Source organism: Panthera uncia (genome assembly GCF_023721935.1).
Source record: "Panthera uncia isolate 11264 chromosome A1 unlocalized genomic scaffold, Puncia_PCG_1.0 HiC_scaffold_17, whole genome shotgun sequence".
Taxonomy (NCBI): Eukaryota; Metazoa; Chordata; class Mammalia; order Carnivora; family Felidae; genus Panthera; species Panthera uncia.
This window is the reverse complement of record NW_026057577.1, coordinates 45,396,292-45,468,380: the sequence shown is the minus strand read 5'-3', so window position 1 is coordinate 45,468,380 and position 72,089 is coordinate 45,396,292. Positions and strand designations below refer to the sequence as shown.

The window sequence follows — 72,089 nt, the reverse complement described above, 5'->3', positions numbered from 1 at the left end:
CATTGGGATTCCACCTTCTCTGACAGCAACCGCTATTCTCAGAACATCATCTTTCCTATTCTGGAAGAAACTAATCAGGTAAATCTGAGAAACTGAGTCATGGTAAAAGTACTTATCACTTAAGATGTATTTGGCTGCAAGTCACAGAACTCCTCAACACAGTGGCTTAAATGTTAGGAATGTACATTATCTCATTTAACAGGAAGTTCAAAGGTAGGTAAGTCCAGGGATTTTTTCATATTTCATTTTTTTCATATTTCAATTTCTTAAAAACAAAATTGATTCCTTAAACAAAAATAATAACCATGTATTGTACACCCTGTAACATCCATACAAGTTAAATATATAACAACAACAGTACAACAGCCTGGAGAGGTAAAATGTAAGCATTACTGGTGAAAGACTTTTAAATTATGCTTATAAAAATACTCTGCATGGAGTGGTATAGTGTGACTTGAAGGTAGACTGATAGGTGTATGAGAGGTACTTTAAGTTCCTCATACCATGCTGTGAGGAGACCGGTCACTTGGCCACAGTTGATTACATTAGACCTTCTCCACCCTAGAAGGGGCAACTATTTATCTTGATTGACACCAGCACATGTTTTGAATATGGTTTTGCCTTCTAAAGTGTTTGACTCACTAACAAAAGATTGCACATAACATCACATTAGACCATGGGGCCCAAATTCCCACAAAGGAGATGCAGCATGCACATGACCATAGCATTCACTAGTTTTATCATATTCCTCACCTTCCAGAAGCTTCTGGGCTTCTAGAACGACCTTTTGACAGGGCAGATGAGGTGCCATCTTAAAGATGCCCTAACAGAATGGGATGGCATCCGCCAGGTTGCAATATATACCCTAAGTCAATCACGTGATATATTCCCCTGGAAAATGTCCAAGAACCTAGAGGGAAAGGTAGCATCAATGGCAGTGACCTGGGGAATTTCTAGTTTCTGTTCCTGACTAGGATATGTAGGTCTAAAGTGATAGTTCTGAAAGGAGTGATTGTTTCTCCCAGAGGACACAGTGAGAAGCCAATTAAACTGGAAGCTACCATTGCTGCCCAGTCACTTTGGGCTCCTGTGCCAATCTAGGTCTTGCAGAGGTTATACAAGCAAGGCAGGAAATTCTTCAGTAAATCAGTGATCCGCTAGACCATCTCTTGGTATTCCTTTGACCCACCTTCACAACACATGGACTCAAGGAGCAGCCGTGACCTGAGATGGTGACAGTGACCAGTGTCTCAGAACATTCAGGGATTAGGAGTGTATGGCCCCACCAGCTTAGCCACCAAGACCTTCAGAGATACAACTGAGTGGGAGGAATCTAGAATGGGTAGCAAAGGAAGGAGAGGAAAAGTATCAGTAATGGCTTTGAGACCAGCTGCAGAGGTGGGGGGTATAGTTCATTCCACTGTCTTAATATTGTTAAGTTTTCTTGTGAAGAGAACCAACCAAAATCCTGAGAGGCTGTTTCCAGATGGGCTAAACTCCATTTGGAGGAAGACTCGGTATAATGGAGAACTATAGTGATATGCCTCTGAGATCCTCTTGCAGGACTTTTATAACTGCTTGGAGTGTTGGTTAGTGACAACTCATACCCAAATCCCTCCCCAGGAATTTCCCTCTGCTAACGGGACCTGCCTTACCCAAGCTGACAACAGTGTGTGGTCTATTCTCAATAACTGGTCATGGGGTGGGGCCCCATTCTCTTTCCTCAACTTGTACAAATATAAAGGACTATCTCAACTCCAGAATTACCTATAGATTATCTGAGATCCCTGTTGCAACTTCATGACAGCTCACCTTGTCCCTATGTTGAATCCTTCTTCTTTTATTGGAATTGGTGTCAATTCCAAGAGCGTTCCCCTGTAAACCTCCTGCATGAAAATCTGACTCACAGTCTCTCCTCTAGAGAATCCAATATATGACATCCACCATGCTCACCATGTCACATACAGAGCACAAGAGGCAGAGGCTGGCAAGTGGTATGCTTAACACACAAAAAGAACTGCTAATACAGACTATAAGGTACTAAACCACCCTCGAGTGAAGAGAACTTGAAAAGTCTTTGAGGCTACCACCTCCACAGACTTGGAAGGCTAGCCTTGGTCTCAACAGAAATGTACAAGTGGGTATCATATTTTGAAAATGGGTGGGAAAGTTCTTAGAATTCGCTATATTGGCATAATCTCAGAGCAAAATGTCGTTAGCAGATGAGAACCCAAATCTCTTTCATGACAAAGCCTCAAGATGTTGAAGGCAGATAAAATGGCAATATAAGATGGCAGGTTTATATCTTTATAAAATATAAAGTGGCAGATGAAAGGACAACTTCATTAATTCACTGAAAAAATTCATCTGGATTGGTCTTCTAAAACAGTACCCAAAAGCCAGTTATAAACTCAACTCCTCAGCACAATGATGAACATATCTCCCCAACACCAAACCTTTGGGCAGAATCTCTGAAGGACTCTTCCAGTCCCCTGAAGACCACTGTTCCTCCTTGCTTGCCTTTACTGTGACAAAATGTCCAAAATCCAGATGACCTAAGATGATCTGAACAACTGTCTGGAGTAGTAAAACCTTTGTGAAATGCCAGTTCTTATATCCAACTTTCCATTATTTCCTGCTTATTTATTCTACATGTGTATTGTCCAGTTCTCTTTGTACTCTGGCTTCCTGGTCATTAAATTTTTTTTTTCAACTTTTAATTTAGATTTACAGAAAAGTGGCAAAGATAGAACAAAGCGTTCCTGTCTCCTCTTCACCTGGCTTTCCCTAATGTTAACATCTTACATAACCACTGTACATTGTTAAAACAAAGAAATTAACATTGGTATGATACTATAAAATAAACTACAGACTTTATTTGGGTTTCACCAGTTTTTCCACTAATCTCCTCTTTCTGTTCCAGGATCCAATCCAAGATACCACATCACATTTGGTTGTCGTGTTTTCTTAGTTTCCTCCAATCTGGAGCACTTTCTTATTCTTTTCTAGTTTTTCATGACCTTACAATTTTAAACTCGTATTCAATCGTTCTGTAGAATGTCCTTCAATGTCTCTTTATTGATGTGTTTTCCTGATTAGACTAGTTCTGGGTTTTGGGGAAGTATACCACACAGGTAATGTGTCCCCATCACATCTCAGCCGGCACATGCTGCCAACAGAGTTTATCGCTGCTGATGTTAACTGAATTCCCTACTCCCCTTTTTTCCTTCAATACTTTATTTTTTGAAAGCAAGTCACTAAGTCTAGCCCACATTCATGAGGAAAAGGAGCTAAGCTCCACCTCCTGGAGAGAAATACCTGTATGTATTACATGGAGTTCTTCTGTAAGATTTATTTCTTCTCCCCATTTATTTATTCAATTATTTATTTACATCCATATGGACTTATGAATATTTATTTTATTATGTTATAATCCTTAACCTTTTAATTTTTTTTTAGTTTTATTTTAGAGAGAATGAATGTGAGCAGAGGAGAGAGGCAGGGTAAAAGATAATCTTGGGCCGGCTCCACATGCACCCTGAGATCACGACCTGAGCTGAGATCAAGAGTCAGACAATTAACTGACTGAGCCACCCAGGCGCCCCTGCTGTAATCCCTTAGAGGAACTATTTTGTTGCTCCAATTTTCCCACCTTTGGACACCGGAAACGTCTATGTCTTTTTGACATGCAGGTATTATTTTTTTGTTTGTTTGTTAGCACTTCCTTACTTTCTTAATTTCTGGCATTATAAGATGCTCCAGGTTCATCTGGTGTTTTCCTTTTCCCAGCCCCAAATTAACCACTTTCCCATGGACCCTTAGTTCCTTTTTTTTGGAGAATGGTTGTTAAAAACCAAGACCTGGGTGCTGCATGTGTTTGTTGCTACTGGGTTGAAACTATCCAGATTCTCTCAGTGGTCAGACCTATGTGTGTATACGAACCCATATGTACACATATGACTCTACTTCTGTATATATCTATGTGCATCCATATTGAAACAAACATGAGTCCATATGATATCTCTGACTCTAGTCCTTTACCCCAGGGTCATTTCTAGCTAATCTTCCTTGTTTATCTGTAATGTTTTTTTCTGAACCATGAGAATCTGACTCCCATTATCTATAATTTATTTATTTATTTATTTGTTCAATCCCCATGTACATGTAGTTTCAGAATTGCTAACTTACATTCCCTCAAGAAACAAATTTACCAGGTATCGTGTGTGGTTCTTTTTATTTTTGGCTTTGCAGTAATCCCTAAAAATACCATTTTCCAAAGTTAGTTAGGTCAGCTCCTTTTCCCCCACTCCCTTCAGGAAGGTTATGTTGGACATTTACAGTGCACCTAGATTCATTTGTCACAGTCTTTATTCCATCTTGAGATTCTCTGACATTCTGGTTGGTTTTTAAATAATCTGAATAAAGTTCATTCTTTGTGGCATACAAACATATGGGATTTAGCAAATGCATAGTCATGTAGCCATCATCCCAGTATTACACAGAGCAGTTCTATTACCTACAAAGTTTCCATGTGTAACATCCCTGCAGTCAACTGCTCCCTATATCCTCAACCTCTGGCAACCAGTGGTCCGTTTTACCCACGTATAGTTAGCCCTTTCCTGAATATCACATAAACGGAATTTTACAATATATAACCTCTAGGTCTAGCATTTTTCCCTTAGTGAAATGTGTTTAAGATCTATCCAGGGTGGGGGCACCTGGGTGGCTCAGTCAGTTGGACATCCGCCTCTTGATTTCAGCTCTGTTCACGATCCCAGGGTCATGAGATTGAGCCCTAGCCTAGGGGCCATGCTGAGCATGGTGCCCGCTTGAGATGCTCTACCTCCCTCTACCTCTCTCCCCAATTCACACACTCCCTCTCTCTCTCTAAAATAACAACAACAACATTAATAACAATAACAAATATATCCAGGGTGTTGCATAAATCAATACCTCATTCATTTTCATTGCTGACCAGTAGTCCATCCTATGATTATAGCACAGTTTATTCATTCATCTATTGAAAGACATCTTGATTGTTTCCAGATTTTTGTCAATTATGAATAAACTTATATAAACATGATGTATAGGTTTTTGTGGTATAAACTTAAGTTTTCAATTCACTTGGGTAAATACTTAGCAGTGGAGTTACTGGGTTGCATAAATGTGTGTTTATAACAAACTGCCAAACTGTTTTCCAAAGTAGCTATAGAATTTTGCATTCTTACCAACAGTGGATGAACTTTCATTTGCTCTGCAATCTCAACAGCACTTGGTTTTATCAGTTTTTAAAAACAATTTTAATAGATGTGCAGCGATACCTCACAGTGGTTTTCATTTGCATTTCCCTAGTGACTTAGTAATTTTTAACATTGCTCTTTGCTTGGTTTTTAAAACTTCATTGACATCAGCCTTGGGAAATAGATGGAAAGAAAGGATATAGAAAGTATGAGATTGTAGGACAGGGAACAAAGGAGGGGAAGTGATGCAAAGTAGAAAGGAGGTTTACGTGTAATTGGAAGACCAAGATCTAAATTGTGGACCCACCACTGGTGGTCTTGCAAAAGTCACTGAACTTCAGGACCTCAGTCTTCTCATAAATAAATTGGAGGTAAGTTGTGGAAATTGTGTATGTCTGTAAACACAATCTGCAAGTTGTACAGTGTAAGGAGACAGGATTTGCATTCTAGTCTCTCTCCTTCCTTAGCCAGTTAACCTTCAGAAGTACATCCTGTATGTCTCTACCTTCACTTTTATCCAGCACCTTCAGGCTTTCCCTGGTCACCATCCCACACACAATGCCTCATCACCTTCCATTTTCCTAATCTTTACCTCATTTGTCATAATTTACCTTTTCTTTGGGAAGATGGGAGTTGTAAGAAGGAAGGGCCATGACTAGTAAAGGCAAATGCAGACCTGCACCATGAAAAGAACATGATAACTAAACTCCTAAGAGCTCTAACTCTGCTACTAAATGCCTCCAAGTCATTTAATCTTTCCAATTCTTCGTTTTTTCACCTAGAAAATGGAAACACTCAAGAGCCGTGATGAGGTGCAAATGAATAAATGAATGTCAATGTTCACAGACCTGTTTGCACTTTTGCGTGACCCATAAGTTCTACTTATAAGCATGGGCTTCAATGTCCACTCCCTTCAGGGTGTTTCTAGAGATTCCTGGAGTCCTTGAAGTACTGCACATTTGCTCAAGGCCCGTCCCTTCTTGTCTTCCCTTCACAAGCCCTACTGACATCTGCTGTGTCTATGAGGATGCTGCTTTCTGACTAGGCTAGGGGTTGCCTCCTGGGCTACTAAAGCCACCAAACCCTTGAGGTGCCAAAGAATACTACAAGTTCTGTACCTCTGCCTGCGTCACTGCAGTGGCACCATATTTCATGAACAAATGGGCTGACTACCCACACTCTTCACATTTCTGTACCACAGAAAGTAATTTGGATCACAAAGAGCACTTGCTTGGGCTCCCAGTCTTAGCCCCTCAGGAAAGTTGCTCTTTCAGGACTTCCTGAAGACTATCTCCTTCAACAGAGGCTCAAAGGTCAGTGTGGGGCTGGGCTGGAGCCAAGTTATGACTTCTCTAACATCTCAGCCTATGTCCCATGCTCTGCCTCCCAGAGACCTTGAAAGCAAATACTTTCTCCTGATTGACTCCTTCTTACCATGCAAACCACACAGGGAAATAGTTGCAAGAGGAGGATTATGAGGGTGAGGTTTTTCTAGAACCATCCATACAATTTCAGGTGAAGTTGGTTCACCTGGGACCATCCCGCAAAAATGCAGTGAAATAAAAGCATTTTATAAACCTTAAGGTTCTATCAGATTTTTATTATCATGATTACATATATAGTCTCCATGCTACTATGTGAGCTACTTTCAGGAAGCTAGAATGCCATCACCATGGAGTTAAGATAATGGGAATTTCAGGGCCTGGGAAAGTGGCTAGAATCACACCCCTCAGACGCCCCTTCCCTAGCACACTTTCCTGATAAGTGTGGCCCTGCCGCTCCCTCTCTCTTTAAGCAACAACTCGTGTTACTGAACATACAACTCAATTCCTGCTAGAGGCAATGTTGACCTGGTGGATCAGAAGCAAAGAGCCTAACACAGGGCACAGCAGCAGCCAGATCTTTCACACACTGCTTAGAAACACATTTTAAATAAAGAATGTAAGCGAGACAGAAGAACTGGCCTCCCATCCGTTCCCCAGCTCTGGGGAGCCCTCAGAAAACTCACTCCATGGGAGAACAGAGCTCAGGCGATGGCATGCTTGCATTGGATGAGGAATGGAAGAAAAAGTGCCTAATACCGAGTTCTGAAACAGAGATAGGAACCAATGACAATTTGCTTGGCTGTGGGCTTTTCTGGCTACCTGCAGAAAGGTAGGGCAAAGGCAAAGCATTTGCCAAAATATCCTCCTTTTAGTGTCCTCCCCAACCTCAGTCTCTGGTGTGAGCTTTGCGGTGCACATTTTAGCCCAACATAGAGGCTTACTGAATAAAGAGCGGGAAGCTCAACCAAAATCTGGGTTCAGGACTCCATGAAGGCAGGAGTCACACAAAGGCCACAGTGTAGGGTCCTGGTGAGCCTTTCCAAGCTCTCCTTTGATAATTCTTTCTTTATAGAGAGGACCTGTGTGGGCATGTCTGCTGGTTGGGAGAAGAGAAAGAACAGGTGATTTGGTTCCTTTTTGAAAAGGAAAGCAAACAAACAGCAACACAACTCTCTCAGTTATTCTTTTCTCCACTGCAAAACCAAAGACCTTCAAGAGGCCATCTTTGGTCGCTGCCGGCAGTTATGACCTTAACCCATTCCCCCAGTTAGAAAACTGAACTCTTCTCCTCTCCCACTTTTCATGCATTAAAATGAGGTGAATGTGTAACCAGCTATACCCCATGCCCAGCCATTCTCAGACACTGGGGATCCCCAGCAGGGAGGCTGGGCTTACAGGAAGTGTTTGAGTTGCTGTCCACTTGTCCACTGCACAACAGATCCTCATGGTGGTCCATTCATTCTTGCCTTGCAGTGGTTCTGAGAGTTTTGCAGTGAAGGTGGATAGCAGCCCTGGGCCCAGAAGCCATCACCAGAGATTCTACTATGTAGACAGGACAACAAGTAGATGAAGCCACCTCTCGGAGGGCTGGACTTTTCTTGCCCTCCTACTGTTCACAGAAGCCACTGAGTAAGCTCTGGCCCAGGAGGAGTGAACAGGTGCCCCTAACAGAAAAGATGGCATCAGTCTGTTGTGGTTCTCTATCATTCCTCCATGGAAGATGCTCAGGGCAACACATTCAGTGGCTTAGGGACAACTGTCCCACAGGCTGAAACTCCCTCACTTTCCCTCCCACTCAGGAGAGCAAACTGTCACATAAAAGAATGAGAGCTACTTATTTTAGGTTTACCTCTGAACCTACAATCCTGTATTAAAATTCACTTATTTTCCAACTTCGGTGTTTATCTGTGGCAGATAATTTGCAAAATGACTTCTGAAAGTGGGTTCTGAGAGCACAGTGAAGAATACTATTCTACAGAGTGAGCGATTTGTTGGGGGGTGGTGGTGAAGGGAGAGTCATGTGCGTAAAAAGACTGTTGAAAATAATTTTTCTCCTTTTCCTTTCTTTATACCATCACCCATGGCTTTTGATCTAGATCTGCCACTCCAGAAATGCAGAAAGGCCAGGAAAACAATGAAGAGGGATATGTGCTCACAACTTGGGAAAAACAAGGTGCCTTAAAAATTAGAAATAAGGTGTTGAAGAAAAGAGTGAGTCTTAAGTATGTCACTTAATCATGTCACATAAGCTAACTGCATATATTTTTGGAATCTGGGAAGAAAAGGGAAAAAGCTGTTAGCATTCTTTTTAAAAAGTTCACAAGAATTATCTGGTATCTCTCTACACTAATCATGGCAACGGTCTCACTAGGTTCTACCTAGAGAAGATGTTTCCCTAAACCAAGCAGGCAGTACCCTCTGGGAGGTATTAATGTATAGGAGATGGATTTTGAAACTGCAGACATTATATAAATAATACAAATTATTTAAATGGTCTTGCTACTTGGTGGCAGAATGACTCAGGCCAAATCAGGTAATAGTCAAGTTGAAAAATCCAGATGGGCTCAAATGGAGTGGGAGAAGAAATCTGGCTGCAAATCACCCCTAATTCACCTCATACTTTTTTTCTGGAGCAAAAAAGAGCCTAAAGCTCTAACAGGACTGTGAATGAAAAACAATTCTGGAAACAAAATTAGCATGACTCAGAGCAGAGCAGTCTGGAAGCCTGGGCTGGCCTGGCATGCTCCAGGCTGACCTTATTAACAACAGGAGAGAGAGGAAGCTGCCTTCGTGGCCCCCAGTGACATAGGTGTGAATGGCACAAGAACAACAGACTAGAAGTCCCACAGACAAGCAGAAAGAGTCACAACAGACACAGGAGGGGCCAGACCTGGGCACAGATCTGGATGCCAATTATTTGAAAGAGAGTATGGTCTAAAGCCAATTGGAAAGCCCAGTGCTATGGCACAGGTATGACAGGTTGAAGGACAGTTAGAGGTCATGGAGTAAGTGGAGTTGGAGACCACTCTGTATTTTTGCACATACACACACGCACACGCTCTGAGCCCCTTGAAGACAGGAATGTTTCTTACTCCCTATCTCCAGCAACTTACAAGAATTCCAGGCAATAGCAGGTGCTCCCTAAGTGTTGTTGAAAGTAAAAATGTGGAAGTGAGTTAGCTCAAATGATAAGCTGGTCCTGGGCAGGTACAGATGCAATGGTTGGTCCATCTGAGCTGGCTTTAGGGGATGAGCTAGGAATCAGAGGGAAGAGAAGTGTTACGAGCAGCAGCCAGTCTAGGCAGTTGAGACACAGCTCTAGCAACAAGGAGCTGTCAACTCTGAAGCCATCTTGTAGCAAGATGTACTATAGCACAGTGTTGAGGAGTGCAGGGCTGTGGTTAGGCTCCCTGCACCCATGTCTCAGCCTGCTGTTTAGTAACTGCGACACTTACTGGACCACTTACTGGTTCTTTCAATTCTTGATTTCTTCATCCGCAAATGGGAGTAACAACGGTGCTCAGCATACAGAGTGGTGTGAACTAAATGAGCTATTGCAATTAAGTATTTAGTGCCTGGGATACAGGAAGTGCCCAATAAACATTAGTGATTACTACTATTAATTATCCTTCTCCTCCATCCATAAAGTTTCTGTGTACTTTGTGCCATCATAGAACAAGTCCCCAAGGCTCTGCTAGGAATACAAGCCGACCTACCTCTCAAGCATCTGGCTTGCATGACCCTTGAGTCATTCAAGACATCAACTTCCCCCCCCTCCCCCCACCACATGGACTGGTGCAGTAGTCTCTCTGACTCTGCCTGTAGTCTCAGTCTCATCCAGCCAGAAGTGATATTTCTAAAATAGGAATCTAATCATAAGCTCTCACTTGACTGCCTAATATCATGATTTTTATTTGTCCTCCAGATCCTTTGGGTTTCCTTTCCTAAAAAGGATGAGAGAGCTCCTTGGAAAAATAGCTGACTCTGAGACTGGAGCAGGAAGTATATAAAAAGAACCTGGAACATCTAGTGGTGCCAGAAAGTAAGGAAGTGCTCACACAAACACAAAACCCCCCAGTGATGGGGGCATGTGAAAGGGACAGAGGAACCAACTGAACAGAGCCTCCAAGGGTCAAAGCTGGAACCGTTTGAACACAAAATAAATAACATAGTATTAGATTATAACCCAAAGTATAAAGTAAATATCCATGAGTTCATATTAATGTAAGTAAATGATTGAATGAATAAATAAATAAATGGTAGAGAAGGGACAAATTCCCCCTGCAGAAGAATTCCAAATAAATTATGTAGCTGCTTCATCCTCAAGTAGGGAGCCTAACTCCTCACTCCTTAAGTGTGGGCTGTGCCTGCTGACTTCTTTCCAAGGCTACAGAGTATGGTAAGGGGGAAAAGACTAATTTTATAGTGGAAAAACTTGGCAAACATTAGCTTAGCCAGGTGATCAAGGTCAGCCTTAGCGAAATGACTCATACGTGATAGAGTTCTTACATTAATAGCCTGTACCTTCGATAGAATGTGATGAGAATGACACTTCCTCTAGGGTCTTCTTCCAAAACTTGTAACTCCAGACAACTCATGTTATAAACGCCAGACCAATCCGGTACCTGACCAGTACTCTTTGAAACTGTCCCAGTCATCAAAAACAAGAAAGTCTGAGAAACTGCTACAGCCAAGAGGAGCCTAAGGAGACATGACAATTAAATGTGATGTGGTATCCTAGATGGGATTCTGGAACAGAGAAAGAACCTTACATAAAAACTAAGGAAATCTGAATAAAGTGAATCAAGTGTTGACTTCAGTTAATAACAATGTTTTAATAGTAGCTCATCAGTTGTGACTCATGTACCCTACTGATATCTGGCCCCTACCAGGTCTCTATGCGATGTTCACAATTTTTTTTCTAAATCTAAAACTGTTATAAAAATTAAAGGTCACTAAAATGAAAGAAAACAAATAGGAGAGAATCAAAAGACAAACGTCACCTGTTTTGGAATTCTGGTAGGCTCAGTTACCATTAGACCAAAGCACATTCCAAATCAGCGGCAACATCTCCCCCACCCACAGGCACACTCAAGCTCTGAGTTCTTCAGAGAGGTGACAACAGGGTCACCCCACTTTCTTCCATCTGGAACATAGAAAGCACCCAGGTTCACTACCTCATCATACAGAGGCAGCCGGGCACAGGGTTGATGGGAAGCTCAGTGTCTGAAATGAGGCCAGTTGGCTCTGCCATAAACTCAGGCAAGCTCCTGACCCTCTGCGAACCAGTTTCCTCATCTATAAAATGATGAAACAATAACACTTAGCACATAGAGCTGTTGGGATAATATATAAAAATGGTTAACGCAGTGCCTGGCAGATAATGATTATGGAGTGTGACCATCTTCTTCTTTCCAGAACTTGCTGAGTAGAGCCCAGTGTGTGGATTCGACACACAGGAAAAACAGAAATGCTTCCTGCTCTCTAGAAGCTTCTTGTCAGAACCAAAGTGGACAGATATGGTGGTAGTTAGAGTCTATATCAGGCAGTGAATTGTCTAAGTGACTTGGCCAGATCTAGCTGAGAAGCCCAAGCGACAGTTTATTATGGAACTGAGGCTGTACGTACATTTGGAAGGGAAGCCACGTTGAGGTCTAACATTTACCCCGAGGCGACTCACTTGGCCATTTGCTGACTGGATTGATTTCCAGAGGATCGGAAAGCTCTGTTTTAATACATTCCAGCCAGTTTTCAGCCTACACAATGATTACAATCAGATCCAAACCAGTTTGAGCAGAATTTGCCAGTAAAATGTTGTAAGACGGCAGAGCGAATTCTTTATTACTTCAATAAATCTAAACATACAGCAACTACAGTTTTAACAACAACCCGTTGTGTTGGTGTAATTTTAACACAAATAGCAATTGAGTGTGTCTGGTATGATGTGTTCCCACAATTTTGAGGTCACCCTGCTGACTGAGCAGAATCCCCTCCCCCCCCCACTCCCACCCCCACCACTGATAGTTACTGAGGGTCTCCTTCATAACCACTTGGCTATTTGACCAGGTAGAGATGCCAGCTCTTGCTGGTGTCACTGTCCTTCCTTTCTGAGGACCAGGAGAGCAATCCCCAGACACCATCCAGCTGGGCAATTTCCTGGCCGAGTGGAGAAGCTCCTGGGTGCTGGATGTGGAGGCTGAGCTTCCAGCCGTTATAAGTCCCTGCTCACACTCCAGCTCTGGTAAGCCAGTCTCTCAGAAAAGGCAAAGAATGGAAGATTCCCGTGAACCTCAGGCCGAGGCCAGGCCATCCCGTAGGGTGCCGTGCAATCCTGTTCTCTTCTAGAAATTTGGTACATTCTCATTTCTGTGCAATTAAAAATTACATATTCAGTAGGTATACTAGTCAGAGCCTTTTAACATAATAGCAGTCAATCTCTACGTATCTACTGTGAATCCACTATGTCAAGTATCGTGGGAGGACCTTTTGGTTATCCTCTGAAGCAGGTCACTTGTAATACATGTTTTGTGTTTTCTTCCAGCATGATCTTTCCCACTTTAGGTGCCTCACCGATTTCACAATACTTTCAGCATGTTATATTTTAAGGTTTTCTTTGTTTCACTTTCCTTTTTTCTTCTTTCATATTCGATAGTTCTATCATGCAGGGGAAAGAAAATAATAAACAGTCATCTGATAAATGCAACTAAAGCACAATAACAATTGAGTCCTTCTGGTTAAATGAAAGTTTCTAATAAGAATTTCCTATTCACTCCACTCTACTGTAAATAGTTGATTAATTCTATTCCCAGCCATTAGGGGAAAGTTAACTAATGTTTATTGAACACCTACTATGTGCTTTATAGACATAATTTCACTTGGACTTGGTTATTATAGTCATCACAGATTTGCACTTTTTTTTTTTTTAGTTTTCAGGAAGTTGAAGTTCACATTTCCCTGAACACACCCACAATAGCACAGCAGAACAAATGACCTACCTGATGGGTGCCTTAATACCTGACCTTCACCAGGGCAGTATTCTCCTATGGAATCCTGCATTTTTATATACTGGCTACTCAGTAAGAGTTGTTGAATTGAATAGATAATCTTGTTTAAATCTTTATATCTACTCATCTCTATGTACAATGATGTAAAGAAATCTTATGAAAAAAAGCTAAGTTAACATTAAAAATTATTCAAAATGTATACAAATGTTTTGGAGTGATTTCTGACATTTAGATCTGTCTTTGCCCAATATTTGGATGTCTTGATAAGAAAACAAGAACTAAACCAATATTTGAGATTCTCAAAAGATCAAGTGATAGGTTAACTCATTTTGAATGCTATTTTGGCTTCAGAAAACCCCACATGCAAAAGTAAAAATTAAATATTGGCAAAGGCTCCCCGTGCGTAAGTGAGCACAGTCAACTCAAGTTTTGCACTCCATGCAACGTCAGTCAGTCTTGCTTTGTATACGTGATGGGCCCATGTCACATGACATCACACGTATGGAAGAAAATCAAATGTTTGATCATTCACCCAAAATTAATTTACTGAAAATCCATTGCAGGTATATCTGTAGACTACCATCTGGGGAATACAAAGGATTAATAAGATAGGGTCCCTCTCCTCTTGGAGAGAGAAGACTGGCACAGTTAAAATATATATATAAAGGAATACAAAAGTAGGATCCAACTCAATTTATTTATTATCTGATTGAAAACCATTAAAACTTAATTCAACAAATCCTTTTTGTGCACTAAGTACGTACAGGGCTTAGTCATCTTTCAACTTTGAACATCCATTCCTACCAAATGCTTGGCAATCAGCAGGGAAACAATACACTATGAATGTACGAATAAATGAATCTTACTGTATGGAAAAAGCTTACAAGGGAGTAAACAGGGAAGATGAATATATAAAGAACTGTAACGTTCACTAGCAAATGATCACAATTCAGTGTTATGAAAGTGTACAAGTGGAGAAATCACAAGGCTGAAAATTAGCCATATAGGTTCAGTGCCAGATAATGTAATTGGAGTGAATTCTAGGGCAATGGTTGAGGGTGAGGATGTAAAGTTGAGCTGAGGCATACAGTGAAGGCCTATCCTAGGCAATGGGAGCCATAATGGGGTTTAAAAACAGAACAGTCTAATTGAGCTATGCAGTGTTAAGAGTAAGTCAGAAAGTTGGGTCAAGCAGATTGGGGTGGGAAGAAAACAGAGGTAGGAACATGGTTGAGGAGGGTCTCTAACAATTGTATACAGATAATAAGAAATAAGAGGTTGAACTAAAGTGGACAGTAGGATAAAGAAAAGAAGTAATTTTTCAAATATGTAACAAAACCAACTCTTTGCTCTCTAGAAGCTTCTGGTCAAAACCAGGCTATAGGTTTCACTTCCTGAGTGTATATGAAGCATTGGGATGAGGGATGGAGAATAAATCTAAATTTGAGGCTGAGAAGAACATAGCTGCTTTATGTTGTCTGTTAAAGATTAGAACTTTATAGTAATTTAGGGAAACGAGATTTCACTCCTAGCTGGAGAAGCAGGGACGGTGAGGATTTGGGGCATACACTGAGCTGGATAGAAAGACAAGAACAGTATTGTTCAGAACAGTGAGGAACAACAGGCAAAGCTCTGTTTACATATCTGTTATTAACAGCAATTATTTAATCTGAGACCTCTTGAGTTTATTGAAGCAATTATTTAGATGTTAGGTCTACACAATGCCAAACACTGGAATATTTTGTAATAACCCAATAAATTACAAGGATTTTGTTTGTTTGTTTGTTTCATTTTGTTTTTAATCTATGAGATCATGTAGTAACAGATTCAGCATTTGGCTAGTTTTTTCATATTAAGGTTTTTAATCTCTTGGAAGATCCATCCAAGCCAGAGAGTATATTAAATGCCATCAATTTAGCCAGAATGTCATAAGGAGATCATAAATTACATAAGGATATGTATTTTGGAAAATGTTATTTTCCAAGTGAAATTTTTGTTTGTCAGGAAAATTAAGATCTACAAAACAAAAGAAGACAAAAAATCATTTTGTTCATTTTGGAAGTAAGTCACAAAATTCTAAATTATTTCTAAAGGAGAGAGGCATCTTTATAAAGTGAGGGAAATAAATGGAAGAATAATTAAAAACAGTGGTGAATCCTCTCTGTTTCATTCTCAATTGACAAAGGGTCAATTCTGGGAAAAAAATTAAAATTATTTTGTATCAGCAAGATCAATTTTGGCAACACACCATCTTTGAGATTAGTAGTAACATGGCATTCCTGATTTTTAAATATTTTGTTTAATGTTACGACTCAAATTTTACTGTTTTGGTCACGAATCACTTTGGGGAGCTGATAAAAACCGTATACACTGTCCTCCAGAGAACCTACAACTTCAAATAAACAAAGAATGGTTGCATAAACAGACTCCAAGTTGACATCCTCTGCTACCCATTTCATTCTTGAAAATAGCAGCTCAAACAAAGCTCCTATTTGCAATTGCTAGATGAATGGAAATATGGCTTTGAAGGATTTACCACTCCAGTGGTATTTGGTCCTTGGTTCTGTTTGAAATCATGATAATAATAATTCTCCTAATCCTACACATTCTTTAGAGAAGCTTTCATTCTTTATAAAAGCTGTTTGGGCCTGAGATGTGAGGTAAATCTACATCCAATGACCCATACACACAACTGGACCCAATTCCATCTGCCAGGATCCCATGGTGGAGTGGGCCTGGTGCCCAGCCCTGGAGCCACAGTCCCCAGCCGTTCTCAGTGGCCTGTTGGTGGTGAAGCAAGGTCTCAGGAACACCACCGGATACCTAATATTTTTGAAAAAAACACAGTGACATGTGTCAGACAGCATGAGAACCACTGGCCCGAGGTAGTTCATAGTTTCTATGTTAGATCAGACTACATCTTTTTCAGTGACATCATATCCTTGTGAAGCCGGATAGGGCAGTAGCTGTGTGAAAAGCAAGCACTGCATGAAAATCAGGGCAGAGTAGGAAATGACGGTGGGGACTTCCAATTGGAGTCTAAGATTTAAGAAGCTGTGCAATACCTAATAAGGATACATATCTCGTTGGCAAGTAATTATCATTATTTTGAAATGGAATAAAAATCTTAATATTTCCCTTCAATGTGTATGTATTATTTTTTCTCAAAAAGCTGCTGAGTTGTTAGGACATAAATATTTATGGTTTTTTGGACCTAACTATTGAATAAGCGAAACTATTAGGTATTTCTATGGGCCTATGGGCATCCTGAAAAATTGCTGACACATCAAGGGCATTGTGAACTGAAAGTGTGGGAAAGACTGTCCTACAGGGGAACTAACTTAGATAAAACCCAGTCCCTGCTTTGTAGCTGCTCAGAGAGATATAGGTCCTACAATCAGTCATTCAGGATATTTGCCATAACAAGAATATAGACAAAATTCAAAGAGCTAAGAAATCCCAGATGCCATTCTGTTAGAGGCAGGAGAGACAACATGAGGTGGCATTTGAGTTTAACCTTAAAAGACAGTGAGACTTTAATAGGTGAGAAAAAGAGGAAGAACATTCTTCTAGAAGGGAACAGCATGAGCAATGGCACAGAGGCATAAAATAAACACCTTGTTTGGCTGGAAAGAATAAGGGTAAGGAGTGGAAGAGCTGCAAATTTTTACCTTGGATGATAGCAAGGCAAAGGAAGCTTCCAGGCAATTGTGCCTTAGAAAGCTAAATATTACAGTGATATGAAAGGTGGGTTGGAGACGGGAAGTTAGGGGGGGGAATATATTGAAGACGACTATCATTTCCAGCTTGGATTAAACCTCTTGTTTTCACAAACTGTGCTTTATTAATCTATGTATGGATATTACCCGGGACAAGCCGGATAATTTGAGACACTGAATAAACTTTGGAATTTGAGGTACCTGGCGAGACAGGGAAATAGCTCATGGTAACTACGGGGAAATATCCTATGGCACAGTAGAGAGGTCAAACTTGCCATGTCAATTTGGAAATCATCCACCTAGAAATGAGAGAAGGAACTGACAAAATAAAATTTCACAGGGAGCAAATAGAGATTAAAGAGAGAAGCCCAGTGACAGATCCCTGGGGAACATCCGCCCCTGGGAAATGAGGATGAGCTGCCAGCAGAAGAGACAGGGAAGGATGGAGGGGCATTGACGGGGTAAGAACCAGAGGGAGCGCTGGCCCGGGAAAAAAGCAGGGCAGACTTTCAGGATGGAGACAATAGTCTATAATATCTAAGGGAGGGGGACATCCTGCAAGGGAGCTACTGGATATGGTTCATCAACAGGTCCTTAATGCCTTCAGGGAGGACGGGTTCAGAAAGATTTAGAGGTGAAAGTCGGACTGTGGTGGATATGATCAGAGAGGCCCTTCTGGAGAAACTCGGGGGGTGAAATGGATCTGAAATAGGGGGATTAGGTGAAAAGAAGTTTGTGGAGGAAGCCTGGGTGGCTTGGTCGGTTAAGCATCTGACTTTCGCTCAGGTCATGATATCATGAACCGTGAGTTCAAGCCCCAGGTTGGGCTCTGTGCTGACAGCTCAGAGCCTGCAGCCTGCTTTGGATTCTGGGTCTCCCTCTCTCTCCTCCCCTCCCCTGCTTGTGCTCTGTCTCTCTCTCAAAAATAAATAAATACTAAAAAAATTTTAAAAAGAAAAAGAAAAGAAGTGTGTGGGAAGATAGTTTGAGGACAGGAGTAGCCTGCAGGGAGAATGCAGTGGAGAGGAATAGAACACAATCAGGTCTGTGTTCAAGAGAAGAGATCATTCCAGTTTCCAGTGAGAGGGAGGGAGTGGGATTAAAAATATGATCAGTTTCTTCTCTCGTCCTCCCTTTCTTTCTTCCCTTCCTTTCAATTCCTCTTACTCAGAGCCAGAGCAGGGTGAGGAGGGTGACCAAGCAGGGGTGGATGAGAGCAGCGTGCACATGGCAGGGAGTAGAAGGGAGGGCACTGGACAGGTGAGGCAGCTGTCCATGCAGGAGTAGAAGCAGGGTAAGGAGTCCGGTGGAGCAGAGTGGGGTGCAGAGGGGAGACACTGATGCCATGGGGTATTTCTTATGTACAAGAAGACTGACCAAGTAAGTAAACATGTGAAGAATAAGGGGGGCTGAATTGCTCACCGCTGAAGAAGGGAATCACAAGTATGAAAGGAGAGAAACCTAGAATGAACTCTGGTTTGGGATTGGAAATGAAGATACCGGTGTAAGCTTGTGGATTCTGATCTATGTAATTATAAAGAGAAGTAAACATACACACAAGTGCAGGCATGTATAATACAACACACACACATTTCCCTAGCTTTGTCTGCTAAGAGGGTTGAAAAGGCCTGGCAACAGCAATGAACACACCTAGTACAAACATGACTTTTAACTAGCATTCTTAGCTAAAAGAAACCAGGAGAGATGGATGATTCCAGGGTTGGGCACCGAGAAGTACAAGATGAATCCGGCATTTCTTTTTGACTCTGAAGATAAGGAAGCACTCATGGGAGGCAGGTCAAAAGGACGCCGAAGCCAGCCTGAAGTGGCTTCCACTGGCCAAAAGGGTGACGAGCTGAGACCAACAGAATGCCAATAGAAGGTTATGCCCATTGAATAAAATAGGGTATCATGAGTCCATACAAACAAATTAGTTGATTGAGAGTTTGCTAAGGAACAGGATATTGACCTAGCTGGAAAGGACCTCCCACAAGGCATTTTTTAACCACAAAGGAGCAAGGAGGAACTTTACAAAGAGGAGGCTGGGCGACACCACTTGACTCCAGTCCAAGTGAACATCATCAGTAACAGGTCAAACTGCAATCATGGGCCACCTGAGAGGTGGCAACGGGGACCCAACATCGCTCCTGGGTTATTCCTGCTAGAGATGCTTACGTTGAATCTAATCATCAGGAAACATCAGATGAACTCGAATTGAGGGACCGTCTGCAAAATAACCTACCTGTAATCTTCAAATATGTCATGAAAATTAAGGAAAGACTATGGAAGTGTTCCAGACTGAAAGAGTCTCAGTATATTTTGTGCATAAAAGCAAGTCATAGAATAATAGAGTTTAATACTATTTAAATATAGTTTAAAACACTGCAGGGGCACCTGGGTGGCTCAGTCGGTTGAGTGTCTGACTTTGGCTCAGGTCATGATCTCACTGTTGGTTGGTTTGAGCTCCACATTGGGCTCTGTGCTGACAGCTTAGAGCCTGCTTCGGATTCTGTGTCTCCCTCTCTCTCCATCCGTCCTCCACTCACTCTCTCTCTCTCTCTCTCTTTGAAAAATAAATTAACATTACAAAATTAAAAAACCACTAAAACAGTATTATATATTTTTTAAGGAAGCACAAATATGTAGCAACATGCTAAAAGCATGCATTGAAATGACAGTGTTTATCTTTTTGCGGGGGAGGAATATAGAGAATGAGTTTGAGGAGGGTGTCCACAGCGTGGCCTTGGTTATCGATTGCTGCAATTAACAGACTGTCCCAAAAAAGAGTGGCTTTAAAGCCACAGCTATGTATTTGCTCATGACTCTATGGGTTGGCCGTTGGGCAAGGCTCAGTTGGTGTGGGTCATCTCTCCTCTACACAGTGTCAACAGTGCTTGCTCATAGCTCTTTGTCCAGTTGGCTTGTCAGCTGCAGCTGCCTGTCCAAGATGCCCTCACTCACAGCTCTGGGGCCTCAGCTTTGATGCCTGACCCTCTCTCTGTATGAGAGCTCTCTCCATGCACTCTCTCTCAAGGAGAGAGAGCCTGGGCTTGTTCACAAAGTGGCAGCATTCCAAGACGCTGAAAGAGGAAGCTGTGAGGTTTCTCTCTTAAGGCTAAGGCTCAGAAGCCATATAATGTCATTCCATTATATCCTATTGTCCGAATAAGCCACAGGGCCAGCCCACAGTCAAGGGATGGAGAAATAGGTTCTTGCTGGGAGGAGATGCAAAGAACTTGCATTTCACTTTTTAACGTGCCACTTAAGAGCTCCCATTGGGTATATAATATTTTATTTATGCAAATATAGCAATATCTATACGATGTGATAATATTGAGTACTGGACATAGTTGTCTTTTACATTATTTCCTATACTTGGGCTTTGTGTATGAAATACTTCACAGTTTAGAAAAAGCAAATGAAATTAAAATGGTTCCAACTGACTTCTCCCCCTAGAGGCATCCCACACATGCAGTAGAGACTACAGCTTCTTTCATGCTCTTCGGGGCCCCAGATCTGTTCAAGTTCCTGCCCTCTCAGAACCTGACTGTTCAGCTGCCTTTGCAATTCTAGAATATAATCCATAGACTTAAAAAATACACTTTATGATAAAAAGCAAATTATACTTGGAGAACAATTTTTTGTGTGTAAGAGGAGAACACGGCTGAGTAGGAGTTGGAGCTTCTGGAACATGCACTTTAGGCATCTATTTATTGCCACTGATTTTCACTGAGACTGACAGACTCTTGGGCTAAACTCTGTCCATATATAATATTCAGAGATACACAGATAGAGGGTGAACTGGGGTAGCCCTGATGGGAGCCAGATTACAGAGTGAAAAGTGATGGAGGTCCCCGGATGAACAAGGACCGTAAGGGGAAAGGAATGACTGGTCAAGCACACAACAGCAGGGTTTGATTGTGGGATGAGGTCGTGGCTCCTGGCATGTATGCCTTCCAGTATTGAAAGTGACCCCAGGCCAGCCTGTGCATCAGAAAGAAAAGAGCCTCTGAGTATTGAAAGGGTTACTTTGCTAAAAGCTCTAATGTTTTTGAACCCAAGTGGTTGTGCTTGGGAGCCCCAAAAGATTTAATAAAGGAGTGTTTTCCTTCTCAATTTGTACGAGCTGTAGTGAAATTCTGACTTCAAAGCATTTTGATGCTTGCTTAGTATCATCAAGATGGGGTGGGGCAAATCCACCTTATGAATGACCTTGGGGCCAGCGGCCATGTGAAGAGAGCCCACAGACTCACAGTGTTTCCTCTGTGAAAATATATGCCTGGGCTAGACAGTGTAGACTTGAGGGCTAACCGGCTAACAGGCCACTTTGTGAATACACATAAGCATGGCCTTGGGATTTCCAGAAATATCTTAGGAGGAAGGCTTTTCAAAAAGCATCTTCTGATAGCAAAAGGGATGGGGCCTTGGGTCTACCAGCACTGAAGTTTCACTCTTAATGGGATTTAAGAGATAACTAACTCTCAATGGCTTCAGACTATGTATTTGTATTTCTTCAGCATTAATGCAACTAACATTTAGCATGTCTTTAATTACAAGAAGTTTATGGCATCTATATAGAACTCATTTCAGACTCTAAAGCCTCAGGACACTGTAAACATGTTTATAATGTGTTTTCTTTAAGCATTGAATTTACTCAGACTATTCCAGAGAACAAACTGCCCTACCAGCATTGGGTATTTACAGGCTCTAGAGAAAGAGACTTTTATTATCTGATGATTAATGGTGAGAATAATGACCACCAACTGCTGAGGTGGATCTGATACCTTTCCCTCTTCTTCCTTAGATCAACCTGTAATGAATCCCTAATTCTTCTATTGTGGCTTAGCTTTTGTATTAGTCAGGGTTCTCCACAGAAGCAGAACCAAAACAATTGTGTGTGTGTGTGTATGTGTGTGTACATATATTCACTCATTCATTCATTCATTCATTCATTCATCGTAAGGCCTTGCCTCACATGACTATGGAGGCTGAGAAGCCCAAGGTCTCCAATTGGCAAGCTGGAGACCCAGAACTGATACCCTGAGTTTCAGTCTCGATCCCAAGACCCAAGAACCCTGAGAACGAATGGTGCAGTTCCATCCTGGAAGCCAGCAGGCTCGAGACCCAAGAAGAGCCAATATTTCGATTCAAGTCTGGAGGCCAGAACACACAGATGTCCCAGCAGCTCAAGGTGATTAGGCAAGAAAATTTCCCTCTTCACCGCAAGAGGGTCAAGCCTTTTAGGTCTATTCAGGCCTCCAACTGATTGGATGAAGCCCACCCACGTTAGGGAAGCCAACCTGCTTTATTCCGTCTACCAATTCAAATGTTAACCTCCTCCACAAACACCCTCACAGAAGCACCATGAGGTCAACTCCAGTCAACACATAAAGTTAACCATCACAGTTTTATTATGCATAAGATTCACAAGTTTTAAATGTGCAATTCAGTGGGTTTTGGCAAGTGCATAAGGCAGTGTAACCAACACCATGATCATAATACAGAACATTTTCATCAGCCCCAAAAGTTTCCTTGTGCCCTTGCCCCTGAGCCCCCAGCCCCTGGCAACCACAGAAATGCTTGCTATCACTATAGCTTTGCCTTCTCTAAAAGTTCATATAAATGGAACGACAAAAGATGGGGTTTTTTTTATGTCTGGGCTTTTCACTTAGCATAATGCTTTCAAGATCCATCCATAATGTTTAGTATCTCCGTAGTTCATTCCATTTTATTGCTGAATAGTATTCCACTATATAGACGAACCACAATTGTTTACCTATTCACTCGGTGAAGGAAATTTAGGTTGTTTCGAGTTTCTTTCTTTCTTTCTTCCTTTCTTTCTTCCTTCCTTCCTTTCTTTCTTTCTCTCTCTTTTTTTTTTTTTGGCAATTATTAAAAGAGCTGCTGTAAACATTTAGGTGTCCATTTTTGTGACAGCACAAGTTTTTATTTTTCTAAGTTAAGCACCCTGGAGTGGGACTGCTGGGTCTCCTAGGAAAATCTATGTGTACGTTTATAAGAAGGTGCCAAACTGTTTTCCAGAGGGGCTAAAGGATGTTACATTCCCACCTGCAATGTATGAAAGGTCTAGTCGCTACGTATATTCCTAATAAACAGTATTTCAGGACAACCATGGAAGGAAGTGTGAGGAGGAGCAGACGGAGAGAAACCCAACAGGAATTGGTTGTTCTAGAAATAAACTAAGCTCCTATCACTGCGAAAACTTTAGAGTTGAGATATTTGAGGCAAGAGAAGGAAAAAGGGTAATAAAAAGGCAATTATGACTTCAAAATGTAGGGGATATTTGTTGAAACAAAAACAATCACTGGCTATGAAAATGGCCTGTGGCAGAGAGAGTCGCAAGAAAAATAAACAAGTCTTATTTAGGAAACAAGACCTAATGAATGAAGATAGAGAAAAGCATTCAGTTCAGGACATTACCCGCCCTGTCTTTTGCGTAACTCTAACTGCAGTGTGTCCTTGTTATCTCTCCTCAGAGATTTATGTTCTTAATATTAATTAACTATTACTATACATACAAGACATAGATCTGTATGAGGGTGCCTAGCATAGTACAGCGTTTCTTAAACCTTAATATGCGTAGGAATCACCTGGGGACCTTGTTAAATGCAGCTTCTAGCTCAGCAGGTCTGGGCAGGGCCTGCACTTCTGTATTCTAGAGAGGTGGTAAGTGAGGACACTATTGCTGGGCTGCAGACTGCAGGTTAGTGGCTATGAGTGCAGACCCTGGAGCCAGAATCCACAGGTTCCAGTCCTCCCTGTACAATTTTTAGCCGCGTAAATCAGAGCACATTCCTTAACCTCTCTGCCTTAGTTTTCTCATCTGTAAAGTGGGGGCGATAGCAGTGCACAAGTATCTCACAGGGGTGCTGTGAGGATTCCACGAATTACTATGTGTCAAGCACTTAGATGAGCTCTGGACATACAGTAGGTGCTGTGTCATATTCCTCTAGCTTTCCAGTAGATTCCAATGGCCAAGGCAGCAGGGTGCCTAACGGCTTTAAACCACGCTGATTGAGTGTGCAGTGCTTTACTTCCTCCTAGGTCCTGCGCCATACTCCTGGCAGTCACCAGTTCTCCTAGTGGTAATTAAGGGAGCCCCTTCACAGCCACTAGGCTGAGAGTGCCTTGGAAAAAGAAAACCCACTGAAAGGATTTCAAAGAGAGAGACTGACCATTCAGTGTGCTTTACCTGTCGGAAGTGTCAGCAGGTTCACCCCCTTGGGGAGACTGGGGCCTCCACACAATAGATATTCCTACATGCAGGACTAGGACGGTGCTCAGGCAGTGCATTTGAAAGAATTTCCAGCCTAACCTGAGGCCCGGCTGATAGCTAAGAGAGCTGCGCCCGCCCATGTGCCCTTCTCTCCAGGAGTGCCAGGCTGTCACTCGGCCACACCAGCCAGTGAATAGACGCTCTACTGTTGTTTGCATCCTGCCCCTTTAATCTGCCTCCAGCACCCCTGTAGACATCCTAATTGGTCCTATGGATCCAGCCTTCTCTGGCCTGTCAGCTCAGCTCTGTGTTCATGGCCCGCTTTCATCTCCCTGCTCGCTTGGCACATTGCTCTATTCTCGTAGTTTCTGATGTTAAAATGCAGCTTGTAGAGCTTGGATGATCTTCATACCATTTCTGCCTCCCTGTTAGTAACTGTACTAGAAAAACAGCTGTTAATCTCAATTAGGTTTTGATTGCTAATTAGCAGCTACCTGTCAGGATCAAGCAGCCCTCATCCTGGTCCCTTCAGCTCCTTCTCATGCAACTGGTACGCTTGGTTTCCATGAGAACCGTTTAGCTAGATGCCTCCTCTCCCCAAACTGCCATCTCTTCTGTGGCTTTTGTAATGTCTCCCCGGTAAGCTCTGAGAGCCCTGGTCTATTCCCCTGCTTCTCGGTTTTCTTCATTTCGTTGTCCAGCCAGAGTTTCCAATGAAAGCCACTTTATCTCTACTGCCAGTGTAGGCTGGAATAGAAATCAGGTGATTAATAAGCCCATTCATTAAATTCAGGTTAAGAACCCATTCCTTAAGATTTCATCTTTCGACTTCTGGTTTCCAGTTCTGCATGGAAGAAGCTTGGCACTCCGTCCTAACAAGTAAAGGGCTGAACAAACTGAGAAGTCAACAACTTTTCTTCAACCCATACGAGAAGTATGGTTGTAGGGCAAATGGCAGCCCTTAAAAGTGGCGACACTGACAGGCAAACAGAACCACCATCCACCAGAGCACAGCGTCTGCAGGAAGGAGCATGCAGGAGGAAAACTTGAACTACAGCTGACAAACCGGTGGACACTAAGTGAGGACAAACTCTGAGAGGGAAAAACTCTAGAAGGATCCAGTCTTTGCGGGGGCGGTGGGGGGGGGAGTCCCCACCCTTGAGAGAGTTTTACCTCCAGGAGTGTTACCAGGTCCTCACGGTGCACATCAGAGCAAAACCCCCACATGCTTCCCCAGTGAGAGGGGAAAAGGAACTATTTTGAACAATGTCAGAGCATTCTGTTCTTAACAATATCTGCCCACAGGAGAAACTATTTAACCACAGCCTCACGTGCTGGGCTTTTTCCAGAACCTAACCCAAAGGAAGGGAAATATCCAACTCTGGCCCCTTCTAGCCCTACTGTCCTACCTAAGGGGCAGGGGGCTGGGGTTCACATGTGTGGGGTTCACAGTCCAGGATAGGCTCACTCGAACACGGAGATCTGCTAATAGGACTATAGAACACTTCTCTGTCCCCACACTTTACACGGCATTACTGACGGCTTACTCACAGCAGTTTCTTTCACCCAGCCCATTGTGTCTGGCTATCAGAAAAAAATTACAAAGCATAGTGAAAGGTGAAAAACACAGATTGAGGAGACAGAGCAAGCATTAGAACCAGACGCAGATAATGGCAGGGATGTTGGAATCATCAGACCAGGCAGGAATTTAAAACCACTACGATTAACATACGCAGGGCAAAGTAGACAGCATGTGAGAACAGATGGGCACTGTGAGCAGAGAGATGGAAATTCCAAGAAAGAACCAAAAAGAAATGTCAGAGATCAAAAACACTAACAGAAATGAAGAATGCCTTTGATGAGAGACTGGACAGGGCTGAGCAAAGAGTCTCTGAGCTTTAGGATAGCTCAACAGAAATGACCACAACTGAAAACCAAAGAGAAAAAAGACTGAACAACAACAACAACAACAACAAAATCCAGAACAGAGTGGCCAGGAACTATAAGACACTAGACATCAACAAAGGGTATAATGTGAGTAATGGGAGGAACAGAAGGAGAAGACAGAAAGGAATAGAAGAAACATTTGAAATCATGATGACTGAGAACTTCCCAAATTAATGTCAGAAAGTAAAGCACATATCCAGGAAGCTCAGAGAATACCCAGTGGGATATGTGCCAGGAAAACGGCTCCTACTGTATACACACACACTGTGCATGTGCTCCCTGGCTGCTGTTGTGCCACTGTGGCAGAGCTGAGTAGCTGGGACAGAGAACTGATGTGCAAAGCCAAAAGCATTTACTATCTGACTCTCTATAGAAAACAATGGCTACTCTAAGCTGAAGGCAAATTTTCCAAAGCTGTATGGCACGCTTGTCTTCCTGTTGATGAGTAAGAGTTCTGAATATAGGTGAGTGCAGTGGACAAGATGGGGACAGATGGCAAGGGATATTTTGACTTCCAGATGAGGAGGCTCAGTTTCTACCTGGTGGCAGTGACTTGTCTGGGGTGCATGCCTGCTTCCTCAGCTCCACGACAACTCTTAAGAGTCCCCCTTGTCAGAACAACCACTTCAGAGATCCATGTTGTATATAAATCACTCTGGGGAGAAAAATCTCTTCCTCCTCTCTCTGCTAGCATTAAGGGGGTATGAAATTCTCAGTCTCTGCTCCACTTTCCCTACTGCCCCCACGCTGACATTAGGCACTTTCCCTACACAAAAAGTTGTCCTCAATGTTATCGGCAGTAAAGAGGGGGTTCTATGGGCCCAGCTGCTAGGAATGTAGACCATTATGTAATTATCCTGCTGATTATCCCTTTAACATCTGTATTTGTCCATGGAGTTTTCCTAGAACAGTTCTTTTTTTTTTTTTTTAATGTTTATTGTTTTTGAGAGACAGAAAGAGACAGTGAGAGCAGGGGTGGGGCAGAGAGAGAGAGAGACACAGAATCTGAAGCAGGCTCCAGGCTCTGAGCTGACAGCACATAGCTCAATGTGGGGCTTGAACTCATGAACCGTGAGATCATGACCTGAGCCAAAGTTGGACACTTAACTGACTGAGCCACCCAGGAGCCCTCCTAGAAAAGGAGTTCTTGAATGCTATGTGTATCAGAACCACCTGGAAGGCATGTTAAAATCCAGATGGTTGGGACCCACCCCACAAATTTCTAACTCTGTAGGTCTGCACTGAGACTTAGGAATTTGCATTTTTAATAAGTTCCCAGGAGCTTCTGCTGCTGGTCGGGGGACCATCCTCAAGAATGCCTGCTTTAGGGCTTTATTGGGGAGAATAGTTCTTATCTTAGGAGGACCTTTCCTTTGTTGCTTTGGACTATAGTTTCTCTACTTTCTATCTTCCAGAGCTTTATCACTTTCTGGTAACAGTACTTACTTTATTTGTTTGTTTTACGTAGGATTTGATTCTTTCAGTCTATTCTTTCTTATCTATTTCATGGGCACTGAGGACAAGAGAGGAGACAGACACATATGCTACATCTTCTATTGTGATTTACTTTCCTTATGATTTCTTCTGATTCATTTATGCTGAAAGAGTACTTCTCATTCTATATTTACCTCTAGCATTTAATAGGTCAAAGGTCACCCACTGCAATTTATTTTAGAGTGGTAATTTGACTGTGTTCTTCCAAATAGTTGACCATCGGTTCCAGGACCACTTATTCAATAATGGTTCCTTTTTTCACTGATTTGTGATGCCACCTTTAATATATACTAAGCTCGCATCTATACTGGGGTCGATTTCTGGGCTATCAAATCCATTACATTGATCCATCTGCCAATTCTGTTGTCAGTAGCGCACTGCTTTAATTATTGGAGTTGCGTTATCTGGTAAGGCAGATTCTCTTTCATTAGTCTTTACTTTCAATATATTCTTGATTATTTTGGCCCTTCGTCTTTAAAATTACTGTATCACACTCCCTTCTCCCCATTTATCTTGGGTTTTTATGAGGATTTCATAAATCTACTAAGTATTTTGTGTAAGACTGACATTACTTTTTCAACACAAAACCATTATATTAAGCTATTTATTCGACTTCTTTTATAGATGTCAAACTTTTGTACTCTTCTGCAAATAGGTCACATATTTTTCTAGGTGTTTTATCTTTTTGTTGAAATTATGAAATAGGACTTTATTTTCCATTACAGTTTCTTGTTCCCATTTGGATACAGTTTTGGGGTGGAGTAGAGGGAAGGCTGGCAAGAAGGCCCTTTTTGTAATAAAAGAATTCAACATGATTGGGAGTTTTGGCTCTTGAAAGTGGGTATTTATTTTGGATTTCAGTATATTTGAATTAATGGCAATGCTTGGTGGTTCTTGACTTAAAACCCATAATAATATGCTTGCATTAGGCTGAATTTTTGCAATAAAACAAAGAGAATGTTAAAAATCGAATAATAACAGAAATGTAATTCACAGTTAAGTTTGCCCACCAGTAGGCAGGGACAATGGAGTGCATCAAGCATACAATTAAGCAGATACACTCTTTTTCATTTCATCCAAGGCCAGTTCATTCAGTGCTTGAATAGCGCTAGAATATGTCAGCCCCTTAACAATATTTTTTAATTTAGTTGATATTCCCAAATGATCTCTCCACTTTTGGACGATGTTTTGCATATTGCCTTTAGTTCACAAACGAGAATGTATTGTTCAGGTAATAAAATCTTACCCTGGCATTAAAGTTCAACTAGGCATGCTCTGGAGATGTGCTAACCTGAAAATACAGCTTTATAATATTGGGGGTTATTGCAAACTTAAAGAAAAGATTATCTTAGAACAAAAGCTTACTTAAAGCACTAAAAGCCAGAAGTAGAAAGAAAGAAATCCCAAAGCCTAAAGTAGTCATCAAATCTATAGTAGTTCATCCGATATAAGACACCACATTTTAAGACACAATATTATCCTATGTATTGCAAAGAAGAAAGAAGATTCTACGAATAAACTATGCTGTACTATAGACTGTAAGACTGATTACAGTTTTAGAGATTTTAAAATTGGGTTGGGGAGTGTGGTTCTTAGAATCAATTATATATGTTAGGCTGTTTCAGACTAGCAGAAATCTGATTCAGAAATCACATCCCTGGAAGCTGAAAGGAAGTGGCAGCTTCAAGAAGGGGCTGATCCAGCAGCTTAATACTGTCATTAAAGACTCACTATCCCATCACAGGATCAATTTCATTCTCTAAGGCTGCTTCCCCTTATAGGCAAAACACAGATGCCAGCAGAAAATGGACTGCAGAATTCTATGTTCACACTGAGTCAAAGAAAGAGGATTATTTCTGAAAAATTAAAAAGAAATTTCCCAGACATCCCTAACTTCTCACTGTTTTCTCAGTAGTCCAACTCCAGAGTCACCTACCCTGTACCCATAGTATTCTGTGACCTGTGCTGCCCAACATGATAATGACTCACTGTTATGGTCACCTTGAGAGGCAAATGAACCCTCACCCAAAATTTGGTTTGGATGTCAAAGCTGATGATGCCATATATACACCAGGAGGATATGAAAGGTTTGATAGCTTACATAATTCAGGTCTCTCTCGAGAGCACAGCAGCCCTTTCAAGCAGGTTCAAAATAGTTCAAGAGAGCAGGGAAAGGGGGCTGGCCCGGTTCTTTATTATAGTCATGGGTGGGACCAGTAAGAGAGTTCCTGGGTGCAGGCAAGGGCTTGGGTGGTTAGAATCTCCCATTGCTGCAAAGGAGGAGCTCCTAGGCTTTCTTATCTGCTTGCATAGATGCAGGCACAAGGGGAAGACAGAGGCGTGAGGCCTAAAAGCTGTCAGCAAACATCAAAAATGAAGATTCCTTATTACGTTAGCCAAAGGAGATTGTTTACATTTAAATTATTTAAAATTAAATAGAATTAAAACACAATAATTCACCTCAGACACATTTCGAGTACTCAAAGTCACATGTGGCCACTTACAGAACATTTCCACTATCCCTCAAAATGCTGTTAGAAGTGCTGGTCCCTAGAACAAGTGTCAACAGACTAAAGCCCATGGGCCAGATTCAACCCAGTGTCTGGTTTTGTACCGCCTGCCAGCTGAAAAACGGTTTTTATATTTTCAAGTGGTTGAAAAGAATCAAAAAAGAGAACGACATTTTATGAGGTGAGCACTATAAGGAATTAACAATTTAGTGTTCTCAAGTAAAGTTTTCTTGGAACTCAGCCGCACCCATTCATTTATGTGTTGTTTGAGCTGCTTTTGCACTACAGTGGCCTGAGTGGTCGCCACAGGGGTGTCTGACCACAGAGCCTAAAGTGTTTACTATCTGGCCCTTCACAGGAAAGGCTTGCTCACCTCTCCTCTGCAGGAACAAGATGATCCTTATTAAATCAGGCTCACTCCTGGGAACTGTGGAGTGGGGGGTCAGCTTCCCGTGTCTCCTGGGGTGTGTGGAAGCCTGGGGGATACCCGAACAAGTCCAAGTTCTGTTGGGACAGGACAAAACAGAGTTGGATGCTGAGAAGATCACCACAGTGCCCACAACAGCTAATAGGAAACACAGGCTAACATTTCACTTCTGTGTGGAACCAAACTGATGGTCTCTGAAGCACAGCTCTCTACTCACTAAACAAATGGCATTTCTTACTACAGCATTACAAGCTTTCCATAGGAAGACATAGCCCTTGGACTCCACTTTATGTTCATGATGTCACTCAACATCCATGCTTTCTCAGTCCTGGCACAAACATTTTCTGTTCATCCATCTTCCTTCATCGTTACTTCTGGTATGCAGAAAGCACAAAATTGCAAACCAATGCCTTGTGTCAAAATTGTCATCCCCACTTTGTCCCTCTTCCTCCTCACCTGCCCCCACCTGCCTCCAGTTTTTTTGTCAATCACTTAGATTTCTTGCTCTAAAACATCTCTGCCTAATTAGCTTTGGTCAATGGCATTTATTTTTTTTCAAGTTTCATTTAAATTCCAGTCACTTAACGTATAGTATAATATTAGGTTCAGATGTAGAATTGAGTGATTCGTCACTTACATACAACACCCAGTGCTCATCTCAACAAGTGCTCTCCGTAGTACCATCACCCATTTAACCCAACCCCTGCCTACCTTCCGTCCATCAACCCCCAGTTTGTTCTCTATAGTTAAAAGTTTGTTTTATGGTTTGTCTCTCTTCCCTGCACCCATGTTCATTTATTTTGTTTCTTAAATTCCACATATAAGTGAAATCACATGTTATTTGTCTTTATCCAACTGACGTATTTCACTTAGCATTATACTCTCTAGCTCTGCCCTCATTGTTGCAATTGGCAAGATTTCATTCTTTTTGATGGCTGACTAGTATTCCATTGCATACATATACCACATCTTCTCTATCCATTCAGCAGTCTTTGGACGTTTGGGCTCTTTCCATAATTTGGCTATTGTTGATAGTGCTGCTATAAACATCGGGGTACCTCTATCCTTTCAAATCAGTATTTTTGGACCCTTTGGGTAAATACCTAGTATTTAACCCTGCTGGATAGTAAGGTAATTCTATTTTTAACTTTTTGAGGAAACTTCATACTGTTTTCCAGAGTTGCTACACCAGTTTGCATTCCCACCAACAGTGGAAGAGGGTTCCCCTTTCTCTGCATCAGACAGTTTTAAAAAGTAATACCCACGTTAAAAAGTTTTAACATTAAAAATGATTGATCTTTTAATCTGTAGAAGTTTCATTACTACCCATTCATAGATACTCCCCTCAGAATAGGACATGAATTCTAGAATATGTAATGGAGCAGATTTGATTGATATTACAGGAAAAAATTATTAAAACATCTTTTCATCTGGCTAGAGTATCAGGGTTATGAATACCTAGGATGGACTAGAATTAGAGAAGTTTTTTCAAAAGGGATCTCTTATCTAGAGAATTTGAGGAAAATTTGAGTCTAAAACATCTCACTTTTGAGGGGGCACCTGGGTGGTTCAGTAAGCTTAGCACCTGACTCTTGATTTCAGCTCAGGTCATGATCCCAGGGTCATGGGATCAAGCCCTGTGTCGGGCTTCATGCTGAGTGTGGAGCCTGCTTAAAATTCTCTCTCTCTCTCTGCCCCTCTCCCCCAATCACATGAGCTCTCTCTTAAGTAAGTAAGTAACTAACTAACTAAATAAATAAATAAATATCTTACCTTTGTAAAAAACTATTTCTTCCAGAGGGTTTCTCAAAGTGGAATTTCACTGCAAGTCAAAGAGAGGAGTGTTCCTGTGAGTGGTCAGTGAGTTTTAAATGAGAGGCTTTGGCCCTGCCTTTGTAAATGTTATAAGTCACACTTCTTTCCATTGCTTGCCAATGAATAAAGTTTGTGGATTTAAAGAAAAGTAAACCAAAAAAGGGGAGGGGGGTGGGTTAACAACAACAACAAAAAGGGATGTCAGGTGAGAATATTTCAACTCAGCTAGCTTGGGAAGAGCTATTGTGGTACTGATGCTGCGGGAAGCCCAGAAAAAGCCCACTGTCGCTCTGATTGCTAATTGGTTTTGAATGGAACAAATTGTGGACTTTAAAATTTATGTTGTCCCCCACCACGCTATTCTCTTCTTAGAAACAAAAGAGAAAATGCCTTTATTGAAAGTATTTATAGGTTTTGGCAGAGATGGAATTTTTTTTTGTTTGTTTGTTTTGTTTTTTTAAATGCACACAGCCCTCTTGAAAGAGCTCACCACATCACCCTCTGCCCACCAGGGTGGAAGGACCAGCAGCCTCTTCCATCAGAAATGCTGCTGTGGATCACGGGAGGGAGGGAGGCCTCCTAGTCCAAAAAATGGGCTGTAGGGACCCAATGGGGTTGAGTTTCAGGACACCGAGAGCGGAGAGGAAAAGCTTCAGGAGCATGCTCAACTTATCTTCTAGCTTCTCAGGGAGTGTAAGATTTAATCTTCAGGTGGGTAATACGGTAGTAAAAGGCATGGTGAATAAGTCGTTCGCAAAATACATTCTAGTCAGGTAGAGGACAGACCCAGGGCTACATCTGCCCACTGCAAGGTCCTCTGAGGCCAGGCAGGGAAGATCATCCCCAGCAGTGGCCCCCACTATTACAGTCCACCTGTGCATCCACAGTCACCATCCATAGCCACCCAGTATTCCAAAGCCTTCAGCCTGCCCAGCACAACAGCAATGGAAGGGATCAGGTGGAGCTTTGTTCTGCCCGTTTATATATGAACAGATTTTGTTTGGGGGAAGAAGCCAAGGCGTAGGGGGCTTGAGATACTAGGCATCATCTGAGCATAAAATGTTAATACTTTCCTTACCTCACACATCTGATTCTCCAGTTTGCACATGCTTTTTTCTGTATATCCTTTGAAGCTCTTTGAAGACAAAGAAGCCCTCTATCCTTTGCCCAGAAAAGTTCCACATGCAAAGAGGTCCTTTCAAGTGAGCTTTTAATCACACCAGAGACAAGTTTGCCCTGTAGTTTCCTGTATGTGGCTGGCATACTGCAGACCATGTTATTCTCAAATTGGAGATGCTATTTCCCAATACCTGAAGATTATGTGTCTAGATATCTTAGAATAGAAGGGATGTGCTGATAACCATATTAAAATCATAAAAATACCATTATGTTTTTCAAGGTAGAGTCAGGTTTAGTTAATCAGGATTGGTTTGCAAGATTCCATTTGTTTCTGTGTTTAAAATAGTGTCAGGTTGACAAGTCTTTTGTTCTCACGCTATCACACTGGCTTCTATTCTAATCTGTGTGATACCAGGACAATACAGATAAGCTAAATATGGTTTAATCAATTCTGACTCTTCTGATCTGACTGATATTTTTGCGTGGATTTTGATTAATCAGAAATGTATAGAATATTCATGCCTCATCCCATAGTTATGACAGGTGCAGACTTTGCTTTTCATACGTTCAGAATAATGCCACAATTCAAAGTGTCCCTTTCATCTGACATACTACTAATTGAATGATTTCTTTTATTTTTTGAAATAATGGAATAGCCTGTTGGCTTTATACCTTTGAAATAGGAAATGGGAAATGTGGTTTAGGAAAGCTTCTGTGAAGTGTTATCAAGGGTAAATAAATTTGTAATAACGTAATTCACGTGTTCTCTCAACACATGAGAATTTCTGAAGATTTTATTGACTTGATCAGGAGAATAATGAAAAAATATCCAAAATGGACTCTATAGCAAATATCAAATGATTCAAATCAATATAGGAGGTGGATACCATTTTACCTCCAAGGGGAGTGTATTTTTCAGTTCTCCATTAGGACCTTTAATTCCAAATACCTAAAATCACTGCCACAAGAAAGGGAGAGGCATGGAGGGACAGAATGGGATCTGGTCTCAAACACACGGCAGATTTCTTGTTGTCTTATCAAAAGCAAAAAGACACTTTCTGCTCCATCTGGGGACACAGAAAGCTGGAAAGAGTATCACACTCATCCTTACAAAAACAACAGCAGCAAACACAGCAACAACATACACACACAAAAGCAGGCAAATGGCACATCCGCACCTTCTCTTTACCCTATCAGAGAGGTAAGGAATGACAGCTGCTTACAAAGACAGAGGAGGTGAGGCCATTTTCTTACCTGGGACACATGAACCTGGACAATGGTAAGAAGAACTTAGCTAAAATTGTGAACAAATTGGTGAGGATTGAGTGTAGGTCAACAAAGGCGGGGTATAAGTGAGTAATGGAGAGAATATAGGATTGCCGGGGGCTTTAGATTTTTACACACGTGTACACTCTTTTCTAACTAACCTACCCATGTGCTCACAAAACATAATGGTGAGGGTCATGAGAAAGCATCCTTTGGAGTATATGCTTGTAGAAGGTGAATGGCAGGGCTGTGGGAAAGTGAGGGCTCCCTTCTCCATGATCCTTCGCATACTTCCCCTATGGAACACAAGCCTTATACAGTGGGAAGAAGGGAAACAAACATGGTCACTCTGAGGCACTGTCAAAAACCTATTGTAGCTGAGGAAGAAAAAAGAAAAACGAAATCTTCTAAACTCAGGGCAGAGGCAGGAGGACTGACAAAGCAGTGAAAGCCCATAAGACACAAGGGCCCAGTGACTATCTAAGTCTGACATATTATCTGAACAATAGAGGCCCCTGTCAACATCACCAAGCTAACGCATGTCAAGTAACAATGGGCTTCTGTAGGGAGTATTGCAATAGTGTGGAAAGAGACTGTCTCTGAGGTGCAGCAAAAATGGATGACCTAATGCTCAGGGTAAGGCAGCCACTGAGAAAAACCCCATAGTGAACCAGCCCCCAACCTGAACTAGAGGCATCTGGAGCATGCGATGCATTGTGGGTAACCATGGCAACAATAAACCCTAAACACAGCTCAAGTCCTTACTGGATTCATTTAAAACTGCAGAGTAAAGGACTAGCATAAGAAAACCATGCCCAGTTTCAGCATAAAATTCTCTCAGCCTCTAACGTTCTACAGAAGATGTCCAGCTCTCAACAAAAAAGTTATGAAGTGAAAAAAAAAAAACAAGGGTAAACAAGACACTGCAAAGAGACAAAGCAAACAAAAGAACCAAACCAGATATGATGCAAATGTTGGAACTTTCAGACCTGGAAGTTCATATAACTATGATTAATATATTAAGGACTCTAATATGAAAGGAGGACAAAATGCAAGATAAGATAGGTAATTTCAGCAAAGAAATGAAAACTATAAGCAAAAGTCACATAAAAATGCTTAAGTGAAAAAAGTACAGTAGCAGAGCCTTCAGTGATGCCTTCAAAGACCTCATCAGTAGGCTCGACACAGCTGAAGGAAGAATCCGTGAACTTGAAGATATGTCAACATAAATTACAAAAACTGAAACACAGAGAGTAACGCTAATGCTAAATAAACAAATATGGGGTTTTTCTCAGTGGCTGCCTTACCCTGAGCATTAGGTCATCCATTTTTGCTGCACCTCAGAGACAGCCTCTTTCCATCTCAGGGCTGTCAGAAAATAAGTGGTCTAGTGTATGTATACTTAGAATCCCAGAAAGAAAAGAGAGGAAAAGAGAAGAAATAATGGCTGCAAAATTTCCAAAATCAATGACAAGTATCAAATATCAACTTTAAGAAATTCAGAGAAGACTAAGCAAGATAAATACTAAACACACACACACACACACACACACCCCTCTACCAGCATCATATCCAAACTGGTCAAAGCCAAAGGAGAGGGCAAGAAATATTAAAGACAGCTAGAGAAAAAGAACACAATACAGATAAACAAAGATGAGAATTATAATATACTTCTTGTCAGCAACTATACAATCCAAAGAACAATGAAATGACCAAAAGGAAAAAAAAAAAATCTGTCAATTCAGAATTCTACCCCTGGAAAAAATATCTTCTAAAAATGAAGGAGGAATAAAGAATTTGTCAGACAAAGAAAAACATAATATTTATTGCCATCATATGTAGCCTGCAAGACATGTTTTTAAAAAGGTCTTCCAGTAGAAGGGATATGATATCAGACAAAAACTTAGTTCTATATAAAATTAAGAAATGTGGTATGATATAAATTCACAATTTCACTTTTAGCTTCTCTAAAAGATAACAGAGAATCTAAAGCAAAAAATCATTATTTGATTCTTGAAATGGATGCAAAATTTTCTTGGCAGAATCCAACATCCATTCATGATTAAAACCTCCCAGGAAACTAGGAATAGAGAGGAACTCTCTTAAGATAAAAGACATATGCTGGGAGCCTACAGCTAACATCATATATGGAGACTCACTGCCTTGCTCCTAAGATGGGGAACAGACAGGAATTTCTTCTCTTACCATTCTTCTTCAACATTGTACTAGAAGTCCTAGTCAGGGCAATAAGGCAATAAAAACAAATAAAATCCATACAGATTGAAAAAGAAGACATAAAATTCTCTGTCACAGATGACATGATTGCCTGTTATGAAATTCCAAACAATCTACAAAAAGGTCTTAGAACTAATAGGTCAATTCAGCAAGGCCATGAGGTACATGGTCAATATGCAAAAATCATTTGTATTTTTATATACAAGCAATAAAAAATTGGAATGTGAAATTAAAAAAAATATATATATATAGGGGCGCCTGGGTGGCTCAGTCGGTTGAGTGTCCGACTTCGGCTCAGGTCACGATCTCACGGTTCGTGAGTTCGAACCCCGCATCAGGCTCTGGGCTGATGGCTCGGAGCCTGGAGCCTGCTTCCGATTCTGTGTCTCCCTCTCTCTCTGCCCCTCCCCCATTCATGCTCTGTCTCTCTCTGTCTCAAAAATAAATAAAAAAACATTAAAAAATTTTAAATAAAAAAAATATATCATTTACAATAGCACCAAGTGCAGGATCCATACCTTTAAAAAAACTACTGATGAGAGAAATCAAAGAAACCTAAAGAAATGGAGAGATATCCTGTGTTCATGGATTGACCCAATATGTTAATATGTTTTTAATACTTATATGAAAGAAAAAAGGAACTAGAATAGCCTAAACAATTTTGAAAAAGAAGAACAAGGTTACAGGACTTACATTAGGTGATTTCAAGAATTACTACAAAGCTACAGTAATCAAGAAAGTGAGTTACTGGCAAAAGGATGGACACACACACCAGTGGAACAGAACAAATATTCTAGAAGTAGACTGACACATGGATGAGAACTGATTTTTGACAAAGAAGGACAATTCAAGAGGAAATGATAGTCTTTTCAAAAAATGGTGCTGGATATCCCTATGCAAAAAAATTTTGCCTTGACCCATATCTCATACCTATTACAAAGCTTAACTCAAAGTGGACCACTGACCTACAGATACAATGTAAATCTACAGAATTCTTAGAAGTCAAGGAAGTCAAATCTATGTCAAATTATACCTGATGAGAAATGGTCAGATTATGCAAAATTTTAAGTTCCTCTCCTATTGCAGGATTCTTAATATCCCTGAGCCTTGTCTGAGTACCTGCTCACACAGCACAAAGTCCACGTGCAGAACTTGGCACACACTGGCCCCAGCAAATGAGGGTCCCCACGAGTGTGTGTTGAACAGATTCCTTTCTGTTGCCGATCTTCTTCTCCATGTCTGTGTCGCCCCACTTGGCTATCACATTCTCATTTTATGCATTACAAGAAAGGTAAATCAAAACAGACCTAAAAATGTGGCTCTTCTCAGTTGCCTCTTGTTTCTGTCCAATCTTCCTTCTTTGGGGACCCCTTTGTGTCAGTCCCTGGCTGATCAGTGTTCACACCATGTCCTGATTTCGTATAACCTGCAATTTTTATGAACACAGAGAAAGATTCACTCCCTCTTCCAAATTAATGATGAAACTGTTAAATAAGGCCATCCCCGGCGGCCATCTCTGCACCTTCCTACCACCAGATACTTTGCAATTTATCAATAACCTTTCTTTGTGATCTTGTAGCTAATTTTGCAAATAAAATTTCCTGAGACATATCAAATCTTTACTAACATAAGATATATTACATCTCTTGCATTTCCCCACCATCTATTCATAACTCTGTCAAAAAAAAAAAAAAAGCTATTGTGCTGGCATGATTTGTTTCTTTGAAGCCTAAGCCACTTATTGTTCCTGATATCATCACTTTCCTGCTACTTAACCACATGCGCGTGTGCGCACACACACACACACACACACACACACAGACACACACACACACACACACACACACACACTTATTACAGCTGGAACTGATGTTTACAGGGCGATAATTGCCAGGGTCTTTCTTTCCTTCCTTTTCACTTTGAAGAACAGGCTATGTTTCATATTCACAATGGTCCATTCATCTTGTAATTTTCCTGATTCTACACCAAGGGCTGAGTCCGATTTTCTATGATTGCCACGTGAATCTTACCAGGAGGCCCATCTTCTGGATCTTGAGCTACATCCTGAGTAATATAGGCCAATGTCAGGAAGGTCCCTTCCTCCTCCCAATGTGAAGAAAAAGCACTTTTCAGGCTTCAAGAGGAAGGCACAGGAGTACTGTGTTCTGCCATTGGTGGAAATATTTTTGTTTCAGGGAGTTCCTATGGAGATAAGGGGTTTTAGGAAATGGTACAGATTACAGAAGTCAGTTAAGAATAGAAGTTCTACCTCGTTTACATGTGGCCTAAAATAAATTTGAGACATTTGGCCATCTTAATCCCCTAAATATTTGAAGACTTCTGGTGTCTTGTCTTTGTAAGAAAAGAAACTGACGTTTATTGAAAGTCTATCCTGGGGCAGACACTCTTTTAGCTCTCATTTAGTCCACATAGCAACCCTTCATATATTTTTTATTATCCCCTTCCTATATATGACGTAGAAGCTGTGGTTATGTGGTTATGCCTCGGGCCATAGGGCAAAAGGTGGATCTGGGACACACATGCAGTCTGGGTAACTTCAGAGGCCTGTCATTCTACACAATCCATACTGTTCTTTATTTTGCAGGAAATCATTCTATGACTGTAGATAAGTCTCTTTAACTACTCCGACCCCAGTTTCCTCGCCTGTGAAAAGGAGAGGTTGGACCAGCTCAGTGCTAGGATCCCTGCCTGTTCTAACACTCTGAAAGTCTTGAATCTGACCTCAGGGCAAGAGAAGACTCCATTGTATTTCCTATAGGCAAGTACTAATTTAAAAAAAAAAATAGAAAAAAAAAATACAGAGAGAGAGACAGAGAGAGAGAGAGAGAGAGAGAGCGCGAGCAGTAAGAGGTGGACAGTTTTGGCCTCAGTAAATGGGCATGAGTCTAATGGAGATTGAGAGAGCTCAGCAGCTAGAGGCGATTTTGCAGTTTGGGGATGTATGAGGAACTGAAGCTCCCATTTAAAGTTGCTTCAGACATCTGAAGGGAAAAAAAGGGAAACGCTAAGATTTAAATGTATATGACTTCTGAACTCCCGACTCCAACTCGAGTTGCATTCTTTCACCGGGTAATCCAAGAAGCTTCTAAAGTCAGTGTACTACTGAGTGAGGTCCAACCTTCTGAAGAGCATAATTCCATTTAGTGGTATTTCCAGAAATTTTTATTACTTAAAGAATTCAAATTACTAGTATGCCCTTCTCTTAATGTCTTACATCCCTCTCCCCCACCTTTATACATAGGATAAAAGATGTCTTTTCACATAATTTAGTACTTTTGATAGACAGAAAAGTGACCTGAAGCTCCGAGAGGAGAGGTGCCCTTACTTATATGGTTGATGACATTCTCAATGTTCTCCCTCCTCCCTCCTCTTTTTTTTCTTCTTTTCTTTTTCTTCTGAGCAGAGTTTTGCTTCCAGGAATTACTATGTCCCAATTTGTAGCTTCTCTAATCAGTATCATACTTTAAAGAATTCAATGGGCACAATTTTAAAATGCTCTATATTTCCACCTTGTAAGGTCAGCCGAACTCTTTTGAAACCTTGAGACAGGGGCAACTGGGTGGTTCAGTGACTTACATGTCTAACTTTGGCTCAGGACATGATCTCATGGTTTGGGGTTCAAGCTCTGCATTGGGCTCTGTGCTGACAGCTCAGAGTCTGGAGCCTGCTTCAGATTCTGTGTCTCCCTCTCTCTTTGTCCCTCCCCCACTTGTGCTCTGTCTCTGTCTCAAAAATAAATAAAAACATTAAAACAAATTTTTTGAACCCTTAGATGGACAGACCAAGTACTTTAAATAAGTGCTCCTTTCTTGACAGCTTGGATACAATGAAATCTTCTAGAACAGATCCCTGTGCATTTTTGGATGCTAGGTGACAAATGAAGAAATGTGGGTTAGCTGGTAAAAACTGAAGGCCGAAGGACCCCTTCAATCATATTATACAACTGTATGTATTTAAAAAATTGGGATTCAAGTTCTTTTCTGACTTGATTGAACCAGAAACTCTCAGCAAGAGCTTGATTTCCAGCCCATTATCCAGACCAAAGAGGTCTGGATGAGCTTCTGTTAAGTATGCGATTCTTAAGCCCTATGAATTCTACTCATCACCAGTCAAGGCGTGTTGCAGACGCAAGCAGAGGAGCTTTTGTGCCCTTTAATTTCTACTGTCTGGGCCATCAGCAGTGCATTCCGATATGCGGTGCCAGCCAGAGCCCCTTCCCAGAGCGGCTACTTTGCTACTCCCTTTGGTTACTCCTCTAGGCTGGGAACAGACAGAGATGGCAAATCCAGCATAAGAAATGCCGCTGCGTTCGTACTGCATAAAGCGTCTCACGAAATGCAGAGCTACAGAGCACAGTCAAGTGCTTCTGGCTCCTGCGGTGGTCGACGTCGTGTAACGAGTGCAGCGAACACATATGGGGGGACCCCCTCACCTCTGTTTCTTGCCAGGCTCTGGGATGACAGACGTGAGGGCTCCCGTCCAGGGAAGGTCTGCGTACAGCCCTGTCACAGCCTGTGCTCTGCTCAGGCAAACGTGCCCATGAGAGGGCTCCTCGCGTGCTACCTCAGCTTGGGCAGCTCCCAGGGCCTGTTTTGCATGCAGGTGCGGGCACCGAGGACGCCTGTGCCGGCAAAAAAGAAAGTGGAGTTCTAAGTCCTTCCCCACCAATTCCTGAACCCAGATGGTCATGAAAATTGAGACCTATGCTCTTTACCTCCTGAGCCTCAAACTGCACGGAGTTTCTAGCCTAGGCCTAAAGGTGATTTGTTCTTTATGAATATAGCCAAGGTGTGAGCGTTCAATATAAACATATCTTAAATTGTAGACACCACCCCCTTTTTTTTTTTTTCAATGTTTTTATTACTTATTTTTGAGAAAGAGAGAGTGCGAACGGGGGAGGGGCAGAGAGACGGGCAGAATCTCAACCGGGCTCAGCGCTGTTAGCGTAGAGCTGGTCGCAGGGCTTGAACTCATGAACCCTGAGATCATGACCTGAGCGGAAGTCAAGAGTCAGACACTTAACTGACTGAGCCACCCAGGTGCCCTGATACGATGCCTTTTTTATGAAAAGGTTTGGGAAGCTGCAACCGTGTAGACCGTGCAGATAGTTTTAATAAGCGTGTGTGTGTGTGTGTGTGTGTGTGTGTGTGTGTGTAGCATACATTATGCATGCTCTTTTAGAAAAATTATAAAATTGAGAGATACCAACAGAAACAAGAATGAATGTAAGTGACCCCAAATTCAGAGTCCATCATTGTTAATCTTCTAGACTCTTGTGGTTGTCCACATATGTGCCTCTAAATTAAAAATGTAGACATCCTGTAATAGAAAAGGGCCATATTTTACATACTGATTTTATTCCACTCAGTAATATTATAACTCTCTTTGCATGTCTCTGTCATAATATATATATATTTACATTTTTATTCTAAATGACTATGAATAGTATAATTTATTTCATCAATTTCCTATTATCAGACTGCATGTTTTAATTTCTCATTCACAAACGTGACCTGAAAGTCTCAGGCTTTTTGCTAGCCAATGAACACAAATGTAATCCCAGTAACATAAATTTCCCCAATTTAATAATGCTAAGGCCCCAATTCCCATCATTTTCAGAATCTTTCTCCTTAAATGTTTCCAGGAGCCCCCAGGGGTATGTACCTGTGTCAGTGGATCATTCCTGCCATCGCCTGCTTCCACGGCCAACCAGGCCAGGGTGACAGACACATCCTGCGTAGGACAGTCCCATGGGGGGGGGGGGCACTTTAGGCTGGAGTTTTGTTTCTCTAGTTGTACCGACTCATCATGGTGTTCTGAAAATCCGCTATTCCCAATGTTGGCACAACCAAACTACCATTACTGTACTTCGAAATGGATGATCTTTATTGCTGGCACTACCCCTGTGAAGTGAGAAGGAAAACACACCTTTGCCATGCTCAGGTAGGGTCCTGTAGCAAGGCTACTCCAAGCCCAGTGTGTCCGGTGTGGGGGGACACGCTCTATCATTCTTACATAACTTCTTTCTCTGAGCGCGAACCTCGTCTCCCTGGTAGAGGTAGGGACCAGCTGTTCTAGTTTGCTGAGACTTTCCTGATTTCAGCACTGGGGGGCCCAGGTCCCAGGAAACTCCTCAGTCCCAGGCAAACCAAAAAGATCAGTCGCTAGCAGAGGGATTGGCTCAAGGGCTGGCATCAGCTAACATGCTGTGTTTCAAACCACTGGTTACTTCTAATGATGAGGTCCTGCCTGACTTGCCTCCTCCTACATGATAAAATTCATCTTAGCACTCCCCCCATCCGGTTTCCACTGAGGCCGCATTCACCAAACTGTCCTGTATATGTCTCAACCTCAAAAACAAAACAAAACAAAAAATAACCATAACGTTTCAGTTATTTTGTCCTCAAGAGGCCCTTCAACTCCTGACTTAGCCTGTGCTCAGCTTCTTAAACCAGTGAATGCAAATGCATATGGGAGAAGAGATGTTGCCTGAGCCCACTCAGCAGGAACTACAGAGTCCCGCTGCTTTTACCTAAACAACACTCTGATGAACATCTTGTACTTAGAGCTCTAAGTAGGAGTCTGACTGGTTCTTTAGGCTAAATCCCCCGAAATGTAATTGGCTTTTGGTTTTTGATATGAGTTGCCAGAGTGCCCCTCAGAAAGTCCATCCCAGTGTAGTGCTTTGAGTTTATATTTTTAGCCATGAAAATGTATGTCCAGAATGAAAAGAAGTTCTGACCTGTTTATAGGATAACGGAGTACATTCCATGCCAGAAAGTACTTGCCAGAGGGGAAGGGGAGAGAATATGAACAGACGGCTGGGGAAGAATAGTTCCAGAGTTGCCAGCAAGGATACAAAGCTTTAACAAGCCCCTTACATTCAGAGCTTTGTGCTTATTGTGCACACCTTCTCCTAGAATATCCATGCAGTCCCGTCTAATACAATGTTTCCTCTTTCCCTCAGGTCCAAATTCCTGCAGGCTGCTCAGGCAGAGCCCAGCCAGGGAACCCACACTTGGAAGGAAAAGAGAGGCTGGGAAGAATTCCACTCTGACTTGCCTTCTTGTCTTGTTCGATTCCCACAGAATCTATCGCTGTGTGGCCCCAGGAAATAAAACTGATGAGACACCCAGATCCAGGTCACTATTAATGAAAAGAAGTAATGGTCTAGTTAATTGCAGAGCTGTCCAAGGTGGGGTGGGGATTCTGCCTCGGGCAAAGTTCCAGAAACAATGTGCGAGACTGGTTGGGGTAACTGACGAGGTTTGGGGCATTGTGCAACCCCTGGTTACCAGGCCTCCAGGCTGCCAGGGCCCAGCTCCCAGAGTTGGCTTGAAGGGTTGGCTTGGCAGCTCCTAGAATCAGGCAGGGAAGGTGAAACCAGGGAACACGGAGCACATCAAGTGAATTTATCCCATAAGATAAACTCAATATATACCCTGGGATGAAAACCACAGGAGACGTACCAAGGGCATGTCCACCTATATCCTGTTTTAAATTTTTAAAAAAATGGAAGAAAAATGCATAAAAAATGCATTAAAAATAGAGAGAGCACCATGTTTGCATGAACAATTTGTAATTCTCCTCGTGCAGAAGTTACTGGCAATGATCTGCTCCTCACTGGGCAGTGCGGGAAGCAAACCAATACGACCATTAGATCTGATTTAAATGCTTAGGGCACTAAATAGACACATATTTACATAATTAACCATCCAAATGAACACAAATAAAAGACCCAATTCCCTCAGCACTACAGCAGAGTCCAGAGCAGGCAGATGGTTCTGATCTTGGTCCTAACTGACCAAGGGTTTCCAACCAGGAGCAGGCTTCCAAGAGGCTCCCACTTTGCTCATTCAAGACTCATTTCCCTGAACTTCCTGGACTTAAATGAAAAACAAGGAACAAGAACATCCTCGCACTGAAGATCATGGCTGAGACAGTGTTTCTACCTGGGTGCTTAACTCTCCTATGTCTCTGAAAGGGAAATATTCCAGCAGAAAAGACAGGAGGCTTGGGTTCCAGCCCCAGTAGGTCAGTCGTCCAGTTGTGGAACCACAGGCAAATCGCTTTCCTTAGAGAGCATCAGCCCTCTGCACCTCAAACTTAGGAGCTTGAACTAAATGGTCTCCCAAGATCTCTCCTGCTCTAACATTATCAGCAATAGCTCTCACCAAATACAGAAGCTGAGAGCAAGAGCTCCTGTCTCGTGTACTTGTTGTGACTATTAATGATATAATGGGTATAAAATCAAATGTTTGGCACGTAGTAAAAAGTGGAATAGAAGGTAGGTATCTAGAAAGTTTACTCAATTCGGTTGACGTTAGTTGGGGGACTGGCACGTGGTACGAAAAGTTCATTTTTATGTATTTTCCAGGTTTCACATTTCGCTGTAACACAAACGTAACTTCAGTGAAATCAACTGGAGAGCCCACAAAAGCCTTTCCAGTGGCCTCTACCAACCCCGGATTTAACAACATTAAGAGGGCTATTTAGACAGTTTAAGGCTACATATTTACAGATGGGATTTTAAGGGTGAAAGCCCATTTGTAACCCTAAGGTGTTTAAACAACACTGCAATTTGATCTCAGATTCCGACGGCACTGAGCTAACTCCCCCAGCCTCCTGTCTGCCATCGCAAGCCTGACTTCCAGGACCACCTGTCAGCTGCCGCAGTGGCTGGGGCTTTGTGAGACTCCCAGCTGTAACCTGATCCCCACAACTGCTCCAGGGACGCTGCAGCTGCCACACAATTTGTAAGTTTTATGGTGCTGTACAGTGGCTGGTGTTCAATGGCATGCCTCTGGAAAGTTTCCATTCATTCAGCTGCTCATTCACCAAAACATGTTGAGTACTTACTAAGGGCCAGGCCCCGTGCTAACTAGGCACCGGGAACAGAAAGGGAGTAAAACAGGGGCTCTGTCTTGTGGGGCTTACTGATTAGCAGCAGGCATGGACAAAGACATATTACAACTCGGCATCGTGGTACAAGAATAGAAAAGAACATACACCTGAGAGAAAGTTGTTACCCATCCAAGGTGGGGGGTGGAGGAAGGGTCGATTTCCCACAGGGGTGACACGTGAGTGGACTGTGAAGCACTTCTCTTGGCTGCTCTACCAAGTCTTTGTCTAGTCAAATGAGTTCTCGCTTTCTTATTCACCTCATCTCTGTAGCCACGCCTCCTACCCCCAACACACACAGAGGCACCTAATTTCAACCTGAAATCCTGCTATTTCTTCTTCTGCCTGCTTTCTCTGTCCCACAGCTTGGGTCCAAACCATAATCGCTGCACACATGGACTCCTGCCTCCCAATCAGCTCCCCTTCCTCCAGCCTGTGGGGGTCCCCTCTCTTCTATTGGACACACATCATCTAGAATCATCTTCCTCCAGTGTCACTTAGATCACATCGCTCTCCTCTTCACACGCCCGTAAAGGCTCCCAGCTGCCTCCCAAATCATATTAAAACTCCTCCTGTCTTGGGCTTCAAAGCCCACTACCAATTAGCCCTGCTTTGCCTAACTGCCATCCTTCCTGCTAAGCTCAGGTTGGTGCGCTCCGCTTTAGCCAGGCAAAACTCTTCCACCTGCTTCTTTCCACCTGCACTGCTGTCCCTAAGCACGGGGCTGGCTGAGATCACTGTGTGGGGGCACAGACTCACAGTGGTGGGTGGGGGGGCGTGTGTGAGGGGGCAGTTTGCAGGGGAGGGAAGAAGAGACAAGGGAAGCCGACTCTTCCCAATATTCCGTTATAGGAGAAAGCTGTAAAACAAGAGGACCAAGGGTAAAGATGAAACACCAAGGAGAGAGTGGAGTGGACGGCTAACAAGCAAGGAGGACCGCGAACCAGTGTTCAGATGCTGGCTGTGGGAGGCTGAAAGGGAAAGCAAGCCAACCCTTGCTTGAATGGTGTTTCCCTGCCTCCCTTCTGTATCGCCCAGTCCCTTCGACCTGCAAACTGAATCAGGACACTCCTATCCTTAAGCCCCCTGCCAATAACTTCTCAGGGTCGAATATAGCTCTGGCGTCTTTTACTCTGATGGCTGTGGTCTCATTCTTCTTCCTTGTCTAGTGTCACCTCATACCACTTTCCTCACTATGCTCTAGACCCTCTGGTTGTTCTTCCAGGCTCAGGAATATTCTCCTCCCCCCCCCCACTCCCCTGCAGGGCCTTTGCACATGCTGTTCCCTCTGCCTGATACCTTCTTGATCACATTCGTCACCTGACTCTTTTCATCATTCAGGTCTCAGCTTCTGTGTCCCCTTCTCTGCCCACCTTCACAAAAATCCCGTGACAATCCTGTCTGTTCCTTTCATAGTACGTTACGTTGTGTAAATCTACACATAAGATTCATTTTCTCACCATAGCCACCTCCACTAGCAGGTTGTAAGCTCTCTGAAACCATTTGTCTTGTTCACTGATGCACCCCTACAAAGCACCTGGCACAGGGTAGGAGCTAAGACCTTGGTCACTCAGGATTATCTGGATTTCTCCAAAGCACAGGCACCCTATGATTGGTCCAAGTTTTGGTCAAGAAGAAACACTCTGACATTCTAGAAACCTTCCCCCTGAAATGCCTCACACACCCAATCCACCAGGCCACTATATCTTGCCTTTCAAAATCTGTTCCAGAATCTCTTATTTCCAAGACATTTTTCAAAACTACCCCCTCCTGAGTCTGGTTCAGGACTTACAAACTGAAGCACCTACAGACACAGGCAAGTAATTGGGAGGGATGGGCCAGTAGGGAGAGCTAGGACCATGCTTATGTCCCATCTAAAGGGAGACAGTCCCTGCTCAACTCTAGTGGGTGTTAATATGCAGGAAAAGCAGGCCCTGCATTGTTAGATCTTCCAATTTTTCAAAAAAGCTTTAAACAATCTGAATTTCCATATGACGCATCCAGATTTTTTAGAACATGTAGAGGCATATTTCTGCAATTCCTATCAGCCTGATGGTCAACTTCTGCTCTATTCTTTCAGGGAAGGTGCCCACCACTTGAGTTCCTATGTGGAGGGCATGGTTACATTCCCATGTCCTGTGGTCAAGGCCGGGCTTCTCCTAGGGCAGAAGTTATGCCTTTGCCTTCTTTGCAATCCCTCCAAAGCACCTAAGTGAGCACTGAACACGATTCTCCCTGTCAACGCTGGTGCCTAACAAAGCATTTCTTACAAAGGCAGCAACCGGCTTTGCTGTTTTGTGAACAGAAGCCTTGCCTGTTACACTCAGCAGCACAGCACTTCACACAAGGCTCATATATTTCGTTCATTAGACCTTCATCCCTCAATCAGGGTGAGAGTTACAGACTCTGTCTCCTTCATCCATTCTCCTTCTGCTTTAATTTCTTGTTGAAAAGTATGCCCATCCTTTGTTCTAAATTCCAATCTCTTTTGTGCTATGATGATAATGTTAACTTTGTAATTGTGCATAAGTCAGCAAACCAGAGTAATGCCTTATTCATCCAGCATCGTCAGGAAATGAGGTGTTCCACGTAATTAAATTGTCCAGATAACTACAGCTAACCAACATTTTAGAGATCAGCGTTTAAAAAGAGTAAATGGAAACATCCCCGAATGCATTATATACTCTCTTGCCTTATTTATTTTAAAATCATTTCATGTCATTTTTTTTCCAGCAGAGAAACAAAAGAGTAGAGAGTGATCATCATGTCTTCCTCCTCCTGGTGCCCCAGGCTCCCACTTCCTATCCCTAACAGATGCTACGTAACTGCCATTACCAGGTTATGAGGGGGATCTCTCTCCTCAGGTTTTTTTTGTCACATAAGGTGACGTGCTAGGACACTGTACTGCACCCTGCCTTTTAAGATCTTATACCTCAGTCATCACTCTTCATCAGTACATACAGAGATGCTTCATTCTTTTAACGGCAGCATTATTGTGTGGGTGCACCATAATTTAAACTGCCCCTACTGATAGGCATCTACCTGTATCCAACCTTCTGCTGTTCTAAAATATGCCACAAAGATACTGTAATCATAATCTCTGTATTTACTTCATTTTGTACATGTTTGAGTATGTCTGTGGGTTAAATTCCCAGAAGCACTGTGTCTAAGAAAGACCATGTGCATTTGTAATTTTTGTAACTACTGTTACATCGCCCCTCACAGAGTATGTATCTGTCATTCTCTCTTGCCATCACTGTATGAGCAGACCTGGTTCCCCACACTTTCAGTGGCATGATCTGCAACCAAGCTCTCCTTTTGAAGTTTTGTCAATCAGTGAGTAAAGAATATTAACTCATTTGTTAAAAAAAATATTTATATTGTGGAATGTGGCTTTTGTAAAGTGCCCATCTTTGTCTCTTCTAATATTTGGCTTGGGGTGCCTGGGTGGTTCGGTCAGTTAAGCATCCAATTTTGGCTTAGGTCATGATCTCGTGATCTGTGAGTTCAAGCCCCGCATGGGGTGCCATGCTGATGGCTCAGAGCCTGAAGCCTGCTTTGGATTCTGTGTCTCCCTCTCTCTCTCTGCCCCTCCCCAACTTGTTCTCTCTCTCTCTCTCAAAAATAAACATTAAAAAATATATGGTTTGGTTTGATTTTGACGTTAGGATTGCGACACCTACTTTCTTATTGTTTCCATTTTTTTATAATCTTTGTCCACTCTTTTTTCAAATTAAGAGACTTTATTTTTAAGTTTATTTATTTTAAAAAAAGAGAGAGAAAGTGATCAAGAGCAAGGGAAGGGGAGAGAGAGAGAGAGTGAGAGAGAGAGAGAGAGAGAGAGAGAGAGAGTCCCAAGCAGGTTCCACATTGTCAGGGCAGAGGCCAAAGTGGGGTTTGAACTCGTGAACTGTGAGATCATGACTTGAGCTGAAATCAAGAATTGGACACTTAATCAATGAGCCACTGAGATGCTCCAAGACATTATTTTTTGAGATAAATATCAGGTTTACAAAAAGATTGAACCAGAGGTACAGATTTCCCGTATACCTCATCTCTGCCCCACCCCCCCGCCACATAGTTTCCCCTCTTATTAACATCTCACTTTAGTGTGGCCTATTTGTTACAATTAATGAAGCGATACAGACACATTATTATTAACTAAGTCGTTCACTCTTTGTGTTTGGGTTTTGATATATGCATAATGTCACATACCCACCATTACAGTATCATACAGAATAGTTTCCCTGCCTTAAAAATTCTCTGTACTGTACCTGTTCATCCCACCTCACCATCCCCGACCACTGCTAACCACTGATCTTTTCATTGTCTCCACAGTTTTACCTTTTCCAAAAGTCATACAGTTGGAGTCATACAGTATGTAGGCTTTTCAGATTGGCTTCTTTCATGTACAATTAGGCATTTAAAGGTCCTCCACACCTTTTCATGGCTTCACAGCTCATTTCTTGTTGGCCCTGAATAATATTCCATTGTCTGGCTGTATCACAGTTTCTGAATCTATTCACCTATTGAAGGACATCTTGGTTGCTTCCGATTTAAGGTAATTATGACTAACGCTGCTATAAACATTCATGCGGAGATTTTTGCAGAAACGTAAATTTTTTGTTTCATGTGGATAAATACCTAGAAGAAGCACGTTTCCTGGATTGTATGGTAAGAGTACATGTAAGTACTGTTTCCCAAAGAGGCCAAACCACTGTGCATTCCCACAGGCACCGAAGGGGAGTTCCTGTTTCTGTGCATCCATGGCAGCATTTAGTGTTGTCACTGTTTCTGATTTTAGCCATTGTCATATGTGGATAGTAGGATCCAGTATCCAGTGGTGTTGTTTCAGTTTGTAATTCCCCAATGACATATGATATTGAGCATCTTTTCACATATTTATTTGCTACCTGTATATCTTCTTTGGTGACATATCTGTTCAGATCTTTTGCCTTCCTTTTAATTGGGTTGTTTACTTTTACTGTCAAGTTTGAAGAGCTTTTGGTATCTTATGGTTATACCTTTAAATATTTGTTTTGCAAATGTTTTCTCCTGTTCAGAGGCTTGTCTTTAACTCGTACTTTTAATTTGCAGCTTCCTCGTGCAGAATGAGGTCGAACACCTTTTCATATTTCAAGGACCGTTTATATTTTTCTTCCTGTGTCTTGTGCTGTCGTATCCTTTGCTCCTTTCATGTTACTGACTTAACCACCCTAAGAAAATCTAACCATTATTTGATAATTGGATCATTAGCATGAACACGGATTGCTACACTACCGTGATTGTCCAAGCTGCTTTGCTCTCTTGGGCTCTTGTATCCGGTGTTTTGTTTTGTTTCGTTTTTTTCCTTAAGTTTCCTCTTTTCTCCCTAGGTTTTAGGATCAGTGCCATCACTTTTTGTTTCCCTCAAACATCTGTCTTTCAAAATCTCTGCTCCATCTTGTAATTGAGTTTCTGATACTTAAACAGTGTAATTTGTTATAATAGCCTGATTCGTGGGTCAATTTCCTAGGCCATGCAGCACATGGACTTTAGACATCTATTTTGGCCATTTGAGGGTCTTTATCAGACCCCACTTCTTGGCCTCCTTCAGAATATTCAGAGTCATCCAGCAAATGAACTTCTAGTTCCAGCATTCTCTGCCAGGACACTGGAGGGTACTCATAGGGGAGAACCCTGAGTTAGGAGAGGGGCCCACATGCTTCTATCTTACCAGACACATGAATATGATGGCCTTGAACTGGGCAGTTTGTTCTCACTCTCTAAAGCAGGAATGTGAACTTTTATTTCTGGAAAACTTTAAACAAATGAATTGCCAGTGGTATCTTCCTGCGGAGGTCCCTGCAAAACCTGTACACAGCATGCACATTTCCGTGTGGCTTTGTGACTTACACGGGAAGGGGACCCACTGTCGCTGCCATGGTGGCCCCACTCCCTCCCATAGATGGCAGTAAACACACTTTTTAGCACTTGTCTTCATCTTCCTAGGAAGTGGGCTCCTTCAGGGAAAGAAAATGAAATGCAGAATCTGTGTAGTAATAATTAGCACACGGAATCTAGTCATTTGAAAAATTGGCAAGAAGCCTTATTGAAAGAGGTAATAATAGTCATATTTTGCACTTCTAATAAGGCCTTTTATCTCTAGGCCTCCGAGAGCCTGTCTGAGTCATGTAAAGGGAAAAAAAAAAGAAAGAAAGAAAAGAAACAGAAAAACCTGAGCTAGGTCAGAAGTCAGGAAACCAGGGCTCTGTTTGACATTCTGTAAGCCTCTGTCATCTCACAGTGAAGGCAGAGCGTCTCCCATGCATCAAAACACTAGGAATTTGTGCTGGTTAGAAAAGGAAAGGGGGCCGTGGGCCATGAGATAAATCCCACATTCCCAGTGCGTACGGAAAACATGCCTCTCTCAAAGTTGTTTTTCTGTGAAAATAACAATAGAGCTTTAAATACTTTGCCTCCCATAAACACACAGACAGCATTATTATTCACAGAGAGCTAGACAAATTGAGGAAGAGTTTTTCTATCCTCTTCCGTGTATCAAGGTGTAATTATCAGCACATCCTTGTATTTATTCCTATGAGGCTGGAATAAATACTGTTGCTGATGGATATCAGTCCTGTGAACTCGGTATCATTCATTCTTTATCGCTGGCAGTGGTGGTTGCAGAAGAAAACAGCTCCAAACATGTATACACAGCAAATGCCTTAAATCTACAAGATACGGCTGTCCTCCTTGTCCCGCATTAAACCTGCATCTTCAATTTCCCACACAAACTCCAGATCTATTGAAATCTTGGAACATTAAAATTCTCCTTCATTGTTGTCAAGGTTTAGTAACTTGACAACCGGAAGACAGACTCCCTGACTGTTTGAGAGAATGTAGGTCTGTAAATAAAGAACAGCTTCTCCTGGTGCATTAAAATTTGCTTGAGGTTGGGCAGAAAGAATGCACGTTAGAATAACCACTCTTTGGCCGTGTGACTTTGACTTTGGGCAAGCGAATTAACCTCTCTGAGATCAATTTCTTCACTGTCGCAATTCCTGCCTCACAGAAGTTGACTTACAGATTAAATGAAATCATGAATATAAAAGCACTTAACATAGCACCTGTCACTCAACAGGTATTCAGTAACTATTGGTTATTAAAAAACAGATACACATACACATACAAACATATATACCTATCACACACACACACACACACACACACACACACACACACAGATTTCTACTGGGCTTTCCTGAGTCTCAGAGATTTAGGTAAATTGGTTCAAATCCCCAAATTCTGAACCCATCAGTCATCCTCACAATTCCTACAAGTTCATGACCTTACCTCCTCTTGCTTTCCTCCAATTCTCCTAAATCCAAAAGTCTGAGGTTAATTTGGTGCCCCGCTAGCTAGTACATGAAAAAAGTCCTGTCCTTTTACACAATCTGGTAAGTTGATCAGAGATTCACATTTGATAAGAGACGGGATCTTGTACCTCTCAGCTTTCTGTCATTTTCTGGCCTCCCCTCATGCCCACTATCTTCTGAAAAGTGCAGGCTTACAACATGAAACTCACACACCCATGTCGCCCTGTCCCTGGAAGCACAGCCCAGTCCTCCCCCACCCTCTGCAGCCACTTTTCAGGTGGAGAATAGTTCCAGCTGACCAAGTGAATTGTGTCAGCCTCCTTGGAATCCTTGAAAATATAATTTCTTCCTTCTTCTTACCTTCTGGTTATTAATTCACTATAAAACTCAGTAGTTAAATTTTCCTAGATAATGCCATTTCCTTTATACTGTGGAACAGTCTATTCTTACACTTTTACATGTAAGAACATACATATAAACACAGTAACATTATTTCATACCCTAAGAGATATATCAGAAGCTATTCTTTTAAGGATTACTTAGGGTTTTTGATTTTTTTTTCTTTTTAGAATTTTAAATGTTTGTATGCAAAGATTTTCCATTCATTGAATTCATCCTTTTCTGATTTTTTCTCTACCCAGAACACAACTTCATCTTTTCCTGGTGGTCCAGTCATCAGTATACATAATTGTGATGATGCTTTGCCCTCTGGGAGTATTGATTGCTCTGTACAGGGCTATTTGCCCCTGTACTAGATAACCTCAGCTTCTTGTGTGTTTAGAGTTGCTGTGTCTGGATGTTGGGGTTTTCCCCTATTCTATTGTCTCTTTGTCTCTTTTGCTCGTATTAACGTACACTGTCTCCAGAAGTAATTCTTCCCTCTGCAGTCTCCTGTCTCAAGATTGATGAAAACATGGCAAACATTAAGGTGGTTTCAAAGTCAAAACCACTGGCAGAGAATCCCTTGTATCACCTGTCCTGTGAACAGACCGTGTGAGCCTTGCTACACAGACCTCCTTCTAGATATGCTAAGTGGCTCCACCATTTTTTGCTGAGCTCTTCTGGTTTCTGGCTAGACTTTAGATTATTTAAATCCTATAGAAAATGAGCTGAGAGGAGCGAAAGCTTTTGCTATATTGTTTTTCCAGTGATCTCATTTTAAAATCCCAGATCAATGACATCTGAGGGTTGAGATCCAGTTGATTCCCATGGACACCATATACCAGGGAGCACTTGCTCTGACTGGTTGGGGCCGTGGCCAAACCAGTTGTAAGCTTTGGTTTACAAATGGTTTGTAAATTGTGAATGTCAGCCTGGGGCATACTACTCTAAGACTTAAGGAAGATTTAATATAATGAAAATTTTAAATCAAAATATTTCCTATGAAGGCAAAAATAATCACCAACCAGAGGGCATAAGTAAGGCCAGACTATTTTAGGTGATCAGATTATATTCTCATTACCATGATGCATAGTCCAATGTAAGAAAAAAGTTTTCTTTTCTTCATGCCCTCCCTCCTTCTGTCTTTCCTCCTTGCCTCTCCCCTTTTCCCTTTCTTTATATACAAATCAGTGATTCTCTCTCTCTTTTTTTTTTTTATAGATGGCAGGAAAATTTTTTTTACCAAAATGCTTTCATTTAGGTTGAGACAAACTATTTAATAAATGCCAGTAGCAAGAAACTTTTTCCTTTCTAACTTTGAGAGTAACTATGCTAATTTAAAACAATGTACTATCTCGCAGAATTTTCACATTATGAACCTGTTTCTCCAAGAGTTTCACATTGTTAACACTTGAGAATTAAGCTCCCCCCATGATGTTCAGTATACACTTAGGAATCCTCTCTCTTGTTGTGCTCTGGGGACAAGGATGACGGCAAAGGGATGCTACATGACCATTGGTACAGGGTACGGTACATAACAGGGACAGTGGCCACGGGAGATGCTGGAAGTCCACCCCACATGGGCAACATTCCTGAAAAGGTCCCACCTTGCAAGTTATACATGTATACTCTATACACTTGTCTCTCAGGCAAGATGTCACAGCAATACAGTTACGGGATGGACCGCCTGAGTTAAAATTCTGACCTCAGGGAAGTCACTTAACCTCTCTGTGCCTCCATTTGTTTATCCTTAAAAAGTAGATAACAGCGCTTCCTTCACAAGGTGGCTTTGAAGTTACTGGAATTGATACATATAAAATCCCTAGAACAAAGCCCAAAGCACAGTAGCAGTATCTCAGTGTTTGGTTTTTGTTTTTTTTAATTGTGTTCAGGATGTGGACTGAGGCCCTCTAGAATGAGCCAGTGTAGCTGTCACATGGATTTTTTAATTTTTATTTTAAAAAATTTTTTAATGTTTATTTATTATTGAGAGAGAGAGACAGAGCATGAGCATGAGAGGGGCAGAGAGAGGAGACACAGAATCTGAAGGAGGCTCCAGGCTCTGAGCTGTCAGCACAGAGCCTGATGCAGGGCTCAAACTCACAAACCCAGTGAGATCATGACCTGAGCCTAAGTCAAATGCTTAACCGACTGAGCCACCCAGGCGCCCCTCGCATGGATTTTTAAGAGCTTGTGTACTGGAATCCATCTCCCGTGATTCTGGCATCCACTCTCTGTCATCTCAGCGGCATGACCTTGAGCAAATTGCTCAAGCACTCTAAGCTTTAGTTTCCTTGTCTGTAGATGCGGTTAATTATAACACCTTCCTCATCGGGCTGCTATGGAAATGAAATGTATGTAAAAAACCCACAAGATGCCTGGCACATAGAAAGTGCTCCACAAATGTTAGCCAAGGAGATGTTAAGAGAGGAGGAGGGTGTCAATGACACAAGGACTTGTCTACTGAGAAATTTTAAAAGGCAATTTTCATATTTCCCCTTGGGGAGCAGGGGAGCCAGCCAGAGCTGTTTTTTGGGAACTGAGGGACATAGCTCACATCGTTGTTTCTGGGCTTAGTTGGAGGATGAGGAGGAGAGCAACTGAAAGCGAAACGAGCCTTGGGGCCCCAAATTTTGTAGGTACTCGAGTTGAAACATCTCCAGAATGGGAGTCTGGGGATTTACCCTGCAACCTCTGACCGAGAGCAAAGCCCCTAAACCAGGGAGATAAATAAATAGCCCTGGTACAGGACTCAGGTCAAAGAAGACAAGAGCCTGGAAGAAAGTAGGGTTCTACTGTCTGGGTTTTCTTTTAATTCTCAAGCCTATTTTCCTGAGAGAGGCCAGGGGAGGGCGACTGGGATGGTTTAGCTTCCATTCTGCTACATCGTTCACCTTGGAATGTCTTCTTTCCTTTTCCCTGGAACATTCCTATCTCCCTTTCAAGGCCAGGTTCAACTGTCTCTCCAGAAGGCCAGTCCTCCCTAGCTGCACTGTCTGTTACGGAGGCAGGAGAGGTTGTGGAGGGTCCGTGACATTTTGGAAATAGCTACTTACCTCGGACTCCTGGGATTTCTATTTGCCACAACACACCCTGTGAATTTTTGCATCTGCTGTGACTTGTCGTCCTTCTAAGTGCCTGGATGGAAATGGGAAGACAAGGAACAGACAACTGTAGGTTTTCTAAGAATTTGAAGGTCTGTGTCAAGCAATACGGCTTTGTTTTCTGCCCGGTATTGATTGTGAAGATCCAATGGCAAAATGGGAGCTGTTTGAGAATAGAGACCCTGCCTTCCTGACCTGTGACTGATGCCCAGCATTCGACACCTAGTGACTTGTCTTCTGAGACTGACGCTGTCCAACAGTATGATTGGGGTCAAGTCCCTGTACACCCTGAGCCCAAAACTATCTCTGTCACTGTCTCCCATCTTCCAAATATAGCCCTCTCAGGTCATGTGAATCTAGTCCACAACACTTCCTAATATTATTCTTGTCTGCAGACAACTGCAGACAACACCCACCCTCACCTCCTCCCAAATATATCCCTGTCCTTGGCCCACCCTGTTTCTCTTGTACCTTGCTTCTGATGTCTCTTCCTAACTCATTCAAGTTCATCAACACTCCTTTTAAAATGCTGTCCACAGAACTGAACTCATTCTCCCCTCCTCCGGCCTGCTGCCCTTCTGACTTCTCGTCTCTTTGTTAATTGAACCAGCCGTCATTCACGCCGGCTACTTCGCGCTCCGTTACCGCACCTCCTCCATCATCTCCCCCACTCGCCTCCCGTCAGGCACTAAGTCCTATTGATTGTTCCGACTAAATATTGAACAACTATAGTAGGTATTCAGACAGTATGTGGTGAAGGAATATAAATGAATAAAATTCATCACTTTACATTCATTCCTGCTACTTCTGCCTTGAGCGAGAGTTTTGCTTGCTTTGCTTTTATTTTTTAAAAATTTCAAATGTACAGAAAAGTTGAAAGAAATTGTGATGAACATCCATATACTATTCCCCTAGATTCATCAACTGTTTACATCTTGCCTCAATTTCTTCATTTCTCTCTCTCCCTCCCCAACACACACACACACACGCACACACACACACACACACACTTGCAAAAATGTGCTGACAAATGATTTGAAAATTAGTCGCAGGCATTGTGACATAACATCTTTAAACACTGCAGCACACATCCCCTAAGAAGAATGAAATTCTCCCTAGGAAACAAGTTATTTCCCAGAAATAGCTTTAGGTCCATGACTTCCATGAGATCACATGCAAAATGTGGAACCTATGAGACGTTTTCTGGAAAGGAAGTTCACAGCGGGCCCCACCTCCAGTATCTCCCTCTCTAACCCAAGTAGGCCAGCAGTCTGGTCAGTTGTGGGGGTTTAGCCACCTTGGACTAGTACTAACTCGGAAGCTACCTAAAATACATTTAATGGCTTCCTCCTATTGGCTGCATGAGAAAGTTAAGGTTTCTTAGCATAACACCAAGAACTTTTGTGATCGTGCTCCTGAGGACATTTCCAGTCTCGTCTTCCACACAGCTCTCTGCTCCCCAAAGGAAACTGGCCACATGTCTCCACCCCAGTCATGCTCTGAGCTAAACCTCAACCCACCCCCACTTCCTACCCACTTCCTATCTTGGCAAATTTCTACTTTCCTTTCAAAACCCAACTCTGAGTGGCCACTGCCTCTGAGAAGTCCTCTCCCACCTTCTCCCCAGTTGTTTCTCCTAACATTTACATAGTTGTTATATTATTTATTGCTTCCATAGCTTCATGATCAGTGATATTGTGAAGCACTCAATGTACAAGTAAGGAGATGCATGATGAAAGGGTCACACAGCCTGTGCCAACTGCCTGGACTCCCCATTCTCCTGCCACCCAATTCTCTGAGGCATGTTTGCACACTGACTCCGATGGGCTCTCCTGGTCTTGGACCCTGGATTTGCCTTCACCAAAGGCTTTTCTGTCTCTCCTCTTGTGATGCTCTTGGCTCCTGTAATTTTGGCAGATGACTTCACATCCACATCCGGACAGCCCCTTGGCTGTCCAAATTCAGCCACTTGAAAAGAGAAACCTGCATCCAGACATGGTAAAGATTCCACAAGGTTTAGAGAGGCACAGATACCAGGAAGTGAGTATCTGTCCAGGCACTGAAACACCAGGAAAAACATGAGACAGAATCAGTTCCAAGGCTTCATAAAAAAGTACGAAGCTGAACTGCAGGGCTGCAGCTACTGAGATCAGATATGAGGCTACGGAGGGGGGAACCATAAAAGCTGGCATCGGGAGCAGTGGGAGGCACCCTGGCAGCACCCCTGCACCGAGATGGGGATAGAGAGCACAGGCTCGAGGCTGTGTTCTTCGAGTTTTCTAGGGTGACTGGCTGTGCCTTTCCAACATTGGTACTGACACTCCGAAGCTAGAAATCAGATCCTGAGTTGCAAGGTAGCAAGCAGCTGGCCTTCTGGCTGGAGTCCAGGTCTGCAGCCCAGGTGAGACACCTGCGTTGCATTACTCCAAAGCAGAGTGTGGTCACGTGAAACAGAGCAATGGGTTGGACAGGGAGGGGTGACCATTCTGCCGTGGGTCTAAACGCTTGCAGGAGGGGCTGCCAAAGAGGATAACGCAGGAGGGGTTGAGGAGTCAGAAGAGAGGGGTTGGAACATCCTGGTGAGCCTCCAGCTTCCCCAGGGAGCAGCACCCCAGCAACCGTGGGCCTGTGCTGGGAAGCTCAAAGGCTGCTAAGCTCTGTGCTAATGTCAAGGCGGACCTCAGCTGGCAGCGCCCTCCTCCTCCTGCTTCCCTGGTGGGTCGGCCCCTGTGGGAGGTCAGCCTATCTGCTTTCAGAAATGTGGCTGCCCCCAGCCCATGTCCCACTTTGGTTCTCTTCTTCTCCCCCAGCAGGAGCGCCTGGGCCCCGGTGAGCGATGGTTCTGAACGGATTCAATCCCCTGTGCTCCAATCGGAATGCATTACCAGGCAGGGCGCGTCAGCTTGGCGATTTGGCTTCGACAATAAATCTCCTTGCTTTCATGAGTTTAAATCAGACTTTAAAACATCGCCCTTAATGTTCTTTTAATGCAGTTTTCTTCTGAATGAGTTCCCTTTAGGTCCAGTCCTTGTCATTAATACACTCTCTTGGCAAATGAAGGAGGGCTTCTTCGAGGAAAACCCTGCCAGTTTAGGAAACCAGTTGAATTGCCTTGGTGATGCCAGGAGCCTCTTTTGCATTTTACAAGGACACTTGAGAAAACAAAACTCTCTGACCGTAAATTTAATTTTCTCTTGACAGCCTCAGTGTCTCTGTAGCCCCATAAGTTATCCATTACTTCTTTCTTCTGTAATTAAAAATCAAGGGGGGAAATGTACAGGATTAACAAGTTCTAATTTTCATTGATGAGCTCTAAGAGCTTATCAATAATGGGATCAGAAAAGCCGCTTCGCCTAAGCTCTATTTTTCTAGGGTGTCTGATTTTGATGGAGAATCTCCCTTAGGGTGGAAAGTGCTGGCTTTCCAAGGAGTCCCATTGCCAAAGTCAGGAAGAAGGGGCAGGGCAGGCCGAGTAAGTCGTTAGCAGGAGTGAGCAGAAGAGTGGCCTGGGCTTGCAACTTTTACAGACTCAGCATTTGGGCTCCGGGGAGCTGATTACAGGGAAAGATTAAACAGGCTGTCTTTCACACACATGTTCCTTTTCTATGGATGGCTTCTGCAGAAAAGGAGCTTGCATGTATCTGCTTAGGAGGAAGAAAGATATTTCCAATTAAAAGAATATTGGTGGTAATTCCTTTTGAGTTATGCGTTTATAGATAGAAGTGCTTTATCAGGGGATGGGGACATCCATCCTGTTTATCACCCACAGGGATATAGCTGAGCATGGGTTTCTCCAAGAGACACTGAGCTGATCCATAGCATCTGGGCTGCGTCATTTCAAAAGCTGTGACACGCAGGCTCCCAGTGAATGTGACAAGCATGTGACAGGAATGAGCTGTTTAATTGACACATGCAGGTTCCACAAAACTTCCAAACAATCAGGTGCATAAATATTTCAAGCCAGAATTTTTTTTTAGGATAGGGCAAGTGACATGTAGGAGCAGGAGCTCAGCCTCTGGCTTTGAGGTTCTTCTGTAGGAGAACCTGTTCTGCAGAAGAACAAAATTCTCTAATATGTTCAACAGGGGTTGGGCTTATGAGTTTCAAGAAGAACATGGATGATTTGGTTCCAAAGCTTTCTTGCTTAGAGCTGGAAAGTTCAGGCTATCTCTGGAGACCAAAAAAACGCACAGGATAGCAGAAAGGGCCAGCAGCCGAGGATTCTATCAAAGTGATACCAAGTTGGCTCCTGCCACAAAGAACTTCTTAAACTAAGACTAGAGAGTCATAGACTACTGAGTTGTCCACTTTCAAGAGGTTACTTTTCTGAGTGTCCTGGCAGCCTTCCAGCAAAGCATCCCTCCTTCCACCAGCAAGAACAGGCTGTACTACAGCAAAGTTTAGGTGCCAAGAACAGTCTCATCTATAGACTATTGGAGGCATTAACACCTGTTAGAAGTGATAATCTCACTCTACTCAAATGGTTGTGTTTGAATAGAGGGGTCAACCCTTATCAGCTGTGTGACCTTGGGCAAATTACTTAACCACTCTGAGCCTCTATGTTCTTTTCTGTAAGATAAAGATGATTTTAGTCTCATTTCATAGTTATTATGAGGATTAAATGAGTGAATATAAGTAAGTCATGCAGAACAGAGCCCAGCATGTAAGAGACACTCAATAATTGTTAACAACTTAAATATTATACCATGAAAGCATAATATTTCAGATCTTACTAAAGGCAGTATGATTGGCTTCTCACAGCTCTCTCCAACTCTATGATGTTTATTTATTTTTCAGAGACAGAGAGACAGAAGACGAGCAGGGGAGGGGCAGAGAGACAGGGAGACACAGAATCCGAAGTAGGATCCAGGCTCCCAGCTGTCAGCACAGAGCCCAATGCAGCACTCGAACTCACAAACCGTGGGATCATGACCTGAACCGAAGTCAGATGTTTAACTGACTGAGTCACCCAGGCACCCCTCCAACTCTATGACTTTAAACAGCAAGACGGCCCAGCCCACTGTTTTAAAAAAGTGGGGTGACTTTGGTGGTATCCAAGATGATCTTTGGAGGTTGTGTGGATGGACATTCTTAATAACTATGCATTTACTATGTATCGGGAAAAAATATCAAGTCCATTATTCTTTAAACATTGCTGATCCAATTGAAGATAAGGCTTTTAAAAAGTGAACATGTGCTATGCAATATGGACAAAATCATAATGACACTTGAGCTGAATCTTAAAGGGTAAGTAGGAGTGGCAGAGGGAATGCCTAGCAGGGGGACTGTCTGTGCAAAGGACTGGAGAAAATTCAGCATAATAGCAAGGAAGAGAGACGGGACTGGAGAGGGAATAGTTAGAACATGGAGGGCCTTATATGCCATGTTAACAAGCCCCCCAGGTGATGGGAAATGTTAATGGATGGGGCTCAAGGGGACTTAAAGAAGGAAGATGGTTGGGACACTTGCCAATTAAGAGATGAGGAGGATGGGAGTGGAAGCAGTGGTTGCACAGGAAATGACAGAAGCAGGTGCAGTCAGTACACCTTTGAAAGGTAAATGCTCAAGATTCTATCTGGACATCCAAATAGATGCTGTGCTTACAAAAAAACCTGGAATTAAGGCGGTTGGTGAGAAAGATGATCTCTGACTGATGGCAGGGTAAATGGGATCAATTTAGTTTGGGACTTTGGTTTGAGTTCCCTTTAGCAGACATATCTGGACCAAAGTCTAATTCAAAGTCCATGGGAGGTAAGTAAGTGGAGATTCAGGGTGCTGGCTGACTACTTGTTCAAGTGTGGTTAAGATGGGGAGAAGGTAGACCAAGGACAGCTCTGGGTCAAGGAGTGGAGAACCTTGAGTATGCCTGACAGGCTGACAATGAGGAACCAGTAGAAGCAATGGGGAAGCTAAAGCTCAGCAGTGCCTTGGAGTCCCTGGGCTGACCTCATTGGTGTCCTCAGGGTGACTGTGAGTCTTCAAGCACTTATACATGCTTTTGTCTTGGCCTGTCTCTATCTTCCAGCCCACTCTGGCCAGCCTCCCATTGCTTCTGTCTATCCCTCCTTTCCTCCTTCATTCAGCAAATATTTTCTGAGCATCTATAATATGTTCCAGGGGCCAAGAGACAAATCATGGGGCACGTATTCTAGTGAAGGGAGGCAATCAACAAAACAAAAAGTAAAATGTGAACTGCACAGGATGGTGATAAGTGTTCTTGATAAAAAATAAGGCAGGAAAGGAAGAGAGGGATTGCCTTGTTGGGTGAGGGGTAGGAATAGCAATAACAAGTAGGGAGATCAGGAAAGACATCATGGAGAAGGCGATATTTGTGTACAGATCTGGAGGAGATGAGGGATGGAGGGATATAAATATCAGGGGAAAATACGTTCTTCCTAGAGGGAATGGTGATACCAAATGCCCTGAGTTAGGAACAGCACAGCAACCTCCCCCTCCGGAAGGTGTCCAAGGTGACACTGAAGAATCAGCACACATGTCATCAAGACTCCATCCAGGTGGAGTTTGTAACTCATTGTCTTTGTATCCAGGACAATCAGCACTTAGCCTTGACTATGACACAATTTTAAGTGAGCTACCATTTCACTGCTTATTTCTTCTTTGGCTCCTCATCCTTCTTGACCTCAAGCAATTGCTCCAGGGTGTACCCATTCGTGGGACCCACCTTCCTCCAAACCCATGGAGAGAACCTAGGGAGCATAACATTCTTTCAACTTTTTGGTAGCAATCTGGTATGGTCTACACCATATTGCTAGCTGGGTTTCCAGTCTGGAGCTAGGATTTAGGAGCAATGAATGACACCAGATGGAGAAATCCCAGGATCAGAGGTATAGGCTGAATGGTAGGACAGTGAAACACCAATTCTAGTAGCAAAGGAAAGGGCAGGTGTCCCCTGTTCTGAATCTGGAAATCATTCTGGAGCGCTGGTTCTGTCCTGTGGGAGAGGCCAGGCAAGGAATAATGACTGGTGGTTTTAAGATCAAGTATTCACAAAGTCAATTCAGCAAAGGTTGGCAAGCAGGGCAACTTAAGTAACCAAGAAGATGACTTAGGAACATGCTGGTAGGCCAGTGTGTTAGAGTAGGGTCAGCAGCAGATATGGGGGAAACCCAAGTTCAGGGTCAGGAAATGCATTCCCCACTGCACCTGGAACTCAGACAGGACGTGGTTCTGGCTTAATGGAACTTGGATCAGGCCTAACTCAGTGATGAGCCAGAGAGTCACTGGCTTGAGATCCTTCAATCCCCTGCCTAGAGACAAAACTGGTTCCAGAGTCTTGGCTGGGGCCAACCTTAATTGTGGGATTAAATGGCTCCAGCTTTGAAAACTGGGATGGCCACATCCCAGAACCCAGCCAACCCTTAAAAACATATGAACAATTTAATTGTTGGCTCCAATTATTTGCCAGTTCCTTTAACCCCACTTTTGCCACAGCTAACTCTTGAAGGAGAAAACTTCATGGCCTCGTCTTTAAACTTGGCCATGTTACTTGCTTTGACCAAACAATAAGTGGGTAAAAGTGTGTCGGTTCCAAGCCTAGGCCTTAAGAGGTCTTGTACATTCTTACCTGCCCTCTTGAACTTCTGCCATCAGCATAAGAAAAACAGACACTGACTAGTCTGCTGGTCCCAGGAGGATGGAGACATGAGGAACAGAGCTGCTCTGGCCGCTGCAAACTGAAGCACAGCTACCGGTCGAGCCCAGTCTACACCGGCAGAGCCCAGATGACCTGCAGACACAGGAGCAACAATGCGTGATTGTGGTTTTAAATTGAAGACAAGGACCAAACAACATTTTGCCTCAAGGTGCCTAGCATGGTGTTCTGCTCCCACAACCTCAAAATTGACTTGCTGCTTTCATTTGAGATGCTCACTGGACCTCAACTGGACATCTGAGTTCTTCATGACAAGGGGAAATCTAGACACTTCCATGAAAGTGACAGAAAGTAAAAAGCCACAAGGCAGTTTCCTTAGACACGAGGGGCAATGACCAAGCTTGGTGTCCTGTGCCTGCCCGTTGCACAGTCACAATATCTGAAGGAGAACACTGAAGGTCTATAGTAGTTTGGGACTCACAAAAAATAATTCATTATGCATAATGGTGATGTTGGCAGTGCATGCCAAATGGTTAAATCTAATGTAGCATACAGTTTCATTAAGACACAACAAAATTAATCTATCCCTTCCCACCAGGAGGTTTAAACAAAAGCAATGGGGAAGAAGCTGCATGTAAAAAGCAGCAATTCATTAATGAAATGAAGACATGTAAAATAATTAGGCTTATAACAAGAGATTAGAGAACTAAATTAACCCTTCTGTTTACTTTGCACAGGATGCAACAGAGAACTTGGGCAAACCTTAAGTTATTATGGAAATGTCACCTCCAAAGATTAGCCTGGTGGACTCCCATGGAAGGAGTCACCTGTGTTAGTCCCCAGTATAGTAACTTGGTTGGTCAGAGTTAAAACCGAATCTGTGAGGTATTCCTGCTTTGGTCCCAGAGACATGAAAGAAAGCAGGTACAGCCATGGGGTTGCAAATGAAACAGTTAATTCAAAAAAAAAAAGTAGGGGTTTGATGTTGACATGCTGTATGCTAACTTGGGTAATTAATAATATTGAAACGAAGGGGCTAATCTAAACCAATGGTGGGCTGAAGCTTTCCTCTGCCTGGTTAGTAACGATAAGCCAAGGGGGACAATTGAGCTCCTTTTCTTAATAACTCCCAAGTCCTCATCTGCATGGGGGAGTGGTGGGAATGAGAACCTGTCCATGTGATGGAGTAAAATTCAGCTCAGGACAAAACAGACTGGGGAATGGGGTATGTACATCCTAGCAGGCACCTTCCTGGCCCAGGAGCCCAAGGCTGAAGCTTTTGAACTTGACCCTGGCTTCTTGCATCTTGGCTCCCTAATTTAAGGGCTATAGGACAGATTTGCAATCTTGGGTTTCCCCCACTGGTTCGAACTCTTCCATGTGTTGTTGGAAGAAGTCTAGACTCTAAATGCATTTATATTGTAAATCTGGACTCTGTGTATCCTGTCACTGAGACTGGGGACATGCCAAGAGCTGGGAAAGGATGACCATGGTAAGATTGCACACCAAGGCTTTGATGAGGAGACAGCTAGAAGTGCCATGCCCAAGGGACACTGTCAGTGAGGGGTAAGAAGGCAGCAGGACATGGCCTAACCTGCTGACTCAAGCCAGATATTTTGGATAAATATAGGAATAATGCCCCCTTTAGGATGCCATCCACAGTGGCAGCCCCACAAAGGACAGCCTGGCCCAGACCAGGGTATACAGTTCCCCAGAAACCCCACATGCTATGCCCAAGGCCACAGATGCTCGTGTCTCACACACACTGGTGACACAATCTCTTGTCAGCTTGCCTTATGCTGATGAAAAGCAGTGGCCATTAATTCATCCTCTTTTTTTTAAACTTTATTTATTTTGAGAGAGAGAGAGTGTGCGTGTTGTAGGGGAGAGAGAAAGAGAATCCATGGGGCTCGAACTCATTAACTGTGAGATCATGACCTGAGCCAAAATCCAGAGTTGGACACTTCACATATGAGCCATCCAGGTGCCCCAACATTAATTCATTCTACATGATGAAGTGAGGATCAGAGCCTTGTGTGATATACTGAGAATCAAAATTAACTTTTCCTTGGCACCCGGTTGGTGACCGGTGATCTTCTGACATTATCTTGTTTCATCACCCAGTGTCAAAGGCATTGTGTTCCATTTTCCAGATCAGTAAACTGAAGCTGTCACATTAAGGAGATAGGCTGAAGTCATTTTAAAGAGGGCTATAACTTTTGAAGTTTTTGCAGATACACAAATCATCCTCTACGGCACCTTCCCAAACTATCTGGAGAGCAGAGCAAATAAAATCATTGTGTGCCAGGGCTGGGGGGCTAGGGAGACCAGGGATAAGGTACCTCAAAGACAGTTGCAGTGACCTCTGAAAACTCTTTGTGCGGGTGAGTATGGAAAATGTGACTTTATGGCGCTCCCCTTTCCCACCCCAGCCTCACCGGGAGTGGGAAGCTAAGCAAGCCATGGGGAGGAGTTAAGAGGAGAACATGGTTGGACAAACTCCTAGGGCTACTGGACGAAATCTGAGGCCTGTTTTTCTGAAGAGGCCCAAGTGAACAACAAGCATCATTTCCTATCTAAAAGTAGGGCAACTGCTTCAATACAAGTATCTTTAATAAAGGATATTTGACTTTCTGGAATTTCTGTAGAAACAGGACTAACCTACTTGAGCAATTTCGGAAAGAACTGAATTCTCGTCCTCTTGTGTGTCCCCCATGAATTCAGAAAAGCTATCTTTATAGCATTGGGTCTCTCCACACACAGCTCTCCAGACCCTCCCAAGCCAGAGAGAAAAGAAAGCAAGTATAAAGGAAAAAAAGACACCCTGTTTTTTCCTCTTTGAAGTTCTTGATGCTCATTCCTATTCTCCAGCTTATCCATGAGCTCCCTTTCCATTCATTCGTTCATTCATTCAGTGCTTATCTAGGTGCCGACCATGCTAGACATAGGGCAGGGCTCTGCTCTCGTGGTACGTATTTGTCACAATAACCTGGGAGGAGGGCACTGTTACCTGCTTTATGAGTGAGCTCACTGAGGCACAGAGGAGTTGAATGGTTTCCCCACACATCCAGGTTCACAGATGTTGGAGCCAGCCTGTGAACTCAGGGCTCTCCAGCTCCCTTCCACACACATACTGTTTTCCTTGCCCCATATATTCAGCCATCGTTTTTGCTAGAAATTTGCCATTATCATCCCCGGGAGAGAAGGCATTTTCCCCCATTACCCATATATTCAAATTGAGGTCCTAGGGTCATTCTGGAATAAATGAGTACTTAGAACCCCCTTAGACTGTTGATATCTTTATTAATCTTTAGTAATCTACTTTGCCTGCAGAGCCACACTCCAATTTCCAATGCTAAGTAGAAAGTCTCTCTCGAGAGGTGTTGTGCCCTTGATGGTACTTTAAACAAAGAAATCAAATTGTAAAACACTGATCTGTGAATAGAAGATGCCCAGAGCCTAGCATAGTGTCTCGTACATGTTACATGTTTAATAAGGTTTTGATGTGAATGAACAAGTGAATGAAGGAACAAATGAATGACTCTGAAACGTACCCAGGGCTTCTCTGGTCTCCTCAGGTCACTGGCATCAACACAGACTTGCGTGGGATGTGGATCAACAGCACACAAGCCATGTGGCACTGTCCTGCTCTAAAGGTAGCCTACAGTTGGGGTACAAAGTACACAGTTCATTTGTGGAAATGCTTCTTTGTAGCCTTTGTCTGAAATTCCCCACAAAGGTTGGTGGAATTTGTTTTTAGGATTACCTGACAGGCATTAAAAGCAATTGACTTCAGAGCAAATACTGAAAAGTCACTTTGTTCACTATCATCGATTTAATGGGGATCAAAAGAAAATTGGGTGTGAATGTCATTTTTACAGAAACTTTATTTATGGAAGATGAATAAATCTCCATTCTATGACCCACTTCTTAACTAATTACATTAGATAAAGGTGGGAGGAATTATGGAGCTAGTGATTTGCAAGTGTTCAAACTCTTGAGGAAACAAAACGTGTATGAAGCTGAACACTTCAAAATATATACATCAATAAGAGTGGATCCTTCGTACCTAAATTCTGTGGAAGTGGTTAAGACCCGAGGTCAAACTGAAAGATTTTTCTTTTCAAATGTTTTCCTCCTAATCAGCCTCCTCTTCCCATTCCCCAAATCTTACTCTAATCTCCTGGGTCTTAGGCTCCTTGAACAGAAGGGGACGTACAGTCAAGCACATTCGGAAGGTATTCTTCATTTACCTCCTAGTGGATTGGCACTCTGAGTCATGATGTCTTTGGGGCCATTTTGTTACTGTCTCTGCCCGTCCCGGTTCTGCAGTACCACCTGCTTTGGATTCTTGCAGTGGCTCTGAATAGCACTCCAGGGGAGTGTCAAGAACACTTGAGAAATCCCCAGACTTAACCAAGACACCTTCCCTCTTCTGTCAGTGGCTCTGGATCAGGTCCCTCCAATGAATACGTTTTGGTAATTTTAGTTTCAGTTGAAGTTCTAATTTGTGCTTGGGTCGAGTTCTAGCTAGAAAAGCTTTCTCTTTACTACTTATGATGAGAGGACTGTCAGTTACCTAAGAGGTGTGATTAGAAAGGTGTCAAAGTACCTGAAGAAAAGAAATGCTCTTCTTTCACACCTGGAGCTCTTACTTTTGGGTGACCTATGTTAAATTGCGGATGCCTTGGGTTGGTGGCATATTAAGTTGGGTGTTACAGGGGCGCCTGGGTGGCTCAGTTGGTTAAACGTCCGACTTCAGCTCAGGTCATGATCTTGCGGTCCGTGAGTTCGAGCCCCGTGTTGGGCTCTGTGCTGACCGCTCAGAGCCTGGAGCCTGTTTCAGATTCTGTGTCTCCCTCTCTCTCTGACCCTCCCCCCCTTCATGCTCTGTCTCTCTCTGTCTCAAAAATAAATAAACGTTAAAAAAAAAATTAAAAAAAAAAAGTTGGGTGTTACATAATTCTGTCATCCAATTTCCAATCTCTGAATATGTTTGAAAAAGGGGGGAAAAAATCTAAGCTGGTTCTGCAAATAATCTCAAAAGTGAGTTTGAAAAGAATTTTGAGTGATAGAATATCACCTAAGTGGGGCCTCCAAAGTGGCTATTTGAAAGAATGATAATTACTGGATGTGAAAGTTTTGATATGTTAAAAAAAAGATCAACATAAGTTTTTGGTGTCTTTTTTAAAAACATTTTTATTACTATTTTTTTTTTTGAGAGAGAGAGAGAGAGAAAGCACGCACACATGCAAGTTGGGGAGGGGCAGAGAAAGAGAGGAACTGGGAATCTAAAGCGGGCTCTGCACTGACAGCAGAGAGCCCAGTGACGGACTCAGACTCATGAACCACAAGATCATGACCTGAGCCGAAGTCAGATGCTCAACCAACTGAGCCACTCAGGTGCCCCTAGTTTTTGGTATCTTTGATGCAACTTTTCATGCTCAGAAAAGATTATTCAGAGGGTTACTTTTGTTTCCAAAATGAATACTTCATTTATTAAGGTTATACTTTCAAATACATTTGGTTTTTAAGTTCAACTTCCAAATATTATTTCAAAATCAAGAAAATTTTAATACTTGATTTTAAGGGGGCATTTGATTAATTTTTTGTCTGATTTACAAATTATTAAAATCCTTTAGAAACTTTAAACGGAGTATGTAAATTTTTCATATATTCAATTTTCTTTTTAAGCACACCCTTTGTCCAACCAGCAAACCCATTTTTCTAAAAAGTTTTAGCTTAAAATCACAAAACTACTCATGTTAAATTGGAATTATAACCCTGTCCTAGTATTCTAATAAGCTAAATTCTGTTAATCATTACAAGTTTCCCCAAATACTAAATATGCACATATTACTCAGAAACACCCAAATATTAATATTATGAGATTGGTTTTCTTTAAAAATACGTATTTAATTGAAAATGTTCCTGGGGTTAAGAGATGCATATCCACTAAGGAAAGAATTATGTTGTTCCAAACAATTTCACAAGCGGTTTTTAGGACTACATTTTTAACTGAATTAGGTTACTTAGTAATTAAAGAGGCCATCAGCCAGGACACCAACCAGATTTGTGTCTATGACATTGACGGGCCACACAAAGTCTCTATCAAATTTATAGTTGCTTTGTCCACCCTTGCCAAATGGCAACATCATGTCATTATCTTATATCTGACTTTTAGAGTCTCCAATTACTACATCTTACTTGACCACTTGCATTGATTCAACTTCTCTCTTTACTGTGTCATTATATATACACAGAGATAGACATATCAAATTATTCATGTTAGAGCCACAAGTCAAAGAGATATTTAAAAACATGTTCTTGAATCTCATCATTTTATCTAATTCTGTGGTCATTGTTTTAAAGTTAGGTCATGCCAATGAAAAAAAATCAATCAGAATATTTTATTGTTATGCCTTATCAATACCCACGAGTGTTGACCTTTCTGATTTCATCCTAGGAAACTCTAATGTAAGCTAACTCCCAAGACCTCCCTGCAATACATACACTCACTTGGCCCACATGGGACTTTGGCTTCCTTATACCACTGCTGCAGGAGGTGGGACACTGTTTCTGATATCCTGGGGTTCATAAAGATTTCCCATGTTACCATCATTAGGCAAATTGCTTAGCTCCCATGTGGATGTTGCTTGGTACTTCACGAAGTCGGACACAAGGTTATGTCATGAGTCGGGGAGGCAGTAGATCTCTTCACAGCCTGCATTTCTTCATGTGCTGTTGCAACATTCAGGGCATTTCTAGGCAAAATCAGGAGGCAAGTGAAATGTTCTGTTTTCTGGAATTCTCTCTTTCTTCCCGGGTTCTCGTCTTCCAGAGAAAGCCTCTGTCTGTGGTTACCTCTAATCTATTAGGAGAGAACAATTTGGCTACCTGCACTAGAATTCTGGTTGATAGCAGTCAGGGGGCAAATGAGGGGACATGAGAAACCCTAAAAGGATAATGAAGTTAGAGAGCGTAGCAGAACTCTTCTCGGAGCCGAAGAAAGCTGCTCAGCAGAGAGGACTAATGTGCTGGTAGTGGTCAATTAAAGGAATGGGGCAGGAAAGACTCACTATCGTTCTGACAAATCGGGTAAGACACCAAAGTCACTCTGAGCAGTGCTCAGGAAAATTCAAAATCACTTCCTTCTTCTCCCCAGAACTTAGTCTTTGGATCAGTTTGGTGTCCTTGACTGTCTCTCCCCTAAAGTAGCTTCCTTCAAGGGAGTGCCTGTGTCCTTCATGTGAACCACCATCAAGAAGCCCTACCCAACAGTCACCAGACCTGTTCCAACAGGGATGAATGTGCAGCTGTAAATAGTCCATCACCGTAAGGCCCCCACTGCTCCATCTTGCACCTTACCCAAAG

At 42.5% G+C, this 72,089-nt stretch overlaps 1 long non-coding RNA gene across 1 annotated transcript; it reads right to left on the bottom strand.

The window, feature by feature from the left end:
* Positions 1–12,088: 12,088 nt before the first annotated feature.
* On the bottom strand, positions 12,089–68,475 carry LOC125935669 (uncharacterized). Its single transcript, XR_007461753.1, has 7 exons — positions 68,270–68,475; positions 64,689–64,850; positions 39,369–39,540; positions 38,646–38,764; positions 32,677–32,725; positions 30,850–30,980; positions 12,089–13,219 (listed from the first exon to the last, which is right to left on the bottom strand). It is a non-coding gene; the product is annotated as an uncharacterized LOC125935669 (long non-coding RNA).
* Between the last annotated feature and the right edge of the window lie 3,614 nt (positions 68,476–72,089).